General features: G+C 45.8%; 1 protein-coding gene across 1 annotated transcript; it reads right to left on the reverse strand.

Annotated features, from left to right (window-relative positions):
- Window positions 1-6,003: 6,003 nt before the first annotated feature.
- On the reverse strand, window positions 6,004-53,033 carry LOC147751883 (uncharacterized; the record flags this gene model as incomplete). Its single annotated transcript, XM_086973222.1, has 2 exons — window positions 49,351-53,033; window positions 6,004-6,246 (listed from the first exon to the last, which is right to left on the reverse strand). Coding segments are annotated over exons 1-2 (600 nt in total), but the record flags the coding sequence as incomplete, so codon positions are not given.
- Window positions 53,034-67,636: the final 14,603 nt, after the last annotated feature.

The following is a 67,636-nucleotide window of genomic DNA, read 5'->3' on the forward strand; positions in this document are numbered from 1 at the left end:
TCGACCCTGTCCCTTTAAACTTTCTCCCGCGCCGCTCCACCTCAGCCTGTTCATATATATGAAGCGCTTTTTCTCGCCTGCTCCTCCGTTGCTCGTCTGGCTTTAATTACTAGACGACACGCCAAGCACGCAAATAGCGACCGGCCATATTAAAGTGGAATTTAAAAAAAAACACGAACAGCGACAGCCATATCGGTAGCGGCTACAAACAACAGCGTTGACAGGAGACAACGACGCCGGCGTCAGCAACAGCGGCTGAAGCTGGCTATCTGCTATGACGCTACGAGTCTGTCGATTGAGTGAACACAGGTAGAAAGAATCACGTCGTTGCCGCACCAGCGTCTGGGACAGCGGCGGCACCGACTTCTCAAGGCGACGTCATGTAAACATATACGAGAGTATCAGAGTAAGTTTAGTAGCCGTCGTAGAATTACCAGTTTAACTAATGCATCAGTCTTGGCCGCTGTCTTCTGCGAGAGTGGCCGGAGTCATGCGCTGCTGTTCTAGCCGGCGTTCTTTCCACCTGTTTACATTACGATGCATCGCCAGGCCGAATGCGCATGGAGAGAACAGACGAGATTACGACAGTGTCGACGAAGACGACGATAGTCGCAAAGAACAACCGGTCGACGGCAGGACGCCTTACAGCCGAAAGTTCTTGTCAGTCAGGTAGCATCAAAAAGAGATAAATTCCGGTCAAGCGGAGATGACTGTAGCAGCAGAACGGCCGGACACTGACGGAAGATCACCGAAGGAGGAGGAAAAGACGTAGAGCCAACGGCGACTTTGTCTTTGGTAGGAGCGTTCGGTGTTCGGCAATCGCGCCACTGTCCCTGACGCCATTGTGCCCGGCGTGGCCGTGGTGCTGTTCGAGCAGCCAGTCAACTCTTCGTTGCGATTGCTGATGTTACGCGCGGCTAGGGTAGCGGCGCTGGTCGCCACCGTAAACCTCATCTGTCCGTCGATGTAGCGCCGCACACGCTCCCTACAGGGCCATAACAATTAAAAAGGTCCCCGCCACAGACAGAATTTTCGCCGCTCTCCTGCTGTTGGCTTCGTTGAATCTGACGTGATGTAAAGCCAGTTATGCTGATAATGTTGGAACTGCTAAGGATGTTGGGCATCGGGCATGATGGATGAATAAAGTCTAGGCGACTTTACAAGCGACCTGACGAACGTTGCCGATGAACAGTGAGACACGTTATCATGTGGCTAACGTGACTGGAAATGAAATTTACCAATATGCCCCGAGTTCATGCTGTGACCGACAACTGTCGTTAAGCGTGAATTATTTTTTAATTTTATTTTCTAGTAGAAGAATCCTCACTCTTATAAAAATGACTGCGCAGACATGTGTGAGTCGTTTTGATACTGATATAGTCCGCGACATCTCTCATACGTGGATACGAACTCTCAATGCATAGGTGTCCGTCAACCTTCTTCACGATATATCATTTCCATGATCCAAAACAAAATAAAAAGCAATTTCAATGTCTGATCAGTCTAATAGACTTAATAGCAAGCGAGATGGCGGCAATGGGTTCTTATGATATGCTCGATGGATCCAGTATGTTTCAATTGATTATTGTGTGAGATTTGCGACCACGACCTCAGGTTAGCATTTATACACTGAAGCCTAGCCTAAGGCTGTCTACTCCGACCTCCTCGCCTGGCTGCACTACCGGTTGTCTTCCTCATTTTCGTGGCGAGAGGCCGAAAGAAACGGCCAACTCAACGCTGATCTGGTTGTACGTTGAACTATCGGTACCATACTGACCGTTCAGGTTAGTGTCGCGCGAGGTGCGGAAGCGATTTAGCTAGTGCAGGCCGTCGCTCGGAGATCGACGAGTCCGCCAAGTCGAGGACCCCCCTGAGCAACCCTCGAGCTTCAAATCATTCCGGCTGGAGGCTGATGTTCAGCTCCAAAGTACGAAAAGAATGAGGGAAGCTGAAGAGCGCGAGACTAGTACCTCAGGCAGCTCAGGGACTGCAGAACCCACAGAGCCAGTGGTCGAGTGATGCAGCTGGCGGCGAGAGGACTTCCGCTCTGAGCTCGCCATTAGCTAGCAATAGGCTAGTGAGTGAATGAAGTCCAAGAGTAGTCCAACAGAATTGACCGCTAATCGAATTGGATGGTCCAGAAGGACTACGAACATCGACCGCATTTCAACACGTTAAAACATACGGATTCGATGGTATCATGAGCTTAAAACCACGTACTTGATGGTGGTCACAGATTGTGGTTTAGGGCCTTCAAGCCGGTACTCTATCTGTGTATGTCTTAGTTGGTAGAGAAATACGACCAAACTAGCCCAATAAACAGCTTTGAATAACAGCAGCATAAGAGATAATTGATTGTTGCTTTGGGTGACAACTTAATGTTGTTGGTGTAACCGACATAACATGAGTTCTACATTAGCATAGTAAAGAAGTGTACCTGATGCGGCTGAACGGAACGGGAGACGCAATACTTTACTTGCTTATTACTCTTATATGATTAAATATCACATTTAATAATTTAGGTCATTTGACGAACAATGTTTTTACACAAAAAAACGGCCTTTTTGCGAACCTTTCTTTAATTTAGACCAGCCAAGATATTCGAAGAAGAAAAGCCAAATTAACCATGTCGATCTAAATCTAATAGATTTCTTCTTAAGGCCAAAGAGTCTGAACCCAATCGTAACGCGTTGTTTTTGCCAAACTCCTAGTTTCTGAAGTTCAAACAAAGTCCAGCTGATAAGAAGATAAACTTCGATGAACCTGTCAAAACCTACTGTTTCTACATAAGACGACTCTGGCCAATATGATTCATTCTCGTATATAGTGATTCAAATCGATAATTAAAAGGTGACCAGTATACTACATTGCACTGCAGTCCAAAAGCTAACTGGAGGAATCTTGTTAGCCCAACAAATGGAAAACATGTTGAGTCTTTGGCAGTAAAGAGTCTTAGACAGTAAAGCAGGCCTTAAGACGTGCCTGCAGAAAAGATGCAGAGTATCATTTCTCGCAGAATACTAACCTTTTAATGCTAATTTAACTGAAAGTACTTTAAACAGCTTGACCTGTTTGTCATGTCGTACGTAGGGTACTTCTTTTTTTTTTTTTGGAATTTATTCTGTTCTTCCTAGGCCGGACCTCCACTTATCGATAGCACAGGGTTGACGCAGATATTTATCTTCGATGAAGCTCAAGTTGAAGTCGATTGCTTGAGTTAGGCTCTCGCTCCGATAGTTTTTTTCTAAACGGCTTTATGTTCTAAGCTCCATCGTTGATTGGAAATATATAATACATCACATGAGCTAATGAGGTTGCCCCCCGTTGAACTCAACTATCCCAGCCTCATTTAAGCGTAACATTCCAAACGTTCTAGTACCCTGCAAGCTGTCGTTGTTTAAGCTGCTATAAATTATCACCTATCTTCTATAATAATTATGCACTATATCTTACGTGACACTATAAAATGGCCATCTTGCTTAGCAATTTTTCTATGTTCGAGCACTTACAGTAGCTGAGAACAAATTTCTGAGAGTATAGCTATAACATAATATCCGTGTGGTTTTGAAACATGACAACAGCTCTTTCATGTGGCATCTTTTTTGACCGATAAGCTTTAAAAGGAATTGTGTACTTCATGACGTGCTGCTTCGTTTACTCCAGTCTTTTTCTTGCTTCCTCAGTGGTTTTATCTGTTAGAGTAGTCTTCTCGCTGTCCCAAGAGATCACCACCTTCTAACTGCGCTTCCTGCGACGATGTAGATAGGACAGCGGCGATGCGAGTGGCAAGATGTCGAGATTCACTAGGCCGAAATCGCGACAGAACAGGCACAGGAAAACAGTCGGCATTCGAGTTGCGCGCGCCTCTTTTTTGGTCTATGGCGTTCGTCCGCATCGTTGTTGGCTTTCATATGTCTCCATGTTAGTTTGTCCCGACATATTCGGTCTTTACAAAAAAAAAGTTCGCTTCGTTTAACGAACACAAGAAGCAAACAAGAAACCAGGGAGATATGTGCTGGCAACACTGATACAAAGAGCAGCGCGAGCAACTTCATGCATCAACAAGGTAGAGACATAAGGAAAATAACACCATGAGCTCTATGTATGTACTGGCGATACGGTAAAAGCAATGGTACCTTTCTCTACTGGGACAGCGACGCAAACGTAACAGGAAAAAAAAAGCTCTTTGATTTGTGGGTTTTTCTACACTTTGAAATGTAAACCCAGACGATCTGATCGGAGTTTACTGTACTAGCTGACATCCGCAATAGTCACCAGAGTGATGATACATGAAGGAATAGCAGGATGTATCATATCAGCACGCTCACCGTCCCCAACGAAACGCTCCCGTCGTCTTCTAGTCAAATGGAACCGGCTTATTTGCAGCTCCACTAGACTCAGCTGTATCTGTACGCACACAGGCACTAATTTACGTGTTGATTGCCGGTGAGTTCCTCGTCCGTAAGTTCTCGCTGTCGTGGACCACGATGACCTTTCCTAGCTCGCAAACTCGTCGTTTATGAATAAACTACTATGGTTCATCAACCGAATGGTATACAAAAAACTGCGTAACTATTGATAATTGACATCGACATTGCCATACACATTGGTTCTATCTGTACGATAGTTAGTTCCTGGATCGTAATAGGGTCGCGAATCAGCCCGACGTTGATCAAGAAAAATCGACGAAAGATGAGTTCAATGGAAAGCGAATCGATGACGGAGCGAGAGGGAGAAAACCTGGGTCGACCCGTAGGCGACTTGGGAAAGGACAAAACGAAATGAAGAAAGAAAAATGAAATGTTTGGCCGCAGGACCGTTCCTAGCAGCGCTGCTGTATCTACTTCCTTTTAACACTTTCCAGGCTCTCCCCAACAGACAACGACATAGATTCTCATAGCTGATCACCACCAATGCATCGATTGGTATGGGTCACCCAATACGTTCTCCAGCTCTGTTCTAGCTACTAATCCAGCCAGACCCGCACTGCTGTCAATTCTCCACTCTCTATTTGTAGTTCGCACGCGTATTCGCGCCTATATAGACACGGCACAGTCCGAAGGCAGTCGCCAGCTCCGTTACTTAGTCAGATAAACAAGCAAGCGAGTCTCCCAATTTTACACAGCGTCACCTTAAATCCTCTCGGCTATGTCGCCACAGAGCTCGCATAGCCGGAACATTACCGTATATACCTAAAGGTAGGTTATTTGAAGAGGTCCTGAGTTCGTTAGTGTTCCGCTGTCCTGCCCAAATGAAAGCTGTCAATGATTGGATACCATTCACCAGAAGGACTGCTAGAAGAACACGATGAACCGGTCTTTGACTAACAAGCTACCGCGAGGTAACCGCACCATGTGCATCTATCTAGATTTCTTCCAGCGCTATGTGTTATTTTAAGGTAAAGCGCGTATTCTAACGCCGGCGCCCTTTTGCCTTAGAATCGCTAGAGGCAAAAAAAGAAGAGGAAATATGTATTGACGAAAGTTAACGCTTTCATTCAGCATTGTCATTTTTTTCAAGAACAGCATACTTCAACATGAAAGAACATGCTCGATGATAAGTTCCTTGGACTTTTTCTCGTCGCTTTGTTCCCTGTCCAGGCGGTCTACGACAGGGACACAATCAGAACAACTACACTCGATAGCAAAGAAATTAGCCTAAATACAATGTGTTTCACAAATACAATGTGAGGTTAGTGATACTAAGTAGGCATTATTGACTTAACACTGGACAGAGGTGCAACTACGTTATCATACACACACGGACGTAATCAGAGGAAACCCATTAGATTCGAATCGACTGATTACCTAAACCTAGCTACTACCTCTAGCTTACCTTGACATCATTTGATAAAGCTAGAATCAATAAACAGTACCTTTTGAAGCTGTTATCCATCGATTTTCGTTTCCTTCCCTCTACCTGTCGGACTTATTTTTATATGTAAAATTAAAAAAGCAAAGTAACGATTGAGGTCTACCTAAACGCAGATAGTGCTGCACTTACCTCGACTCCATTGGCGGTCGTCGTCGTTGGCCAGACGTAATGCGGTGGCATATGATGAGGTGATACCGAGTCGTGTGGAGGTGGAGCTGGAGGTGCATGGTCGGCCATCACAGACATCCAGTGGACCAGGCCAGATGAAGGTGACATTCGACCCCCCGTGACACCGACGCTTGCCACCCCAACACCGGCGGTCGTTTTCAGTCCGCCGTCTGCACCGCCTGCACCCCAGACCAGCGTCGCTTTCTACAAACAGAAAAAACAGAGCCAGACGATGAAAAGGTACTCGGAAACGGTTAAAAAAAGAATACTATTATCAAGCAGGATTTTTTCGAGATCAAGCGATGCGTGGAAGTGGCTATTTTGCTTGGCTTCATAGAAACTTACGCATAGCAGTTAGTATAATCTTTGGTACTCGCGAACAAAGAAGTGGGTTTGTTTCAATCAGCTCTGTACTGAGAGATTTTTCTATTGATCTGATACGTGTAATAAATTCATCTAAAAATTACCACAAATCGACCATACGCTGTTTTCCTACAATGGTGTCCGTGCCACACATTATTGGCAGCTTCTAAGCCATGCACATGGCTTAGAGGTTGCATGTAATGCATTACGTTTTGCTATATACGTGTTTACAACATTATCGGCTTGCCATTGGCGTATGTATAACACCTACACAGAAAATAGCACGACCAAATCTTTCAAACAGTCATTTCTAGCCAATTTGTCTTGTTACGATAGAGACGTTATACGAACAAAAAGCTGAAAGCGTGAGGCGATTTTCTGTCGCCTGCAATCTTCCGCCGTGCAGCCGTAGTTTTGCCGTCTTGTTTTATCCCATTGTGCTGTGTACTTGTTACTCTTGTTGTTGTTCTCGCACCGGGGGTATTTGTTCATCAGGCCGCATTTTTAAATGGCAGTAACTACCGTCCTACCGTAATAAGGGCCAAAGCCCTTGTTGTAGTAGCAGCAACTGCAGCAGTGGCGTTACGAACAACGGCCATAATTACAAAACATTTCTAATTTTAATACTTCTGTCATTTTTGTCGACAAAAGGTGGGCAAAGCGGTAGTAGCGCCGCTACCCACGGTAACAACAATAACAACAGCCGCAGCCAACTGGGAAAACATATCTAGCACAGAAGTAGCTTGTTGTTCTTCGAATGTCAGTCTTTACCATCGTAACGAGATCCTTGGCAGCGGCATCAACGGCAGAAGGATTGGACGTCTCAAACGCCGCAGTTCTTCCATCCGGTTAATACTGATGATGTGAATTAGCTCTGAAACAATGTAACCCTAGCTAACGGTTGTAGGCTCGGTCGCTGCAGTCATGAGAGTCAGCATAAAAAAAAAATAAAAATACTACTCATCTTAGTAATAACAATCACAATAAAGATATGACGCTGACGATGATGATTTTTGCGATGATTTCGTTGCTATTTTGACGACTGCGTTAATGCTGCTGGTGCAGCGAAAGTGCTGACGATGGATTGCCCTTCGTTTCTGTCTCATTTTTCTATAAGGCTTCTTGGCTCCCACACTTTGTTTTGGGCTGAATCGCACCCTCTCGAGCGTATTTTAGCCACTTCTATTTTTGCTCTCACTTCGCCAGGCACTGCCGCAGAGCCTGTCGTCAACCGAGAAATAATCAGTATCATGAGTTTGACGGTTGCCAACTCTTCGTTGAGTCCTTGTTACCGGAACGGTGTTATTCTCGATTCTCGTCGAGGGGTTAATCGCTGCCGAGGATTGATAACGAGCGTCAAGCGACCGACCGTAATCATCAAGCGACTCGATGATGCCCAGTTGCAGCTAGCCGAATATGAAAGGCGAGCTACGGGCAATGGCTTCTAGCCATTAAAATGTTAACCGTTTTCTAACTATCGCTACCTCGCTAACCGCGCTTAAGTTCAGCGTGCATTCAAGTTCGGGCCACTTAACAAGACTGTCTACACTACTCATCTATGTATCTATGACTGCTACAAGTTAACAGGTATAACTACATATCACACTTATGCTTATCGTTACCCTTGGTTACGTTTAGCCGGTTATCGTTGTTACAATTTTCCTTGATTCTGCCATTACGTTCGAGGATATATTGTCTCGACGGACAGGCGGGCGGATGGATCCGGTCTCAGGCTATCCGCCTACGCCATCATCTTCGCAAACATTCCCCTTCTTTCTCTTTCTTCTAAACTGCATTATTATCCTGTTTCCTTGGACCGTTCGCTGGGTATCGTTAGACATCATTTTAAACGTCGTCGACAGATAACGGCTCGTCACATTCATCAACAAACGAATGCTCCTTTTCTATTCGGCATTTACGTCAATCATCTGGTCGTCATGTAAAATTTCGTTATTATTACAACATGGTAGAACTTCGTCGTTCGTTCGTTATGGATGTAGCCGTGACGGTTGCGGTAATAGTTACGTGTGTTACCCTGCGGCTGTTGTGGTCCTGCGGCTGGCTAGTACTTATATCGTTGTGGCTACGGACCTGTAGCGATATGCTTTTGATGATTATTATGTTTCTCATTTGAGACTGCTCGATCAGTCGATGCTGCCAAAAAGATCGACGACAGCAAAACTCTTCGAAAGGCAACTGTGAGGGAAACGAGGAAAATATAGGGATCGCAAAATTATACACGCGGTCATATGAGTTCGAACAAGTTCCGTATGTTCAATATGCCGTTCGTTGCATGAGCAGCTAGCGTGAACGCTGATTGTCTGTGAGATTGGCCATCATAGCTAACAAGCTTAGTTCAAAATGTAGTATTCAAATATGGCAGTATTTCCCCTTAATTCCACGATATATCATGATGTTCATTGCGTACCATTGCTGGGCCCAGCTTGAGCAACGGCTGCTCCATTCGACCGTCACTATCATGGTAGCATGTATTATCTTCCACGTACCGATGCGTCAGAAAAAGCAGAATGTGCCGGCGGTAAGGGATGTTGATGTTTCCATGTGTGGGCATGGTCATAAACTGGGACTGGCTGACAGACAGGAAACCTAAATAGAGCCTATGGCGGCATACAAACGCAACGCGGCGGAATTCACAACAGGCAGACAGCAAGAAAACTACAACAATTATACAAGAGCCAATGGCGCCATCGTTGGTTGCCACATTTCATGAGTACGTAGATATATATGACGCGGCTAAGCTAAGTCGTTACGATCGCTCGTATCTCTTAATTGTCTTTATTACCTGTTTGCTTACGTGGAAATGATATGCAATCAATTTATTTGAACTAATTCAACAATTTTCAAAGGGGTCTTGCCCCTATTGTATACAACTATTGATAAAAGGCCAGGGATAAAATGGGCACGAACAGGTCCAAATTGAGCCTCCTTGTTAGAAATAACAATAAAAGTGAAAGGTATAAGAATTTTACAACACGCGACAATAACGCGAAAACTGCCACTAGTTGATTTGTGATGTACTATTTTAAACGATGATAGGGAGTGCGTTTCGCTTTCGTGAAGTGGGTAAATAACATTTGTCCTTGGTTGTTTTTTGGGGGGGGGGGGGGGTCTTTATTATTTTCTAAGTTTGCCTTTTGGGCATTACTTCTTCGGAAGAATCCGATGGAGCGTATCGTCTGGAGTGGAAATTATTTAATTGAGCTCCAAGCAATAGAAAGGTGGTCACTTAGGGTGCGTATCGTCAGCATACGTGAAATAACTACAGTATAATATTTAAATATTTCGCTATTTTTTAAGGCGTCTTCAACATCAAAAAACGCATATGTTTCCCTTTATTTACTTGCGAGACACTTAAAGGCTTACTAGAAAAATATGTTTCGCTAGGTGTTCTCATTGTAAGGCGGCGCTGATGGACTGTTCTAGTGACACTCATCTAAAAATTGATGTCATGCGACAGGTGATCACCGTCCTAAATTGCACCACACACACACACACAGAACAGTAAGAGTAGGGGGTGAAATCAGCAGCAGCAGCAGCAGTAACAGCGACATTTCTACAAGCGATCATCGTGAAGACCAACTATTACTTCCAGCACTGCTAGTGACTTTTATGCCGATCGCTATGCATATTCTTCACTCAGTTATCTGTTTACTGATACTTTCACGTCTCTACCTGTCTCTAACCAACATAAACGCGGGCCAAAGATGTTGTCGCGAGTCTAAAAACCCCAAGCTTCCTCTGTGTAAATGAACGAATCTTTATTGGTTTCACGCCGTCTGCAAGTTGATCAACAGAAGCATCCGAGGTGCCCGGGTTACGCACCCCCTCGTCCCGTTTTCATTAACCTCCATATCGCTCCAAACTTCGTTTCTTTTTGACTGTTCCCCGCTTTCCTGCTTTCCGTGGTTCCTTGCTGCAGACGATTATTTCACTACCGTTTTCGATGTCCCCTCCCTTTTTTACCGCTTCTGCTGCTGCCGCTGCCGCCGCCGCTGCCACCGGTGCTTCTGCCATCTTTAGCACGTTGCGTTTGTCATTGCTCCGCTACGTCATCTTCGCTATCGTCCGCCGTTCGTGAGCTGAGTAGGGAACACTTCTGTCTAGATATGTCGGTTTACATATAAGCACAGGCTATAAGAGGCGGTGAAGGAAAAAGAACGAGTGGAATGGTAGCCGGTCGTTCCTTCCTAACTTAGTTGTAAGTTGCCGTGCGTAAGTGAGTAACGTTGGCCCACAGGAGCAGAGCTCACGCAAGATATTGGGGCGCAATGGTTGGGTAGAAAACTATGCCTAGTCGACATGTGCCATTTATGTGTGTATGTGGGTGTGTGTGTGTGTGTGTGTGTGTCTCTGGGTGTGTGGGTGTGTGTGTGTTTATGTGTGTGTGTGTGCGTGTGCGTGCGTCCGTGCGTGCGTGCGCTTATGCATGATGACTGACCAACGACGCAGCGACATTCTGACGCAAACAACGATGTACTTCGTCTTTCTTTTGGTGTTGACTATGAGAGGCGTCGTGGGTTGGCATTAGCAGCCGCAACAAAGATGACACCAGTCGCAACAGCGAGTCAGACGAAGGCGAAGATGAGAAAACGACAAACGAGGTATTGTAGACGGCTTCAGCAGACCAACCAGCTGCTTTTTCGGCTGGAGCACGGTTTCGACGACAGCGACGACGAACGAAGCGATCGAGCGAGCGAGCGAGCAGGTAATAGAGACCCCACTTTCTGATGATGTTTCTGATGTGGTCGCTATGGACGGTGATGAACCTGCCGCTGGACAACAAGGAGTCAGCCGAGCCTTGTGGGACGCCGCCATTGGACGCTGGCAACAGTCACCGGATGAACGCGGTGGAATAGTTGCATCTGTGTCTCCTGTGAGTAGTGCGTGTGTGCCCACCTGAGTGAGACTCACTTCATTAAGGCCTCCACTTCACTTTACTACTTTCCTTTATTTGTTGTCTCTCGGCTTTATTTCTCGAAGTCTCAGCGAGTCGTTCTCGGCACACGGCGACAGTGACGCTATTGCAATGCGAGTTTTACTACTATTCAACTCACTCGACCGAGCCAAACGGCCGTGTAGATGAAGCCTCACCGCCTCCGCAACAGCCGTCACCACCGTCGTGGACGACGTTGCCCAAGAAGCGCGTCCTGGGCAACCGCGCCGAAGCCCGTAAGTATGAAGATCGACTAAACTTACTTAGTGAGTTTTGTCAGGGGGGGGGGGGGGTTCGCGCCGATTCGACGTGCTCACACACACACACACACACAAGAACATGGGACAGCACAGGCGGCAAGACGGCTAGCATCGGCTAACACAGTAGCGTCACCGAAATTTCGAATGGTTGTGACCGGTAGGGTTTTGACAATATGACAATCCGACGCTTCAACGGTCCCGCGATGAACAAGCAGAGGTTCGTTCGCTGACGGCCGCGCGAAAAATGTCATAAAAATGTCAATCGGTCGGTTGGCCGATGGACCAGCAGACAACGAAAACAGTATACGACGCCATCGCAAGGACCATTCGACGTGTTCGGTTAGTGTTCATTCAGCTACGGCCGTTGTTGCGGGCGCTATAGCTGATGCTAAACCCGCTGTTGGCGGCCGCTGGCTAACGCTGAGTCCGTTTTTGTATGACGACTTATTCCGGTGCTGCTTGTGCCTAGATGAAGCTGCTGCTGCTACAACCGCTCCTGCCGTAGTCGCCTACCTAAAAGTATTCTTCAACATAGGAGCAACCATTCACGGTTCACCCGTGTAGAGTTGTCTCTTTCTCGGAGCGCCGGACCCGGTATGGACTGTGCAGTTCAGCGCGACGCAATGAACGCATCCTCATCATTGAAGACGATTCAGCTATGCTGTTGTAGCAACTACCACAATCCCAAAAGTAGCTTACTACCGCCTTCAACCATCAGTTTCTATAAACGATTAGCAGAGACACAGATATCGTTTCCCTGCGCCCCCAGAGGCGCTCCTGGCGGCTACTACCACTATCAGAGAAGCCATACGATATGATTTGTTATTGCTATTGCTGCAAAACTTGCTCGGTTACCTAGCGCCTTAGCCGCACCGCTGAAGTGACGAGTGAAGTAACGATGTCGCATCCCCGCAAATAACAACACGGCAGAAAACAGGAATCATTATGATCGTCACCTGAAGCATCGTCGTTAAAGTCATCCCGATTGTTCCCAATAGGCGTATCAACAGGCATACAAAGCCATATACAAAAGCACACTCACTTACAAACATAGTAACAGCCAAACCATTTCGGTAACGTAAACGAACGCGACACACGTGTTTGTAACCCAGAACGGTCCAGGCAATCTACGAACCCATAATTGCTATACCGTTACTAATGTCGTGGTAGATATCGGAACGAAAGGTGAAAGTTCGGATGGCTCGCATCTTATTCTTCCGAAGAATGCTGCTTATTATAGGAAGTACTCGAGAGTTCATGTGTATCAGATCCGTTGTCCGTCAATACGACTGACATTAGACATTCAAGCAATGGAGTCATAGGGTTTGACAGAAATAAGAGGGTATTGAAACAAAGAAACAACGGTTCAACAAATTTAGATCCTATATGGTGCGATCTCTTCCTTTGTCCATTTCAATTTTCCAAGGGGGATCTGGAAGGTGTCGTACGATGCTGTTTAATATTGTTGATATTTTGGTTGTCCACTGGATTTACCCTACCGCACGATCGGCTAAACCAATGAAAAAAAAACGCGTCCACGAATGGTAACTTCCATTAGACTGGGTAGAGAGTGGTCCACGAACTGTGTGTCTGATCTCTGATTGAATGTAGTTACAAATGAAAAATACCTGGAATTGCCGAAACACAAGTCTATGGTCAGCCTGTGGTCGACTAAAGATTATGCTTGTGTTGTACGACCCGGCGTGCCGTTAGATCAGTAATACTATTATTCTTGTGAAGCATTGCGTAATACATTGCAAGCAAGCTCACATAAAACAAAAGACTCATCTTAACTTAATAGTGTAAACAAAATCACATTCGACTAACAGATACTCCGCCTAAGTTCGAAACTCGTAATCGGTTAATCAAAGGAGTACGAACCTACTTAACGCAGGATAAGGCCAACACAATCTCGCTCTTTAGCCTAACGTCACACGCCTATTGTCGCAAGTTGTAGAAGTAATTTGGCGTTGCTGCGCGCGGTTCCTCGCCATTGTCATATACTTTGTTCCCGCCCGCCTTGTCTGTTGTAAACGACGCATCTCGGCGACTACATAATCGTCGGAGAGGACGACTATCACTTATGTTACTTAGGAAAAGGCCAAGATGCTACATCTTGCTGCTTCTCTACATCGTCTTCACCCTCGGCCAGCGAGTAGTCGCCATTTGTCTGGCGACAAACATCGCCAGAAACGCGAACAGCGAAACAAAGCACATGAACAAACAACCATTTAGCGGGTGATCGCTAAGCGACTACTTTGATCAGCCGAAATAGCAGCAGAAGCGGTCACAATGGGAACCGCTGAGTCTCGTACAAGCTGCTGTAGTAACAGCACTAAAAAGCCATCGTCACGCACCCATAGTAAAAGCCCAACGAGTCTATGACGTGGCTGCCTAACGGACAAGTCGTACAACCAGCTACTATGGTTTGTATTGTGGTTACAAATCTAGCGAAAGCGTCGGCGGTACTCGGGACTGCCGCAGCGGGATGAACGACAGACATTCAAGCCCGAGCCCAAGCCCAAGATCGAAAGCTGCAGCGGCGGAGAAAGTAGGCCCCGGCAGTAGCAATAATCGCTGTTGAGGTAACAATAGTGATTGGTGGTCTGTATATGACAATAAATATATAGAGACAGAGAACAAGGCCGAGAAGAGCCAACGGTGTTAGGCTTTCGGAAGTGTGTCAGTCAGCACACGTCCAGGTGAGAGGCTTGACTGATATTAAGCAAATTGTGCGATACAACAGGTCACAAACGAGGGGATCGCCGATTGCGCGCCTAGGTGGTGACAAGGTACCGCAGGAACTTTTGTGGTAAATGGAGCCAGTTTAATTTGTTCAGCGTGGGACAGTTGCCAAGGGCAGAATAGTGGTCAGGCAAGAGCCCTGTTGCCAATGTGGACATCTGCTTCGATATCAGATGATCAAAACGACGTAAATATCCTAGTGACATCTATCAGTATAGCTGTTCTAGTAGACACCAAGTTATTGTCAGCACGTTGGCTGATACGATGTTAAGTGTCGGCAAGCAGAGCTAGCAGAAAGTTCTGACACGTACTTATCTGTTATGCTTCTATGTAGGGTCGATATATTGGTAAAATGTAAACAGCGACTTCTTTCGAGCCTTTTCTACATTACCAGCATTTTATAGGACTAAAATACGTTTCCTTTTGCTGGTCGACAATTAGCTGCGTTTCTTCATTATCTTTGCTTTGGGTCTTGCTTTACCTAACTGCGTAAGGGTAATGCTTGTTCTCAATTACGCTGCACGCGGCGTCACGTCAAAGCTCGTTTTGGTTATAACAACAATAGCAATAGATAATCTGAATTTGTCTTCGTCGTGTAATGCGATGGGCCGACGACTATTCCGCGGATGATGTGGTAACAGGATGTCCATTTTATAATGGGTAGCTGCTTATCTGCACAGAAAGAGCGTCTGTGTCAGCATGTGAATCAAGCTACGGTTTTCCAGACGCTCACACAAACGCTCATATAGACGCGTTCACTTGCATTAAAATTAAGGAAAAACTTCCTGGCAAAAAAATGATTATCCTCGGAATACGGCACAACTCGCCAGTTGAACGAGGCATGCCACTTGTTTCGAGAACCGAAGTTGAGTGAAGGCAACGATGATGGCACATTTTTCAAATATTTAGAGCTGGCTCAAAATGCCAAGGTCCCTTAGCTATTTCTCCATTAGTAAACTCACTCATATACATGAGCAATCATCTAAACTGCTACGGGGCAACTCCATCCAGCACAGAAGGGAGCAAATACAAACAGCTCGCCCCCGCTCTACGTCGACTCATCCACTGGCGCAAAAATCATTAAGCCAACTCGATCACCACGGTACAGAGGCTTCTTGACCTCCCCCGGTGTCCTGCCCTTTTCAGTCGCCTAACTCGTGGCACTCGTCGTTGCAGCCATAACTCGTGCCTCAGCAGTCCCGTAATGATAACAATAACCGCTGTCGCCAATGCGTTTATGGCGGTCCTATTTCTACTGGCACGGCCATTTTAGCTTCGGCTACTGATTTTAATTAGAACAATAACAATAAAGAATATTTATAATAACATTGCCACTAACACACATAACGCTGTATACGATACTACCATAAACAAACATAGTCGACGGGCCCGCAAGCCTGAACTAGCGAAGAAGCGTCCAGCAGCGGTCTTTTTTATTCGTCAGATTAGTTCGTAAGGGGGAACGGTAGCAAAAGCTGAAACTGTGGTACCGATTGGACTGCCGTAGAGCAAGCGAGTCGCGGCTTCTGCGGCCAGCTAATAACATTGAGGTGGCTCCTCAATCATTATAGTTTTTGCCGATGCCAACGGAAATTGTGGTTACAGTTGGCCTATTGCATTGTGGTGCGTCATCTCCACTTACGACAGAGCGAGCGTGCTACGTCGTGATGCCTCGAAAAGTGACCACACAAAACGCTATATCATACGCGTCTATTCTACTTTAGCGACGAGGTCGCGTTACATTAGGTAGCGGGCGGTGTCTATCCCAGAGTGTTATTAACAGAGAACATTTTCTGTTATCCAACCTAGTGACGTTTCTGATCAGCGAAGAGGATTCGACAGATTTGCTCCATCTTTGCATCCGCTGTACATTGTAAAGCTTTCTGTGTATCCCAGCGCACCGTTAGCCATCATATTTATCAACGTTTCAAAAATTACCCCATTGACGTCCCGCAGTTTACGCTTGGCAGACATTCACACTATTACAATAGTTTTTTTTTTGTCATATCTTCCTTGATTCAAGAATCAATAAATGATAAAGCAGAGATATGACTGTAACACCGCTGGCAGCAGCCACCGGAGCATTAATATCAAACACTTTTCGCATTGTTAATGTATCCTAGTTGCAAATCGAGTAAGCTGAAATCCACGATCACTATCATCATTTCGTTCTCTGGCGCATCTGCGAGACGAGCACGACGATGACCCCGTCTACTACGGGTCGTTATGACAGCTATTCTATGGTGTACGTTTACTGTTCATCCAGGCCTTACCGGGAACACGGTTGGGGCGCAGTGAACGACGACCAGGTGGGGCTCAAAAGACAGAAACTTGATGGACTATGCATACAAGCGCAGTTCGAAGGGTGCGGCAGTATTCTTGTGAACGTAACCGTCGTCAAAGTTAACATCTCCGAGTCGTACAAACGACTCGAGTGAGATTCACGAGGTAACTTTCTGCGTAGGAACAATGGCAGTGACATCGGCAAACGCAGTTGCCAACAACAGATCCACTACATTGCTTAGTTGGAAGAGCGCATTTGAGGCGACTTCTACTGCAGTTTTGATAGCGGAAGTGAAAATTAGTGCGGCTTTAGACATTTACAGTTGCCTGGGATCGGGCTTTTTGGCCTTTATCGGGCCTCCACTTACTGAACAAGAAGCTGGAAATAGTTCCAACTAAGGTATAATTCGTTGAACTCAGAACAGAATAGGCCTTAACGATCGATCTCATGGTAACTGCGAAATCGCCGGTAGATAACCGGGGCCTGCTAATAACCCCAGAAAAATTGAGGCTAGGGTCAATTGAATACGATAACGACGGCGCCATCTTTGCCAACACTGCGCTTCAACGCGGCGGCCCCATCATTGCCATTTTGCTGGATCAGCAACAATGAATTTAATTTAAATGAAACACGCAAAAATAAAATTAGCAGGACTTCCCAAGTGTTCAACTGTTCCATCTTTACCAGGAAGCAATTTGAGAAGAGGCGTTAAGGACAATGATCGAGATAGGACTAAATCTGAACGCGTCTCTTGCTGAAGGTAAACAGCTGTAAACTCAGCGAAATCAGCCAGCTGATGAAGATGGGCGCTTGTTGTTGCGTAACAAGAACTAGCAGAGATAGATCGTCATTGAAATAGTACTAGTATCATAATTTCGATATTGACATTTATATATGCGTACGCTATGTTTGTTAGTGTTTTTCTACACTGTGTCAGATTTTGCTTGCACGTACATGACGAGGCAGCAAACACGAACCCGCCCGTGTGGCAGACCATGGCAGCCTCAATATTATTAGTTATTGTTTGAGTGACACACGCGGCCGTATGAAGCTGATGGCGGTTGCAAACAGTCTAACGATACACGAAACAAGCATTGCCAACATGCATTGATGACATACGATGTCTCCCCGAGGTAGGACGGGAAGTCATTGCCGGTTTTGTAGTCGTACTTGTTGTCTCGCAAGTAAGAACCTAGCGAACACACGAAGCAAGTGAACGATGAAAGAAGACACGATGAAAATTGATAATCTATACAAAATCTATAGCCAAATAATCTCTCAGAGAACTGGGAAAAGAAAATAAAAACAAGAGGCATAGGGTTTGTGCCATTATATTGTGGTCACTGTCGACACAATAACACATACAAACAGTCACAGACGAACAGATAACATGCAGCAAATGATAGATATTTCATAAGTATGCGATCAAAGCGATCCTTAAGAGACCAATATTGGCCTTTTGGTTAGCGACGCCAATTATATTATCTAGCATGATCGGACACTGATGGGCTCACACTAGTACCACAAACGGCATGGTAAAGCCTAACGGGAAATGATGGTACTGTCCAAAGTGCCTCGATCCTCTAAAGTCACCGTAGCTCGCGACCTCACTGGGGACCATGAACGCAGCTAACGTTACGGGCGTTACGTTCGCCATGGCTCATCGTTGCCTGCCTGCCAGCGAGCGTTTCGGCGGCTGCCGAGCGCTCCGACACTTCAGCCGCTTAAAGTCAATGAAGCTCATGGAATCGGCTTGGCGAACGATGACGATGCTGCATCTGAGAATATCGGTAGCAACGAAGCCAGTATTCTATGCCACACGTCTGCCGCCAGCGGGAGGTCATCTGTCTCACTAGGAAATAAACTTTAACAAAATTTATACATTGTAATACGGTCGACGTTATACTATTATGAAAGACGTAGATTTACGTACTTCTTTTTTAGAGATGATCCAGCTAGCCGGACACGGACTGAACAAACCGGCAGAGCACATTAAAAATCATTATCAAATCAACGCTAGTAGGGAACACTAAGTTAAGTAGTGCCTGTGGAAAACGGGGCTCCTTCAAAGCCCCAATCGTTAGTTAGCTACTATTTCCCAGCGTTGGTAGCATCAGATAGGTGTATAGCCGTAGAAATCGTTTTTGCTTCTATCGCGTATTACCCGTAGAGAAGCAATCGTTGCTTGAAACACGCTGTTCTATTCTGTTTTGTTATATCTATTCGCATTCGTCTTATACAGGCTTCATTTGAAAATAACTTAAATAATAGAATTGTCTATCACTCTGGTGCATGTTTGCTGGAGGTTAGTAAATTTGGCAAAACTTTACACTAGCGTTCTCTGTATTGTTATAATTTCCGTCCCACGACACTCTCTTCTGCGTCTGCAACGGTCGCAGTGTACTGAAGAGCGCACCAAGTATCTCGCAGAACGACTGGCTCAGAAGTCTTTAAAAAATCTTACCTCTTGTCCGAAAGCACCGCCTGTCACCAGCTGTCTAATTTTTCAACTGCCAAAAAGTTCGATGATGGGGCGATGGCAACGACGCATCTACTGTTTCGACCGTTATCGATCAACGCGCGACTCTCCATGACGATCGTCGTATAACTAAAGCAAGCAGCTATGGCACGCAACGCTTGACAACTGATGCAAAGTAAAGCAATGTAGCAAGCAGACTAATTCGATACTTCGTTGTGAATATAACCACTGCTGCTGATGCTTCTACTATTATCCCTGTAATGAGCGTTTCTCATCGGCACCAGTAGCAACGGGAATAGTGAGGCCTGGCCGACGGCCACCCCTTTTCTTAGCCCGCGATAACAGGACCAGCAACAACAGGACGGTCACTTCGTCGATTTTGATCGGCCACGAGTACATTTACTTTGCTATTGGCGCTGCTACAGCAGTAGCCTCATTCACGTTGAGCTTCACCCACTGTCCACTGTGGGACGGCAGCAGCGCGTCACCAGTCGATATTCACACCGTCGACGACGCCATACAGAACTTTGTATCGCGACTTTATCTAACGGCACGTACTCGAGACGCTGCCGTTGCTCTTATTGTTGTTGATGTAACGAATGCGTTCGATTTGATTCGCTCATCGGCTTTCGTTCATTTCCTTTTGCTGTCCATCTATGTGCGTCTCCTTTTCTTCCAACTGATCCCAGCCCAATCCTTATCTCTGGGCTGGTTTGCTCTTTATCGTCCTTACGGCATCGTCGTGATCGTTGCGTTATCGCAGGGAGTCACAGAAACAGCGGCGAGCGAGCGAGCAAGCAAGCATCGGCAAACGCGGACAGTTTATAGAAGCGATAGACAGGATGACCGGCGGCGCTTACTTGGTTTAGATATGTTCAGCCATTAAATCGACTCCATGGACGGACAAACAAATAAACAAAGTACCAACAGCCATCGGGAGACGCATGGAATACGTAAACATGGCAGATACGTATGTACATTAACACAAACAACCACCGCTACTTCGATAACAATAGCAGCAACTATAGTACTACTCTATGCAGAGAATGGGCAGGATGACACGATCGTGAAACGCAACAAGCGATCCTATGGGCACGATCCGTACGCCATACGGAAACGGGACGATGCTCGTCGTACTAAAAACACAATGATCCGGAAAGAAGCTTCTGTCAACAGATCTGCCAGTCGCCGTACTCAAACATACGTTCGAAAATTGCAATAATAACAGTAACAACATTACGCTAGCACAGTTATTCGGCCGCAATTGGCAAATCTGATCGAGGACAATTATAAAAAATCTTTGTGATCTTTGTGTTCATAGGCCGTTGACTGGGCTGAGTCAATAATAATAATAATAATAAATACAATGGACCTGATTATGGCCGAACGACAAAGATCAAGGAATGGTGGCGTTATCCTTTACTCGATCTTCCGATTATCAAATTCGAACGAGAGGCACGCAAGGTATATTCTCTACTCCTAACACGTTTCCCAACCTAAATAGCTTACTATAATATAGCAGATCTAAGACAATGATAGTAATTCCTCTGGATGTTATCATAAAAAAAATGTTGTCGCGTCAAGCGCCCCACCGACACATAGTCTAACCGCTTTATAGGACCGATGCATAACTATGGTTGATTAATAATATGCGTCTCTTCGGTCCTAAACTGATTTGACCGCGCGTCTGTCAAACAGACCAGTAGCAATAATCAATTGGGTGGCCATATCGCTTTCTAGGCTTTAATCTTTTCCCGGCAATCTATGCCGTTGTGGACAATCGCCCGGTGAAGGAAAAGTCGGAAGGTATGAGAATCAGCTGAGTTGATGCGAGAGGCCCTGAACGTGTAATTCCTGTAACGTCTTGCCACCATTACTGGTAGCAGTAGTCGCTTTATTGTCGGATCTCGATTCACAAACAGATTCGACTCTGCCTACTACTTTTCTAGGATAGAAGTGCTCTTTACGATGAGGGCTGTTCGCGATGGCCGCCTCATCCGTCCGGTTCTTTGTTGTACCGCGGCTGCCTCGGATAGAGCAGATTTGCCCCGCTTTGTAGACGACACAGAAACGAAGTAGTAGCAGCTACCAAGCAGGGTAGGAAATCGAGATTTGGAGACTTCTCTCAGCTCCCACGTGCCTCGCCTTAAATCGCTGCAGATCGTTCTCTTTCGGTTTGTATTTCTTACGCTCTTCCCCCGACAGACCGCTGAGGGGCAAACGGCAAAGTATGTTGGTAAAACGCGTCGAGGGTATAGACTTCCCTATCGTGTATCACAAGTAGAACGGAGGAGCTATCCGGCGGTTCAGTTCTATAGTCCGCAAAGTCTTCCTGAGTAGACGCTACGGAAGCTGATCCAGTCGTCCACAAAGTTTGTCCGTCTTGCCCCGGGCCACTCCAAAAGTAGATAGCGAGACGAGCCAGGAAAGGGCATTCTGAACAAGCCACTCGGTTTTGCGTTCGCGGCCCTCTTCCGCCAAAGATCACCGTTCTACCTTAACAAGACGGGTCTATGGGGGTAACGAACAGTAGAGATGTGATACCTATCGAAGGATAGTTTTATAAATTCAAACATCGACAGAAATTTGCCTTTCAGGCAATTCTACTGACTATTTAGTTAATCCTTTATGAATTGCAACTTTGGCTAGTATAGGCATATCCGATCGTCGAAAAATGTATCTGTGGAAGCTAAAAGCCGTTGCAAATCGTTGAGCCTGTTGCCCTTATCTATATATCGATAGAAAGATCTAGTACAGGCAAAAAAAAATGCTTCTTACCTTTAACTTTTGTTCGTTTGGCGTTTATGTGTATGTATAACCCGTTCCCGGGAGCAAGTTACTTAAATAGGCATTTCTATTAAAAAAAAGTAGTACATCATCTAAACTGGCACTTACACGGTACGACCATTTATCATGTAAACCATATATGCCACCCCATAAACCATGATCTCCGAAAGCCATATTATCTAATAAAATAGATACAAAATAGAAGTTTATTGATTTAGATGAAACGCTCTGACTATGGTTGTTTTAGCCATCACGATGATTCCTGAGCGCAGTTCGTCGTCAGATCCCGCCGGGGCGAAGAGATGCTAGTTAACTATATGCCCATCAATCGCGCAGAGTCGCCCCTGCCCAGTAGCGTTCTGCGTATATTTAGCAGGTGACACTTGTCTTCCAAACCGATAAGCGATGACATTTTGATATCGCCGACGAATCAACGCCTGTTGTGTTGACCCATACACCGACCAAGCGGTCGCGCTTATCGAAAGATAAGCACAGGACGCAACGGTTCTCCCCGTCTTTCCCTTTTGTCATCGTCGTCCTATTGTTATTATTATGGATTTCTTAATAGATAAATATAATATTGGACAAGCTGATGGTCCACTGCCATATATGCCCGCTGCGACGTCTACGTGAGACAGTTTTACCGTCGCTTACGTTGTTACTGATGACTCGTATTCATTTCCATAGTGCTTGTAAGTAATTAGTGCTTGTAAGCGTACGAGCAGTTAATTTTACGTCATTGAATGGGCATTTTGGTTCGGCTGCGTTCAACGTCTTGAGAAACAACCGCGACATCTTCCTTGATAGATACACCGGGGCCCTAGCGTACATCGAGCAAAGTAAACAATGGATATACCGTGGGGCTTCAGGGTCGTGTCTAGATGAACGAACCCTGTGATGGTATTTTCTATTCAGATAAGCACAGTCTCAACCCGTGGTCGACGCCGACGTCAACATCGCTTTCCAATTGTAACCATTTCAAATACGATTAGAGGATATACGGTCATAATCGTAGCATTTTGTCCTATGTTTTCAGTGATCGTTAATGGCAATAAATAGGAATCGTTGATGCGCGACGGTTACTGTATTCGATATATCATATCGACACTTATCAAGCGATTGAAAAATGAAGACCCAATGCGACGTTCGGTGCGTCACTGAGGCGAATTCAAGCTTGTAAATCGGTGGCGGTGAGCCATTATGTCGAAAGTACATCAACGAAATGGAACTCACGGATGAAGCTTGCTCTGTAATAGATTTCCATCGTGTTTCCGACAATCGCAGTATCGTTCCGGCGGTTGAAGATGATTAATTGACGAAGAACATTGACCTCAGCGAATTCTTCATACCGAACGCAGTGACAATCACTGTTCAAAACAAATGGTAACCGGCGAAAAAAATCCAGCCTCCTCAGCGAAGTCAATCGTAAATTCGATTGAAGGTGAAATCTAGCATCCATCAGACATCATTGAACGACGCTAACGTTCACAGCGGTTTAGGCAAAAACGGATTTAGGCTGTACTGATCAACTAATACTAGCTATCCATTGATACGTTACTGTTCCACAGTTGTTCCAGGGACGTAATTACGTTTCCCTTAACTGAGATACGCCCCCTTCTTTCGATTCAATAGTTTTTTTCACTCCTTATTGCTTCTACGGCAGGAAGCCATACTCGTGATATCTCTGAGCGGATGATCTATAGGTAATCATTTTGCGGCGCTGCTAGCGTCGCCTGCTGGCCCATTTACGAACCCATCGGCTGGGATACGCACAAAACGGGTTGGGACCTTTCTGTTTACGAACAGCAGCAGCAGCAGCAGCAGCAGCAAAAGTCGATCAGTGCGAACGAAGAACCTGCCAGTGGAGCTGGAAACGACAAGCACAAGTACGCCGATTACGGGCTCGAGATAGATAGAAATGCTCGTTTTCTCTCCGCCATCTTGATTTAACGGCACATGAGTAACAAGGTCCTCGGCCGCTATATTTGCTCACTGCACGGGCGAGTGTAACAGTTGTGCTTCCTTTTCAAAACAACGATTTCCATCAACGGGGACGTACGGCAGACAAATGTCGGGCTGGACACGTAACACTGCCTGTTGCATTTCTTATCGATTACTGCTTAGCGACATCGTTTGCGTCTATGAGTTACGTTACGCTTCAGCCCCAATGTGCCTATAGAATTGTTGGTGGCGTATGTAATTAAGAGTATAATATTTGCGGATTCAATGGGTCTAGGCTGATAGATTACAACAGTAATGATGATGACTTGAGCCGACAGAAGTATTCACGGTGCCGAATAAAAATGACTTCACAAACGAGCGTTGCTCGTCGACGCTTATCAGTATCTGGTCGATTTCCCCTCTTCGTCGTACGGCACGACATCGATCGAAATGCATGTTCTATAAATAATATAATAAGACCTATAGGTATTTGATTAAAGCAGTTCATTGTTCCGTTCTGACGAAAAGAGGCTGATGATCAGTCACCGTGCGCCGGACGAACTTGAAACTGCGATAGTTTAGCGGACCGGCGCGCCAGCACAAGCCAACGAATGCGATCCGATTCGTTTGCTTGGTTAAATAACGGCGAAGTTACACGTCCGGTTCCACCCAGGAATTTTACGCCAAGCTGACTGTTCGCGTACTACGCCGCCACGCGCGTAAAAACGTCATGCCGCTTCGGATGTCGCTTGTTATTCGTATCGCATAGAGTTGACACGGAGAACCGCACCCACCGGGACAATCAACTGGACTTGTTTTTTTCCGGCAAACTTGCCCCTCACCGCTTTGTCTTCTCAAAGATTAGCTCGTAAGTGATCGCGACTGGCTCTAGCGACTAGAAGCAACAATGACGTCAGGGCAGTAATCGTCGGTAAAAAAACGTGGCGTAATACGTACGCACCAGCAGTAACGCGATAGGTAATAATAGTAAAAAGGACTCGGGGGACCTTTTGACAAAAACATCACAAATCACTAATGAAAAAACAAAGTAACGTTTGTGTACGTTGCAAATAAAAAGCCGAAAAGATCTTACAGCGGACCTATTCAGGGGTCATCTAAAAAATGGCCACCGCTTTAGGAAAGGTCGACAGAACTCGTTAGTGCTCTTAGCAACCATATAATGCGGCGTTATGTTATCAGATGCAGCTGTTATTGATGGATATGTCTATATTATCATGCATTGGGAACTACACCTCTAGTGAAGGTAAACCTGTTAATTCTTTGCTTCGACGTCGCCATGGCAGAGATCCAACCCCAGTTTACTGGCTTCTAAACTTTTTCTCTTTTATCTTGGAAAAGTTTGATTTGTCTTCATCTTGTAAAACATACGCTTGCAGTGGGTGCTAGGCATAAAATCGAAATTTTATAACCTGTGTCTAACGAAGGGAGAGAGTGAGCTTTACCTGATAATGTATGTCCATGTATAACAATGAGGTAAACCTCGACATCATCATATTCGTACGCAGCGGCGCCAGTCGCATCGAAAAAAAAAACAGGATAAACACATAAACAACAAACACGAATGGCGATTCTATATCATTCGACGTTACGTAGACCTTGAAACGTCTAAGGACCTACTAATCAACTTTTTTTTTTCGCTTCGTGCCGGCAAGTGATTAGTTCGGGTTATCTTCGCTGCGCTTCAGCCATGGCGCGGCTGACCGTAATAACGGATTCGTTACTACGCCTAAACGATTCAGTTATCACAAATAAGCAGGACATAGTGTACGACGTTGGCGCTACAAAAAAAAACAAAGAAAGAAGGTGTCGTTGAGGAGACGTTGCGGTACTACGGCGGCCGTTGGCATCAGATTAACTAAGCTACTTATCCGGCTCGGATTGAGGCCTGTAGCCACAGTAGCAGGACAAAAGGACGTGTGAAAAAACGCCAGAATCATAGCTGAAAATCGATTCAAGTTCAGGGCGAACTTCGAAAAGGACAAAAACGACCCATCAACAAGCACCCTCAAATAGTTACTTTTCCGTTCTACTTACAGATACGTGCCACGTTTCAGTACGTGAAGTGTAGCCAGTTGATGTAAACATTTGGCTTTGTCGTTGGCACGAGCGACGTTTCGCATAACTATACCGTCATGTTTCAATATGAAATACATATTGCATCACGAGGCTTGCTGTCGACCTAATCGCAGCGTACTGGTATCTATAGAAATATACCCATCGGCGTCGAAGGACCACATCGGTTTTGGTTACGTAAGCGTTGTCTTTTCGCTACCGATATGGTCAACAATAAAGCTATAATATATCCGATAATGATCCGTGCTTTGTCGTTTGTCTCTGCGATGGAATCCATTTTTTTGGCGATAACTGTGTTGCCCGACTTCACAGCGTTTCGTACCTCACACGTTGGCCGTTCACCGCGGTAGCAACAACAATCCCCCAACAACACCGAGACTGGCCGGTCGCTAACTAACAGGCATGCCCTGCGAAAAATATCTTTATAGAATCTTTTTGTCTTTTCTTCCTCTGTCTATCTCTGTACGATTAATCGGCTTAATCGGCAACATTCGACTCGTGACGGCAGTGGCAAATCCGCCATTATTTACAACGACTCTAGCTCGCTTCAGCCATACCGAACGAGTGGAGCCGCTGAATACACACACATATATATGCATAGATTTCTACAAGGCGACGGCCAGTCTCATACGTTTCATACAGGACAATCGTCAGGTGCCACCGTCAATCGTCGAGCGGATTAAAAGCGACGCCAGTGAAAATCGGACCACAAGTATTGAAGCTGCATGCGAGCGAATCGCTTGATCGTCCCTCGAGGCCATCGATCAAAAGCTCAATGAAACCGAGTTAAGAATGAAAAAAAAAGCGTAGACACGTATCATCCGTCCAGCAAAGCCATCGTTGTCTAGGGCAACGAGGTAATGTCCTCTGCTTGTACGTCGTTAGCAGTCCTTCGCTCGGCCTATCAGACGACGGCTCGTTATCAAATAACACAAATAACTTCCTGTGGCAGGACTGCCGCTACACCTTTGTGAACGGCGATTGTATTGGTCGACTTTTTCCATCTGATTTCCCGTAGAGGATATTGGCAGCGGGTCATTGCCAGTGGCCTGGTAAAGGGTGGTTCTATCTTCGAAATAGAATCAATCAGAGATTCGAGAGACGAATACGGGGTGTAACTTTAATCTCAATGCGATGATAACCATAATTTAGAATATCAAGGTTTTCGCGTCGTCATAGAGTATTACGTTGGCCACAAGCCACTTACTGGCGTCGAACAGCGTGAACTAAATTCCTTCGTTCTATTGTGTTGTTGCATTTCATTACCGCAATTGCCTTATTAATCGCAGCTTCTGCCCGCATATCTACGCCGCGGATTGCGGGAACATTAAGCACAATATCACTAATCAATCGATCGATCGATCGATCGATCAATCAATCAATCAGCACGTAACGCTTTCCGAAATGGCACGGCGTCGACGACTTCTCATAGCCAGTCGGGTGCTCACACCCGTATCGATTTGCCCATAACACCAACAACCGTCAACAGCCTTTGGCTCGTCTACCGACCAACCAATCAAGCAGATCAGTTTGAATTTTGTTCATAGTCCTGTATTGCTTATAGCTGCTCCTGTGTCAACACACACACAGACGTCCTGCTGTCGTCCTAGACAATGCTTTGATGAGTGCCAAAATTTGCACCGGCTAATCGACGGTTTAGCGGCTGTGGCAGCGTACCAGCCAAGGCGGGACCTTACTATACGGGGCTAGAAAGGAAAAGAAGGGGGGAAATCCACGCGAAGATCATGCAAAGATTACATGTCGTCGTCTATTTTGGCGCTGTTGTTCGTAGTAGCACCGCGGCGGGCTAAGCCGGCTAAGACAGCGGAAGGGCGTGATCATTACGTCCGTTTAGGTGAGAGCCGCCGCATCCTTATCTTCATTCGTTCCCACAGTTTACCGGGTAGGCACAAACCTCTGGACCAGTGGTGTAGAAAAGCCCCCGCGCTTGCAGCCGGCAGCGGCAAGAGATGGTGGATAACTGATTTATGATGATAAAAATCAATCGAATCAAATTATCCCGTAAATGAATACGGACACAAAGTGACGGAATCGAGACGTGGCGGCCAATAAGGATAGCATGGATCGCGTCACGATTTCAGTGCCCATAAGCGAACGCAGCACACGGAATCGTCTATGGACAGCGTTTTGTCCATCTTGTATATTTTCGCCAACAGTTAAGCAGTCAGTCTCTAGTGGTCTAGTCGGAACTTTCCATTATCGATTCTGTTTCCGTTCGTCTTTGGTTAAACACAAATGGGAACCGTAGATTGTGTAAGGTTCGTCGGGAAGAGTTTATACGAACAGTAGCAATACGGTCGTAAGAAGACAACACGCAAAAATAGTGATAGCCAGTTGGGATGATCTTTCGTGACGAAGACACAGAAAAATGATTACGGGACGAAAAGAAAAATTCATCCTCTCTGGCAGCGCGGCTACCTGTTTCGGTCAAGTCAAGCGGCCGCTGATTTCGATGTTTGTGTGTGCGTGTCTTATCATACCGTCAACTGGTCATGATGGCGACGACGACTGAGTTGTCACAGAGCAATTTTTATTACTTCTATTATTTCGACTACGATCTTTAAATGCACGAGGTGGCTGTGTTTGTCTGCGTATGAGCTCGCCTGCTGGTAAGATAATGTCAATTAACTAATATCAACGGTATACTATCATTTTTTGTATTAGACTTTACGCGCATGTCGCCAAAATAGTACATAATACGGTTTTGTTGGAAACGCATATAGAGCGAAGATATATATATATATATATTTTCCTTTTTTATTTCAGCGCTTTTTATCGTCACGTTAATCTGGCAACGGTAAAGCTGTGCAGGCGTTATGCTTTGGCCTAATAGAGCGCTAACCACTAAAAAGAATCTCGAACAGCCGAGGGAATCCAAGCAGTATCGTTCATTTGTATTTGCATCAAGCTAACGTGCCACAGGTACCTATAGCTGACGTCCTCTTCAAGTTGATCGGCTCGAAAATCTCTAACGCTTGCGTCTGTCCGCGACGGTATTCTAACGAAAATACAAATTTCTTAGGTCTAGTTATGAAGCTCGTGGATGAAAGTCGTGCATGAGAACACGTACGTTTCTACTGGCCCTGCCGTTTGCCTGTGTAGCAATAGCGCCATGTTGGACCTTCTGCCTCTACCAGTTTGTGCCGTTGCATGATTGAGAGTTTAGATTTACTATTACAGATATCCTCTTAGGTGGCAAAAAATTATAACGGTAAAAACGTCAGATAATTAATCGTACAGTGAACAAAATATTATATCATAAGCTTAAATATATATACTTTATTTCAATGGCTTTTGAGATGTAGGCGATCGACAACGAAACATGCGAGTGTACCAGAACTATGCTTGCAACATCAAATACGGACAAGCATATATAGAAATATTTGTGATTTCAACAAGTGTTTTCAGATTTATATCGAACCTAAACCGCTTACTCTCGTCAGTGATGCTAGTCGCGTCTTCCAGACGAAGTCAGCTAGCAAGAACGCTTGTACTATACTGTCTACACGGTCTATGCCATCTGTCTTGATCAATTCATCGTAGATGCCATAAACCCTATATGGTGGTCTCTATAGATGCTATAGGTCTATAATGTATGAAAAGCACGCCTCCCACGCCTTCTTCAATTACGTCTGTCACAGACAGTATTATTTATACACTGAACACAGATAGATATCACTGGCCATCGCAATCGGTTACCTGCTTGCTTCGGTACGCGACCCCGCCTCGTGCACTCATATGTGCCTCTGATAGGCAACACTTAACTTACTAAGTCATAGCGAACGTTTCGCCTGACACCAGCACACACGCAGTTCTATCGCTGCATCTTGAAATTAAAGTTACCTTGTCCTCTTGGATGAGCGCTTGCCAGAACGGGCCGCTCTTGCAGTTCTGCTGTTCTTCGACGCGTCTGCGAATAGGAGCTCGGAGAAGCAGATACCAACGGAAACCCGACAGGGAACCGAATGCAACACGAGATTTTAACAAAGTAGGAAAGTTCCATGTTTTTTGCTGTGTGCCTCATTCAGTTCCGTTGCTCCGGGAGGGCCGAGCGGATCCTCAGGCAAATAAATTAAACTGGTCAGATTGACTACTAGTTGACAATCCGATGTCGCTCACTATATTAGTGGGCTTTACAGAGTACTGAGACTGTAATTTATTATGGTGGTCCATTGTCCAAAGCAGTCTGGAAAGAACAGAGGTGTACGACTGGCAATTTCTCTATCTCCGTCATAAGCCATTGCTAGAATTAGCAAACTAAAAGAGGCAACGATAGCAGAGCGATACACAGCGACCAACACAAATTAACAGGTACAGTGACGTGAGATGGTAATACCATTGCCGAGATAAATGTCTGTTGTTTCCCCTAAATTTATACGAAAAAAACTCTTTATGGTATTGCTTAATGGGTGGTCCAAAGCAAGCCATTTTTTTTTGTTGTTATTTTCCCCGCTCGAAAGAGAAAGCGTTCAGCGTTGTATTGGATGCCTAGAAAATTAATTAGTTAAAACAAAATTCAAAATTGGTAAGTGTTTCATTTGTTAGTACTGCAATTCTAGTTTGGTCGTTAATTCCGTGAAGTTATTATCCTGTTCATTGTTTCTCTTCAGAGAATTACCGTCGACTCGTGTTTGGGGTCTCGCTGCTGGCAAGAACATTGCTTGCACGAGACCAAGTGGTTTCTGTTGTCCGAGATTTTGCCTCGTCCGACGAACGAAGGTTGCTGGATGATACCGACATGTATATCAATTTACGACTATTTCTGTTTCTATGTGATCTGCTCCCTGGGAACGACGCACTATTTATGCCGCTATCTTGAAATTCATCGCGTCTAGAATAGTCGTATCAATCTTATGTCAGAGCTGAACGCACACTCATTGAACGTAGTTCTACCGTATCTAGAGTACTTTATTTGCGCCTTTCCATTCGTGTTCAACTGTATCATATCCAACATGAAGGTGCATGAATCGTTCCTTTATCGGAACGTTGCAACCCTACCCTCTTTAAACATGGAAAACGTTTTCCACCTTTCTTTAAAGCAGAAGGAACAGCTGAGCTGTTCGGCGAACATGAGCGAACTTTGTGGTTTCCTACGTCCTTGTCTTCGCTGCTCGTTGTGGTTGTCGTAGCTCACTCCGGAGGTAACTCTGAGGTCGTAACAGTTCCCTCAGCAGCAGCTGCTGAGAAACAGGCGAAGATTGCCTTTCTAACGGCTCGTTCTCCAACACGCGGACTCACATTCTCAACTTACTTCAGTGGGTCAATCCGCGCCTGTGATCATTGTTTTTGCGTTTGTTGCGGCTGTCGTTGCTTGACCTCTGGGGCGTCATGGTCGGCCACGTAAACGAACGTTACGTGGCCGACCATGACGTCCCATGCACCAATGAATGATGCAAGAGCAGCTGGAGTTGGACGACGCCACGGAGAAACACCACAGCGAGTCGCTAAGAGACAAAAAAAAACGACGAAGTGCAGTAAAAGACTATTGCAATACACCAGAATAACAGATCACTATGGGCACCGGTGCTTTAGTAGGGATTATCGCGGCAGTAGGAACACACAGCTGCAGCAGCACCGCGACGACAATGTACGGGCCGAGCATCCGGCGAAACTTCAGACAGGCCGACAGATATCGACACTCCGTAAGCATAGACACGAAAACTCACTCTATTCCTACGCATATTTGCATTACTTCCATTGTAAGAAAAATGCGGTAAACCACACAACAGCAGCACGGTTCCATTGCGCGCACCATGGTGACAAGACGGTGGCTAGTTGACATTGTCGACTTAACACGATTGGGAAGAACTCGAGATCATTTCTACGGAAAGCGACATCAACCTTACAGGCTACTTCTGATGCAGCCTCCGCTATTGGCTAACAATAGTCATTCAGGTGCCGCTGGTACTGCTGCGATTTGTGTCGTTGATCGTTTTACGATGCCGTTTAACATTGCCGAGCGTCGTCAAAAGCCCAACACCCCCCGCCCCCTTAGACATATAGACACGTACAAGATTATGGACGACAACTCAGCTTGTCGAAGTCGCAACAACTACCCCTGTGATATAGACGTGGAGCGGCGTTCAGGAAATAAAAAGAATAATTATCGCCTACTACAACAACATTACAACTGTAGTATCGTTGTGACAATTATTATGGGGCAGTAATTCTAGTAGCGGTAGACGTTTGACGCTCGAAATAGTTATAAGAGGACTGAAGTAGTACATAGGCACGAAGATTTCTATGTTTGTTACGGCAACAGCAACAGTGAAATCTGTAAGCTGGTAGCGAATACGTGACAAGATCTATAATGTTGCAAGATTAGTGTCCAATTCGAGTCGGACTTGGGCCGCTAGACATTGCTTTACGCAAAATATATGTCAACTGCCGTAAGTAAGTATAGTCGACTGTTGAAAGAAGGGGCGGCAACCCCCGAAGAAATAGGCACCAAAAAGAGATACCAGTGCAGTGACGATATTGATGGCAGCTACAAGCCGACGTACATCAGTAACAAGGGACAACAATGAAAAACAAAGACGAACGTCAAAAAGAGGGACGTCGGCGGCGACAATAACGAACAAGGCCTGGTCTGGTTATGACCTCAATCAAGGAACTATTTCGTTAAAATGTATTGGTCTCGACTAAAAAACAAGGGGCATGCTACCGTAAGATTTTTCCGCGTAACTCACAGACCCAACCAAATGAACTTAGTTGTAATTGTGTTGAACGTGCGTACACAAAAAAACAAAGTCTGTGGTTACAATAGACCTTACTCTCGTATGAATCGTTGGCATTTTTTTTTTAATAACCGTGATAACGTTATTATTATTGCTTATGTCTTTCTCCCGTTTGTTGTTGTCTTGAGGTGCGAACACGCGAGTATTAAGCATCTTTTCTGTTCCCTATTAATGCGAGGCGAACGCACGTAAACCCCATTCGACAGGTGTCAGAAAAATGAAGTTAAAAAACACCCGATATAAGATACGAGGTTATTAAATACAACAGCGGAACAAAATGCGACCGTTTTCGATCTTATTCTGCTTGAGGGCGTCTTCGTAATATGTCGGTCCCTATACATGGTAACGGTCTAGAGAACTTTCGTAAGAACTCAGTTTATTTCGAGAATATTAATCAGTGTTACATCGAGTTTTTACTGTGCCATACAGTCATCAGAGGCGTTTCATGGGTCGGTTGAATGCAAAGCTCAGTAAAACCCGTGTGATATCGAATGGCGTAACTATCTGATGTAGAAGAAAACTCGGTATTGAAACCCGGACTTGACGGCTGGCTACAGTCTCTCTCACAGCAGTTCGCCGTGAACGTCTAACGACAAACATATAAACGTTGCCCTAATACGTTGTCTATGCAAACCACCATATAGGCAATATTAAGCAAAAATAACATACAGACAATTTTTGCGTCTAACGTAGATGAATCAATCACTTTCAAAAACGTTGTAATTTTTTCGAGTATCGTGTAACATTGCGTACGGTGTGCCTTCGGGCAACTTATCAAAGACAAAAATATGGAGCTGGCGAAAAGGACAAACCAATCTGGACACTCTAATGTTGTGAGTCATACAGCCGTGCAGCATGTATACAGCGTCCTAAGACAAAAAAAAAACGTCTAGTAGGCATTTTGATTAGGTTAGATAGGGATTGCGAACGAGCTCGTCAAGCAAAATTATGTGACGCCTAAAGGCCGCCCCTGCGCCCGAGCTTATAGGTATTTACTTTTGATACATATATATATATATATATATGTAAGCATATATGGAAGACAACATACTAATGCTATAATGCATCCAATCCAGATCATCTACGCGGTCACACGCTAACACTGCAATTACTGAATAGCTCGACAACTGAGCACCTAGGAAAAACACTCCTTTACACGCGTTTGTCTTAGTGACAGAAATCGTTTCCTATGTTTGTGTTACGATAGAATATTCATTTTTCAAGCTTTACCGATATTCAAAACGACGTAGGTACAAATTTTTCGTCTTGGTTTCGATATTGTCGTTGCTGCTGCTGCTGCTCTTCTCTGAACCTGTTCCATTAACTTCCCCTGTTAAACGTGGAGCGACTCTACAATCGGCAGAGCATTTTCCAGTCTTCGTTTGGCCTGACTGAGTGCCTGGTTTGCAACTATCAGCGACGTTTTCGAACATGTCCACAGATATCGACCACGTACACCAACCAGCCAAGTATGATTAGTCGGTACTGTCTTCGCGGCGCGAGTCTGCTTCTTCGGCGCCGCTGTTTCAGATACTCGTGGACCTGTTTTCTCATGGATCAATGAATGAAAATCGTAGCTATTCATACTACAGTTAATCGCCTTTTTCTGTTTGTCTCTCTTGCTCGTTGTGTTACTCTAGCGATTCTATCCGTGGACGATGAGCCGACAAGCCTATGCGCTGCACTGACGTTAATGATACGCCGTGATCACGTATACAATACGTGTTTCTCGAACGTCTCTTATATTCTGCGGCGTCCATACGCGACGTTGATAGTAGAAGTCTTGGAGACAAGCAGCAGAGTGGCATGTCGAAATGGCTGCCGGTGACGTCGAGCGACAAATGACGATAGCGAGAGGGGGGGGGGAGGGGGCAACTTGCGATCAATTGGTGTTTCAACAGATATGTACGTACGTACACAAAATACTAGGCGAAATTTGTCATCGTTTAACGCAACCCCATCGTAGAGTCGGCTGAGAGACGTAACAAACGCAAAAGGACGGCAACGGAAAAACGGTTCGCAGATTTCATTTTGCAGATAGACAAAGACGGAATCACTGTTTCCTTCAGTCAGTTGTACGGCCGGATACGGTGACAGCTATGCAAAGAAAGGGCCGTTGTTTTTCCTCCTTCTCCTTCACTTTTATGTCTCTTTCGGTCGCGGGGCTGGAATCATCAGCGTCTGGATCGTTTCCGCCGCAATGAAATCAGCAGTAATAAAATCAAGTCAAACAGAACGCGACTGCAGTGGTGAGTGGTAATCAAACAGGACGCGAGTCGTATGCGGTACTCACCGCCATTATCCACTTTACCACGAAACATTATCACTACGGTAATACGGCGATATGGACGATACACGAAGTCAGTCAGCGAGCCCAGCAACCGCACGAGGTACGGAGCAAATGAACGAGAAATGCAACTCTCGCCAATGAGGGAGGCGATGTCCGATAGCTGCGCGTTCGATATCTCAATATCTTCTGCTCGACGGCATTGACTAGACGATCCATGTGCCATGGCCGTGTACTTCGCCACTACACCGTCTCCGATGCCGATGACATTCGGTCAACTAGTGGGTTTTCGAAGGTTGAGTTTTCTATGATTGCCGCTGCTGCAGAAGTCGAGTGGATGCGACAGTGCCGGGGTTACCCTCGGGGCAAACCTCGCAAACGAACGTATTACGACGGCAAGAGGCGTTGTTTATGCCGTTTACGCTTGAACGCGATGAAGTCGGTGACGGCTTATATCGAGGCAATGGTCACACCAACCCACGAAACCTGTCCGGCAGACCCGTTTGAAGTTGAAGAACAAATGTGGAGAAATCGTATCCGATCTACGCCGAAGGTGATGTTGATTTGATTCGCTTCAAGTTGGCCTAGCGAAAAAATTTCAGAGGATCCAACCATCAGCGATCCTCCTCTCAGGCGATGAACGTGGCCTGACAGGAACTAGCTACTGCTAAAGATGCAGGAACAACACGCAATTTGGCGCATGCTGTATTACTTCGTTTGTCGATATCTTCACACAAACCACAAATGATGCAATGAGAGTGCATATGAAGGGAAGCCATAGTAGAGATACCACGTTTAGTAGGATTCTAAATACCCTTGACGACCATCATAACATTACTTCGAAACCATCACATTGTGCAGGGTATCTGTTAGTGCTTATTGCGCACATCATAGGCTTGCAAAACGAAGCAAAGACTTACTCCGAGTTATCGACGTCGTAAGCTCAGTCTGCACGCCCAGATTTCATGTCCCTATCTTCAGTGATCTACGGAGAATCCAAGAAGCTCGATCCATATCGAACTTACAAAATAAGAGTGCCACGTGGGCATCCGTACCGAACGTCTACCGAGACGATTTAACTGATAAAACTACACAACTAGTTGATGGCCTTGTATTATGTTGTTCTTAGCTGTGTCCTATCGTCCTTTATAGAGATCGCAGGGCCAAAAAGACTCGTTCCAGTAGCTATAGAACATAACGGGTATAAACATTCTAGGATTAGGCAATCATACCAAGCTGGACCGAGTCGCATTTATGACTCCGTTGCGGCAGACTCCTTCCCCGTGGTCACCTTAATAGGAATAATGAAAAAACTTTGTTTCATAATAAAGTGGTACAAAAACATATTACAGATTACCGGAAAGGATTGTAAATCGTACGTCAGACTAGTCTTAACCTTCACGCCTAATACTATAGCAATCTAAAGAACGGTCTACTCTGTCATCATTTAGAAATATTGCTTTTCAGCGGTTTTTTTTTTTTTTTTTTTATCATTACACTACCTGAAGTAAATAGTCATAGTTGATGCCGCACGTTTTATTATTACAACGCTAAGTTACCTGTCGTATGGACCACTTGTGCATAAATTAAAATAATGGTTTTATTCAGCTTGAAGCCTGTGCTCCCTTTCGGTGAGGTATGCATTAGTACAAAAATGAACTATTATTTATATAGTCGTATGTAGAGTTTTGAATCTTTGAGAACGAACGTTAGCATTGTCTACCACGGCTTGTTGTCGCACTGAATATGATTCAGGTAATTTTTCTCTCATGGTAAAAGTCGAAAAAGAGAGGCCGCTACCCATGACACTTTCCGGCATGAAGAGCTTAAGAAGATCATTGCCAAGAACGTTCAGATGACTCTTGGAAATCAGCCGTTTGCTACCCAACGTTTTTGGCCGTTGTGTACATTACGCGCATGTCGTCCATGCACTATACCGCATACGGCTAGAGTTGTTTCAGTAACTCAATCTACAAAGCATACATGAGATGGCCAAGAAGTGTGTCCTATAATCCACCTGACTTCAGTTGATTTAGATCGGAAAATGATCGCCGCTTCTCTCTTACAATAACGTGACACTAGTCGTCTGCTACAGGCGACTCGGCCTGTCAAAAGCGGACAGACATCGAGGGATGGCCTTCAACCAAGCCAAGCTTCAACGACACACAACACGTAGAGAAATGAAATGATGAGTAGTAGGAGGTGATCTAGTTGAAGTGCTAACTTCATGCGGGGCTGTTATGAAGCGCGTAGAAAGAAAATCAACGCCATCGGCCCCCTTTATTTCCCATGATTCGTTATTGGCCACTCCCCTTTTAGCGCTGTCAAAGTTTTCTCATATTTCTATACCAATTGAATATTACAGTGGATTTTCAATTGGCTCCAAATCGTAACTTGGATAAAATACACATTTCGATATTATCATGGTAAGATGCTTATATAGGTTAAACGTACTGGTCAACTATATATGTAAAAAGTTGTTTCTGCTGTAACGGAATAGCGAGTGAGGCTTGTTAAATATAAATAAACCCATTCAAACACGCTAAATGGAAAAAAATAAATTACTTAGAAGAAACTAAAGAGTCATCGAATAACTCGTATAGGTTTACTCTTTTTTTATTGACCGAATATGCTACAGTATGTTTACTAATGTCGCAGATTCAAATATAGTATCGATGAAGTTAAGTATAACCTATGCACGGCTTAATAACAAGTGTTGGCACGCCCTTATAAACAGGATCATTCTTTCCAAAGCAACCAGCTATCTACATGTGTTTTACGACTTTATAATGGCGTAGTAGCTTTTCTATTTTGTTATTATCATATACCTACACCACTTACTGCACGGAACATAAACTACTGTTGCGGTAATTACCACGAAATCTACAGCTTTTCTCTTGCAATCACTGAAGTAGAACACGGCAAGTATATAGAACGGCGGCCATCGCTTACGTTCTTGACTTACGCGAAAATCAGGCACACGATACAAGAAACACAAGGTCTCACGTCTTGTTAAAAGCGACATCGAATTCAGTACTTTTTACGTCGAAAGTAGACAAGTGCGTATGTAATAGATGGTTTACTCATCAGACAAGGCGACTTGCGTCGAATCGAGTTCGTTATCGAGTCCTGATAGTGCATTGTACCTTTCCGTACTTCGTTTCTCTGTTGTAATTCAGGGGCTCATTAGGTGAAAAGCCGGCAAACTCAAAGGCTGAGCGTACCGCATATCGATTGCTAGAGAGATTTGTTTAACAGGATTGTATGGCCAAGCTCGGACAATTGTTGCTATTCTATAGGTCCTTCTACGGCTGTCCTTCATCCAGAATCCGATAAAGACGACACTCTGCCACAACAGAAACGAATACACTAACAGCGACGTACAACTCCTTCACGACACCGCCAACCATAGCTATACATGAATGTCTACTGCTTTTGGGGTTTCGGCCCAGTAGAAGTGCAGCACCAGGCAGCCAGTTACGGGGAGGAAGAAGTTATCGTAATATCAGTTCGACGTTACTTTTTAATTGCACGTTTTAGTAATATGTAAGACGGGATCATTGGCAGTACGATCACATCGCCATCGTCACTAATCTTAAGTGGAAAGTTAAAAGGCGGTTGGTATTGGCGTCTTCGTCGGTCGTCGAAACTGGGTTTCTGCGACCATTCCGTTAAGCACGCTCTCCCACCATCCAGCAGAAGTCGGTCCTGCTGCTCAAGTCGTAGCCCACAGCGGCGCTCCAACGCCAAGGGTTGAGTTTAATTGCGGCTCACAGCTAGCACAATCATGTGCCTTCTTGTCTGTTCATCTGGCCATGGAATGATCTGTCGGCATCGCCCAGCTGCTGTTGGATCCGCCCGTGCTCCTTGTGCGCGATGATGGCAACTTGACAAGAGGAAGAAAAATGCACTGAAGTTACAAACTTCAATTGGCAGACTTTGGAAGCCGCGAGTTCTGACTTCATACCGAACGCTCGCCGTGCTATCTCCGTACCTATCTCTAATCAGCATAAAACGCTACTCGCTAAGGAGTACCCTCCATAACAAAGGACTCACAGCGATGACTATGAAACGATTGAAGTCCAGGCTATGTTAGACAGATCTCCTGGTGCGGATTTTATTGACACGCCGAAATCTGGCCCATGGATTTCTGCATTGGCGTTTTTGTTTGTATCTTTCCTTTCATCTGTTGCTAACAGTTCCAACGAACACTTAATCAGACCTGGCCGAGAGTTTTCGGTCTGATTAGCTATTCGTTGGTGGACCTCATCACGCTGATCGCTCCCAATTACGGAAGGTTACAATAGGCGTGCGAACCAGACACCGCCGAATTAGACCTGTTTGTGCATGAGTCAAATTCAATGGCTACGAACCACGGTAACTACGGCAATCACTCGTCACTTAACCCTCACGTGTACAGATAGATTTTTTTTACCGTAGAATTAAAGCCGGCCATATTTTCGCGATGGGTCCTGATGCTGGGAATGATTGTGCCGTCTAAAGTTGCTGGGCGTCATCATACGTTGTACGTGACTACGATGCGTATACGTGCCGGAAACATCAAATATAAGCAAACAGGTACAGATACATTTCCCCGGACAAAAAGGAACAAAATAGCTTTACCATACTGCTTGCGCTAACCGAGTAGGGACGATGAAAACAACGGCCATATGAATGGCAAAAAAGCAGCAGTGGAGGTAAGAAACCGCTATTAGCTGTAACAGTTCTTCTGCAGGGGTGGAACATCTGCGCAAGATGCAGCTCCTGGTGATTTGTTAACGCCTCGGCCTCTTTATATAAAATAGTGCCTGTAAGAGTTACTTCGTAAACTTTCGGCCCGAAAAACTTGCAAAGTTCGATCACTATCGTTTATCTCTTGGAAAAGTTGATTGGCTGATAGGTACGAACAGCGCGAAAATAGCTCTAACGTTTGCTTTTTTCAATGGCCATAACAGTTACAGCGGAAGCAAGTGATGCAGCTTCAACGAGGTGGCATATTGATGGTGTCCACCAACATTTTGGCTTCGTGGATCTCGCGTTAGTTGTCACGGTGTTCGCATAACAACAACTGACGTTTGCGGTTACCTTGGAGGTAACAGTGGTATGAACACGAAAGATTAGCTTATTTGCCAATAATGATGGACCCTTTTTCATTTTCAGGCTTTTTGATAAAATGTGCTGATACGGCGAGTAGACTGACTAAATTGACAACTAAAATCGAGTATAAAACTTTGCTTACATAAAAACGTATGTCAATGAAATGATCCAATGCAAAAACGAAGATAATTATTTAGAGGATCTAGTATGCTTTAGGGCGTATTATCATCGTGGGTAATTCATGTCATTTAAACAAATACCTTTTCATAGAGCAGAGCGTCAATCAAGCACCGAACCGTGTGGTTTGACGGTGCCTCGTAACCGTTAGGTGAATAGACTTTTGATCCACGGTATTACTTCGTTCGTTGAAGTCATCAAAATACAACAACAGCAGCAGTATCACTATTGCCAACAACAACAATGAAAGTAAAGGAAGACGACTGCCTGTCTGTGTATGGTAGTTCTGGCGTGGCTCTAAATATCTCTACCGGCTATTATAAGGCCATCTCGAGACCATCTTCGTGCCTTAAGTGCCTGCTGGCGCCACCTGTTCGCGCCATAGACTAAATAACTTCACAGTGGCATCCACATGGTCATCGACGGCACATCGACGCTTTACCTCCAGAACTCATGACTCAACCGTCATACTAGCCACGGGAAAGCCCGAGAACCAGACCCCCTTCGAACTTACGAAACAAACGCATTGCCGTTCGTGAACATGCGCACAGAAAGCTCACCGAGGCAGACAAGCCGATAAACACAAATAATCAGTTCGTAGCCTACTGGCACGTCGCTTGCAGCGGTGTCCTGTCGACAACGCTTTGGACTCAAAAGAAGCCTACATTGGAGCGACCACAGACGTCATCGAATGCAGCGGATACGAAAACTGTGTGACTGCGACGTCAGGCCCGACTGGGCCAAGCGGCACTTGTGGCTCCGTCGCGGCAGACGCCCCCTGCGCGGTCATTTAGAACGGGAAATGATCACGGCTGCTCTATTACGATAATGTGACGGTGACCATTTCTGCAGACCTGTACAGGTATTGTGAGGGCGTAGCAGGCAACTCGCTCTGCCAAAGGCCAAGAGACGTTACTTCGAGGGATGATATTCGATCGAGCCAAGCCTCAATGACACACAACAGGTTGAGAAGTAAAATAACGAGCCTCGATACAGGTTGACTGAGCAGTGAGGGGTGATCTAGTTGAGACGTTAACATCGCGCAGGGGAGTTCTGAAGGCTGTAAACGAGGGTCGTTCCCGACGGCCCCCTCAGCGACAGAATTACAGTGACCCTGTGGTATGCTGTTGGCCGCTCTTTCTTCAAAGTTACCGAATTTTTTTTTTTCGATTTTCGACGAATATTCGCATAGAGCTTCAGAACGGTTGAAAACTATTCTGTTTATTCACTGCGGTTGTTCAGTCAAGATTCTTATACATGTTACCTGGTGACTGGTTCTACCTGTACCAAATGGGAATGTGCCATATCCTATTATCGATCAGGCCGATCATACATCTTAGAATAAACTACCAAAACACCTACCGATAACTATATAATTGCCTAATTCGTGCACTGTAGCAGACCTAAAAAATATAAACACAGACACAAATTTTCATCAACATAAACACTGAGTCATCTTTTCTAGCTGTTTACCGGTGCAAGTTAGTAAGTATCTCTCTCTTCCAAACAATAAAGTTGGCCTGATTGTCTGCTATTCTACCAAACACCTACATCACTCACTGCAGCACCGATCGTCATAGTCAAGTTAATGTTGTGTTAATTGCTAGATAATCTATAGCTTTATTTCCCGCTATCACTGAGATAGAACACGGTTTTCGTTGTCGCGGTAGGGAGCGGTCACTATCGTTCTTGGCTTACGCGAAAATCACGCACCAAATAAATCCAAGGCTGCCGTAAGAGAGTTAATTTACGTTACTTTTGACGTCGCAGATAGACGTTCGCATACGCGACAGAAGGCTCAACCAATTAAGGGCACGTGTAAAACAGTAGTACCGTCGTTGTATCGATTTGGTCCGCGTTCGATTGTTGATTTCTGTGCCCTATTTCGTCTGTTGCCTCGCTATCGTTGAAGTCAGCTGAGTCACGGACTCTGTGTAACTGACACAGTCACGTCAGCATCGCGATTAATCATAATTTTATTTTTCTATAGCAGCGGAGTTCTTTATGATTTGTTACTTCAGCTGTGATCTCTGTTAAGATACTAATTATTGCTATTTTGTTTACCGCCTCTCTGTGGGTAGAGGCGGCTGGAGACGAAACTCTGGCACAACAGCAGAAATGTACAGGTGGATTTTTACCAGCACTGCCAACGATGGCTGACCTTCCAAGCCACTGATGCTAAACACGAATGTCTACCTCTCTTGGGATCCACTCTGGTGGACGAGCATCAAACAGTTAGTTACCGAGCGAGAAACAAGTTAATGTTCTATCAGCTCGATGTTATTTTTCAATACCACGCTCTACTAATACGTAAGTTAGAATTAATTGCAATATGATCATATCACTATCATAATCGTTAGTGAAAAGCTAAGAAGAGTGGAACAGTCGGTAATAGCATTTTTGTCGGTCGCCGGAACGGCGCTCTTGCGACCATTACGTTAAGTACGCTCACCCACCGCAAGCAGCAGTCGCTCCCGCCAGCCAAGTCCGTCCCGTAGTATGGCTGACGGCGGCGTTCCAGCATCAAAGGTTGAGTTTAATTGCGACTTACTTACATCTAACTGCACGCTGAGTTCCTGTCTATTCATCTGGCCACAGTGTGGTCCATCGACATCAGTCGGTAACTACTGGAGCTGCCAAACTTGCTAGGGCCCGATGAGAGTAACTGGACGAAGCGAACAAAGCCACTGAAGTTAGGGACCTCGGAAGCGATGAAATCTGGCTTCATACTGAAGAGTCGTGCGCTTGCTAAAGACCCACTCCAGTCGCTACTCTCCATGGCAAAGAACTCACTGTCACGGTTCTATCAGTAGCTGATGAACGCAGCTGCCTGGCAATGCAAGACAATCCTCCTGCTGCTGACGCGCCGGATTTCCAGCAGGGGTATCTGGCTCTGAGCTCTCGTGCATTGTTCCCGCTTAGATTTCCCTCTGCCTCCGTTATTAGTACTCCCAACATCATCTCGTCTGGCTGACGGCTTTTCCGCCGTCTGCTGATGGCGGATAGCTGTTTGCTCGCTAACTGACTCGACTCATTGCGCACTTCATCACGCTGGTCGTTCTTAATTGGTCGCCAAACTTGATGATTCTTAGCGGCTCACGTTCTCCCGCTCACCCTTTCTCTTTGTTCGTCTCCCAGTGCAGCATTATTGCTCGTCGCCGGACGACCGGCCAACCCTGTAGCCATAGCCCTGTGGAGTTGCTGCGGGTCACTATAAAGAGTTAAATTAGGCATGCAAACCAAACACCGCCAAACTAGAGCTATCTATGCGTTAGCCAGACCCAGACGAACCGCGCTGGCAATTGCTGCTACGGCTGTAGCCGCTGCTGTAACAACGAACGTTCCTTCATAACGTAGCCTTCACGTGCACAGATCCGATTTTTACCGTACTGGGTTCTGATGGTGGAAATGACGGTGTCGTCGAAAGTCGCCCGTTCATGCTTACAACAGACAGACAGAGGGAAACAGACACACACATGGACGGGTAACACAAGCAAGGCTATTTGCTGCCTGCAAAAACAACGATGGTTGTAGCTGACGGCTCAGCAGTGCTGCTCGGTTTGAGCCAGTGGCCACCGCGAAAACGGTAGCAGGAAGCCAGCAGTAGCAGCAGCAGCAGCGGCGGCAGCAGCAGCAGCAGCAGCGGCGGCGGCGGCGGCGGCGGCGGCGGCGGCGGCGGTGGCGGCGGCGGCGGCGCTAAGACCGCGACTACAGACGCAAAACCACGGAACTCAAATATTAATGGATACCATCAACGTACCGTAGCCACTGAAAATGCCCATGAAATAGCTTACACTGTGGCCATTCAGAAAAGTAAACTTATCAGCGAATCGCTATCGCCGACGCCGCCACGAGTCGGCCACACTCCGGTCGGCGAATCGTTAGCAGTCACCTGATTATAAACGCAAGAAAAACTAACGGTTATCACGAAAATCGTCATCACCTATTTAAGCAAAGAACGAGAATGGCGGAGGAGTCGAGACATCGTGAGCGAAAACAGAAAGAGACTGAGCTGTAAAAGGTCACGGGGTAGAATGGAGGGGGTACTCGTCGACGTACCGGTGATCGTTTTGTCGTCTCAATGAAAAAAAGATCTTATCTAAAGGGTTCTTCGTTGAGAAAGAGGCCAGAGCGGTGACCAAAACCGTAGCCCTGAACCAGTAGCATCTTACCTCGCCATCTTCATTGGCAAGACAAAAACCAAACAACCAAAAAAAAACTTCTATAAAAATTAAGTTATGAAAAAGAAAGAGAAAACGAAAGGAAGATGAAAATAGGTAGACTGGCAGTGATTGCAAATGCATTTTCTATATTGTACCTATTCGTCGGACAACTCTGCCTGAAGACAAATGGAAGTAGAGTAAATGATATAGATTGTCACGCAGGCAGGAGGCCAGCTGAGCAAAGCAGGCATATGAACTATATCAGTATGGTTTTACTTTTACCACTGTCATCATCGTCGACCGCCATTGCCATTGATAATGCTTCGAGGATTCTCGGCACGGAACGTTCACATTTTCACGTGCCATATGCAGTAACACCCGGTGTTATATCTCGTATCGGATCGTTATCAATCGGATGCTTTTCCTATCTTCATTGATATGTTCTAGGTTGACTGCACGCAAATGCATCGTAGTGGAGATCATACATATGCACAACGCAATTAAGTGAAGTTGCTTTATCGTCGTGCCATCCATCCAACAGTGGGGTCTGATTCGGTGCCGTCGGCGGTGTTGTCCTCAGCAATCCGCGCACAGCCGGTGACAGTCATCGCGATCGAGAACAACAGAACGCAACAGCGAACCGTTGATTCTCAAGGTGTACATATATGCTATGCGCGTACTAACCACGACCTCAAGGCCTTCTATTTCCGATCCCACGGTGGTGATGCGATCAAAGCAAGCAAGATGGAGATCCGAGAGCGGCGATGAAGACGACGACGACGACGATGATGATGATGATGATCATGAAGAAAAAGAAGACGAAGTATCCTCAGCGTACCGGTGGTAGGCAGCTTGTCGTATCTGGTTCCGAGAGCGGATGGTACACATAGTCGGAGCTGCTGGTGCTGTGCAGCCGGCGGGAGTGCTCCATATACTGCTGGCCGTGGCCACATACATACACGATATAGCGAACAGCCTTGGATAAAGAATGCATTCAGGCACAGGTTAGTGAGGTTCGAGTCCAAAGCGAGCTGCTCTGTGGTGCGCGGAGTAGAAACATGGGTCGTCCTATTAAAGGCTTGGATTGAACACACAATGGTCGCTATACAATGATAACCTTTTGGCAGGAACGAGTAAAGGGCCAATATTTTTCTTGTAGACTACGTAACTTCTCTATCGAACTAATTCTCTATGAAAGTTTCACAGCCACTAAGTTTTATGCGACCAAGACTATGTTAAAGATCGAGACGCGGAAGAAGATTAAGGACTGGCACCTCGAAGCTTCTCGTTAGAACGTTTTCCGAGGTGAGAGCCTTCAAGAAAGCGAAACTGGGCTAGCCTGAGCGGGGCCCCTCAAGGTTGGGAGTAGGGCGAGCCAAGAGAAACGTTGAAGAAGGGTTGCTCAGCCAGCCGGGAATAGTGGCTGCTGGATGAGCTGTTGAGAGATATTCAGTCAACACAGCCGTTTCAATCCGACCTCCGGCGCGCCCCTCCCCGATCGCGCTGGCAATACCACAGTGGCACAGCCTTGTAAGCACGTCTTCATGGTTGTGCGTGCGCACTATGTATCTTCAATGCACATAGAGCTCACGGGAAAACATGGGAGACCACCACAGAACACGGGCCCCCTCAGTAACCAGGGAACTGCATTGCCAGTAACGGCCAGCTGTATTACGAAGATAGAGGTACTTTCACCTACAATATAATACTTCGTTGAACTTGGCCAAAATTCAGCCAGCTGATGATACATGCATGTTTTATATATGCGTATATGTATATGTGTTGTCTTTTAAAACTATAGCAATTAAGAAGCTGGCACTTAATTAAGTAATTAAAACACTTGGCAAACTTAATAGTTCTACTTAACATTGATGCCTAACATTCAAATAGTTATGGGCTCCGCACTACTAGTAGAACTATTATTTTTTGCAGTTTATGCACGATATCAATGAAGTATGTAATGTCAAATTTGTTCCTGCGGTAGATATATGTACCCGGTAAAATTATTTCTTAATCATTTACTGATCCTATGGTATTCACAGAATTTTTTTGTTTTACCATGTTCGATTATTCTGTCAGTGACCATTCCTTTCGTGTTCAATGACAGACGTATACGTTCCGGTGCGAATTCAGCTATTTCCCGTAAGAACAATCGTCCACACAACTGCCGGAGTGGCTCTAGATCGGGAAAGAGTCAGTACACCGGTTATCTCGGAGGTCACCGGCGACTGTTTCGACTCTAACCTTTATCTCCTCTCAGTATAGAAGAACCATCGGTCAGATTCAATGGACGCTGATTTGGGTGACCTCTCGAAGAGGTGAGAAGGGTGGTTGGCCTGCAGGCCACCTAGCCCGATGTGGATCTCGACCGTATCCGGCAAATCAGGCTTTTGAGACGGACAGCGTTGTGCAGCACACTCATTCAAACTCTTCAGCCCTCGCTCCGATCAATTCGGCGCCTATTCCGAGATCCCGGACCTTGAAATGCGAGCGAATCTATATTGAGCGACTGCGGCCGCTGCGAGACACCAGACGAAAACCAGACAGTAAGACAAGTTGTCTTGTTAATATCCCCCGGTCTGCTAGTCCTTCAATGTCTGTTCGCCCTTTCATTCCCAAGCAAGTCTGCCCAGACACCCCCCCCCCCAAGTGAGTTTGACACCGTGAGCACCGCGAAGCTTATGTATCGGTTTCGCTCGCCACCTTTTATTCGCACCCGGCGACTATCTTCGCATCCCACTCCTGTCGTAGCAGTTGTATGAGAGGGAATATGCGAAGACACTGTAGATCCGCTTTTGCCTGTGCTTCAGTTGAAGGATAAGTGTGGCGCGGTTATGACGGAGATCAGTGCGTAAACGAACCTGCCAGTCAACCGGATAAGCTGAAGTGCACGAAAGATCTGAAGTCATATCGCCAGCCATCTTGTCCGGCTGTTCCGATTTAGAAGACTCAGTTGCACACTTATCATAGGACATAGCGTCGAAATTCGAGATAGATACAAAACAAAATCGAAATTATGTATATATATATATATAAGGGAAGAGTAGCATTGTGAGAAACAATGGCGACTGAGTTTACGTATCTTGGTAGTAAGTTACTAATCGGAACTATGCTAGAGATAAGTTGCGCAAGCTAAATACATACGCTTGCCAATCGCTGGCAAAATCTGTTAGAATAATCCAGGCGGATGTTTTCAATTAATGTTTCAGCTCAACTAAACTGTGATCAGCTTTGTACCCAATTTTATGGCTATCGGATATTGGTGAATAATAGGAACCTTTTAGGGCCCAGTGCCGTTGCTCCTTCGGGTTTTACAACCCCAACAGTGCTCTCGCAAATCTGAAAGCTCTTGTCGTCGAACAGGTGAAACAGGTTGGCTCTTTGTTACCCTCTTCTCAGACCTGACACTTAGCGCCTGATTACTCGAGTCACTACAGCTGATTCACATTTACATAAAGCTGTTGACACACTAAAATATCAAATTCTTTAGGATTCTTTATTTTAGATAGATAGTTTTTAGGATATACTTGCGTAAATCAATCATATATGTGTATGGGTATTGATGATCCCCCTGTAGAATTCCATTAACGAAACGAAAGTAACCTAGCGTCCTTAAAAAAAACGATTTGTCTTATACGGCAGGCATAGGCCTGTGTCGTTAAGTGTTTTCGAGAATAGTTTCTATCCAAGGAACGGCATGAATTCAGTAACGATGTGTTGCCTATGGACTTTGCTAAATAAAGCAAACAAATTAACTTGAGAAAAATGTCTCGATTTAAAGTTCTACAAGTTTCAGGATTCCTACAGAACCGACTCTTTCTATTCGTATGTGCATCTAACAATGGCGTGATCATCAATGGCAAAACGCTTTACAGTCATGTGGTTTCTCTGTTCAAGGCGTTGTTTTTGCATGATAGACAGCAAAACGACATTTGCTATAGTCATCACTAGATCGACGAGCTGGCTGGACAGTGTTAGAGCAGCCACTCTAGAAGCCGGCTTGAAAGTCCTACCGCAGCATCTTATTGTAGAGTAAGAACAAATGATTTGGCCGAAGTGACGCGAAATCGAGCACAGATGCGGCCATCCAGAGCACAAAGACCCTGTATCAACATTCCGTGCGCCCTGTCCAGCTGGGAACTATTAAGGCCCTCGAGGTCAGCATGGACAGAGAGGTCGACAATGCTCACAGTATCACGCTTAGGTTAACGTATGAGGCAACTGTCCGAGAAAGATGAATGTCATTGGAAATGTCACTCATTGATCGTGTAGCTCCTTGTGTAATCCTTTTTACAACGAACGTTCGCTAACTAAGGCCTGGCGACCGATCGAATTTAATTAATGTGTACTCAATAATAACTTCAGTAAGCTTTGAGAAGTACGCACTTTATCCAAGCACACAACCATAAGATGTTGCCGTAAAGCAAGAAAACTCGCTGTTTTAGTTGGCTTGCCAGTTAATCTTTGGGCAGGTCCCACCTTCGTGCCTATCGAATTAAGGCCAAACATGAAATATAACCAACAGGGCGTAATGTAAACGATTCCGACATTTACCCAATCATATAATCCACTTTCGCCGAATTTACACACATACTATTTCCGAGACAGCGTAGTACTCATGTGCCTATCTGCCCACTAAGCTAAGAGACAAGTGGTGACCTAGGTTTATGACAAGACGTAAAAACGCTTCGTGTCCGTCTGAAAAGACGCTTAACTATAGTAGCATCTGACGTAAAACTCGAAAAATTCGTACACATACTGACATATCCATTCGTCATGGCATATTTTTGTAAGCCACATGTGCCATACTCGGTCAGTGAACTAACCGATTGATTTATCATACTGGTAGTATGTGTGTATATATTATTTTTTTAGGTATAAACTAAATCTACATATGTATTTGGCCACTGTACACTTACCGAGTACATGTTTGGACTGGAACTAGCTCCGAGCATTCCCGTGAGTCGGTGTGGACCCGTGGGGTCCTGGATCTTCGTGTACCACGGGTCAGGCTCATAAAATTGGCCTGGTAGCCCTGCAGGGCCCAGGCTCTCCGTACTCGCCGCCAGCTCCGCCGTGCCCTGGCCACCTGCCGCCTGCTTGACCAGCAGCGTGTTGTCGTTGTTGTTATTGTTGTTATTATTATTATTGTTGTTATTGTTGTTATTGCTTGTCGTATTATTGTTGTTATTGTTGTTGTTGTTGAGGCCCCTGTCGCCCGTAGGCGTCGAGCTGTAGAAGTGCAGCCGCTGGTCGGGCGAATCGGCAGTGATCATCTCCGCTTGCTTTCGTTAGAAGCAGCGGAGCTCTGCTTCTGATCCTGCTGCGTTTGGGAATAAATTGTTTGATTGAAATGGTGGTAACAACAATGGTCGAAGTGGCTTTATCAGAAACAAGATGAACGAATACGGCAAGATTTTTTACTTGCCTCGGCTGTTACTGCGATTACGAATGAAATTATCGTGGGTCTGATGAGTTTACCCGCAAATTTGGTTATGTTATATTTACTTGTTCGCCTATCTTACGTTATTAACAAGTTTGCTTCCGCAGGTCCTTAGCTTCTTGCATGCAGTCCTGTCGTACAGGAGTTGGTTTTTCTGAGCTTTGTTATTAATTAGCTATCGTTACGCCAAACTCGCCACTTCAAGAGGTGGTGCGCAGCTAAGATCTTGGACAAGTCTTCGAAGACCTTGCGCACCCCACTGAAGTTGTGCCTGTCTCTTTCACAACGAGAGGTGTTTGCATTCGATGTTTGTCTGCTCTTTTCGCGTCGTTGGTTACAGTTGGTATGGTAGTAGCAGTATTTATTATAGATATAATTACTAACGCTTTTTCTTTTTGGTTGATTGCTAAAGATTATAGAAAAGATGAGATAGGAAAACAGAGATGAACAGAAGTTGATGATGGTAAGATTAGGTAGATGGCTAGCCAACGACCTCTTTAGTCCGAAGTGGATAGGAAAGGTCGAAAGCCTTTCAAAGATCGATGAAATGCACGTTTGATATATTGGAGTTAATTTGGTAATGACACAACAATTACGAGTCCGGCCGAACTCGTCTTTCGTGTCTGATGTCTTCGTCGTCGTCACGTTAACCACGTAGGGAGATTTGTTCCAGTCGTTCCTTCAAGGGCTTCTCAAGGGGTAAAGGAAAAACTACAGGGCTTCGCTAGGGGCACGGCGGATCTGCTTAAAATTTGAATGGCGGTTGTTCGCGGGCGAGCTTTTGTGATCGATGGACTCCTTAACGACGACGTCGACACATTATAAAAATATGTTGTACAAGATGTAGGAAGTTGATATAACTATCAAAGGTCTCTGCAGAAAGATGCTAGGGAAGATGATGCTGAGGAATTATAATGAAGATCATAAAGATGAACTACACATAGTGCACCTGTATTAAGTAATACACTTTTCACGATCAACAGCACATGAGACGCATCCACACAATCGTCGATTATTTGCTTGCTTGCTTATCTGGTTGGTGACGTAATAGTAGGAGTTGTAGCAATTTCGATAATTACTACAGTAGTTGTTTCTCGCTTTCCTGAAGTAGTTTCTTTTTCTTGTAGATTTTTGACCTTCACGATCGTTGAAAAAGCATCTCCATGAAATAATTCCCCGCGTAGGTGTAACGGGCCCAGGGTATGTATGATGTTGCTGCGGTCCTGTTATCTGCGGATCCGTGATTCAGGAAACCGGAGTCTAGTTATCTGGTCTCTTCCCGGGTTCCTGTCCGCCACTTGTTGCTCCGCTGGATAATCGGCCTGAAGGTAAGTTTGTCAGCTCTGAATAACGTCTCGCTATTAGCTGGCGCGATGGAGACTTCTTACAACAGTTCAGTCTCGCTTATCTCTGAAGTTTGCGCCTTTCTCCTTCACGTCATGTTTCTCCCGAGCACTTGTATAGACGCGATGTAACGTAAAAACGTACCCCGGTGGTTGAATTTGCTTCCGTGTATGAGGCTTTTGTAAATGGCAGAGCGTTGAACAAAGAAAAGGATTTCGTAGTCAGGCTGACTGAACAGTGAAGCTATTCGCGCACGTTTGAGAGCGGGTCCCTGCTAAAACTCTTCTGTAGGTTTTGTGTGCTTTGTGAACAGGTCGTCCCAAAGCACTTGCTGCACAGTTTCACGAGGACTTTTACCAACTACAAGAGCTGTTGTTCGCGCTGGAGTACTGCTCGCGATAAGGTGTTCTATTGTTTCGCAGGTACCGATCAAAGTATCGGTCGCTGACCGTTTCCTTACGTACGGACATCACAGTGCGTACGCCAGCAACACGCACGTGTCACATCAGAATGCCACTGAATATCCTTGTAAATACACCAGTGGTGGCTGTTTTGTGTACACTTTTTAGTGGTAATAGTTGATTAGTAAAATCGGTACTTGTTTTCTTTTTCCTAATACTAACTACCCCACTTCAGCTAATATATTCCGGCCCGATCCGAGGCTCGGGCTTGTGACAGTTTTGTCCTCTGGTTGACATTGTACTGTTAGAGTACATCTATTCAACACAACTTGGTCTTCTCGCGCAGGACGGCTGCTATCTTGTCATATAGAGACACGAAGTTCACGCAAGCTCACTCGTTTGCGTTCAGCATGACGATGGTAACCGCCATTGATCAATCACGCTGAGGCTCGAATAGAGACGATGTAGAAAACCAAAACCGTACATTATCTAGAAACTGTACACAAAAAAAATGCACCACCGCCAACAAAGGGCTAACAATAATTCAACGTTTTTCCCTTATCTGCCTTTCATTATTTAGTTTCCGTCATTTATTATTCACGGTTCAAAACACTGAAAACACATTGGTCCGTTCCGTATTTACGTGGGCGTGCACGTCCACGTCAATCCTACGAGGGTGTAATTCACTGCACGGTAATAACAAACACACCATTGCTCAGGTAATATTGGTCATTCCGATCGCGTTGCTTTCTTTCGTCGCTCTTCAAATAGGGTCAATTGGCGATTATCGCCTTGATTGAAGATTGATTGATTGATTGATATACAAAGAAATGCACTACTTACACGATTTTCCGCACTTTCCCAAACGATTCCTTTTATTGTCGGTTAGTGTGTAGTACCGCTGCGGGAACTGCGATTGCTCGACGTCCCGTCCTCTCTACAAACCGGGTTGGTTTCTGCGCGATTTCCGCTACAGGTTCGTCACTGTCAGGGGTCAGTTTCACAGAGGGGTAAGGGGTTTGTTTCAAGAGCCGCGTAAAATTTCCCCGAAACCTTCTAAGCCTATTGTTTTTTTCCTGTAGGGTTGAGCTTGTTTCTGTTTGGTATCTTCTGTTTTGTTCAGCAAATCTACGATTTTCTTTGTTTCGGCGCTCCACGGCAGGTGTCTACATGCCGTTCCCTTGTACCGCAACGGTTTGCCTTGCCGATGCTTGTTGTCGGCAATAGAGTAGGCGGATGTAATGCTGCAGCTGCAGTTGCTGCTTGTAGTGGCCAAGCGTCTGCAGCCGCTGCCTGCTGCTGCTGCTGTTGGCCTGCCTGCCTGCTGGCTAGTCGCCGTTGGTACAGCAGGGCCAAGGAAAGCAACCTGCAACCTGTCTACCGCTGACGCTAACCGACGTGCGGTGCGCCTCTCACAGGCAAAAAATCCCGACTGAGCCGCTCTTCACTGGGCTCGCGGCAGCCACACAAAAATCGTGCGCTCACTGGCCCGAGCCCTCTCTCAGCCCTCCCTAGGTCCGCTGCTGCTGCGGCGGCGGCCGCTGCTGCTGCCACGGCCACAATGACGAGGACTGTTACTGCTGCGACGGCTGCTGCCGCGTGCAGCGAGCTGTTCTGTTACCAAACTGCTGTTGTGCTACTGGCGACAGCAATGGCCGTGTGCTGTAGCGCGTTTGTTTCTGAGCGGATGTGTGCGCTCTCGCAACGGCAGCTGATGCTGCTGGCTGGCAGGCACTTGTCTGCTGGATGGCTGTCCTGTCTCTGCGTCTGTTGAGCTGTCGATGTGTATGTGCGTGTGTGTGAGCGTGCGCGCTTGTCAATGAGTTGAGGTGGTTGCGGCGCCGGCTAGTGCCTCCGTGCGTCAGTTGATGCTGCTTGATAGCAGGAGCAGCGGCCGCGGCCGATGCCGATGCCGTAGTTGCTGCGAGCGAGCCTTCTAACCCAACGCAGCGGCAGCGACAGTGGCCCAACGACGAAGTCGCAGCAGGAGAAACCCTCTCCACTCTCAAACTGGCGCGCGCGACCCGTTGCCCCGCCTCCTCAGTCGGAGCTGCGGCAGCAGCAGCGGACAATGCTGCAACCGACTATAACAACCGTACTAGCTGTCGTAGCGGTGGTAAAAAAGTGTTCAGAGAGAAGCCGACTGGATGGGTAGAATCGTCACCCAGGAAGGTCGCCAGAAGCAAGCTAGCGAGCTGTCAGGCCACCACGTCATAGGAGACAATGTAGGTCACAAGGCAGCGATGGAAGGCCACCCGTCGGCTGATTAGTTTGCCAGAGTCGTCTGCCGTGGCCTATGGATATTGCTATTCCTGCATAGGGCCCTGCTGCACTCCGACCGAGGAATGCGTAAGCAAGTCGTCCCGGAGTCAAAACACGCTCAAAGCTGCTAGTAGAAATCCCTGCAGGACAACGCTGGCTTCTGCTGGACACTCAGCTCAGGACACTCAGACAGGAGAAGTGGAGGATACACATCACCAAACACCATGTAGAAGAACTACTATAGGGGTTGGCTCCTACATAGCCGACTATCAACAAGCCGGGCTCATAGCCGGTGGCTTCAGCTGCCACAGCCTTTTCCTCCTATTCCGTCAATGAGCTTTGTCGTCTCCGAGGACGGCGTAAGGTTGGAAGATATTTGCCTTTCCATGTGTATATGGCCGCGTGTGCAAGAGGCAGAACAGACCTCGGTGACAATATCGTGGCACACCCACACACACACACAGCCGCGTAGAGAAACCTATCCCTTTTTGCCACGGGTCCACCTCTGTTCAATCCAGGGGCTCAAGTTGCCCGCCCATTTTTTCTTTGGATACCTGGACCCTCTACGCACAGGAATCCGAAAAAGCGTCTTTCTTTGCGTACGCCAGGAACGTATTAACAGCCGCAGCAGGACCCGAACCGAGGGACTAACAGCATTGACGGACCCGAACAGATCGACACAGGCTCCTGCATCGGCCTTTTCCCTTTTCTGTTAGGCGGAATGCTAATTTTCGGCCTGTAAACAGCATACGGTCACGCTGCCAAAATTTGGGAAAGAGACGTCAGCATCTTGTCCCAGCTGAAAACGACCGAAAAGAAGTAATGGCGGCTCTCTTTCCCTCACCGGGGTTCCTCACTGAAAACCTGTGTGGTGCAGCTAATTTTGCCAAACTTCCTCTCTCTGCTTCTCTCTGTATCTTTTTCTCGCTATGTATGTATACAATATATGTTCAGTGTCTGATGTTTTGTGCTGGCCTGCTGTTCGGACTATACCGAATACTGCCCGCGCATCAACGTTTCTTTGCATCGCTGATGGCGTGTGGTGGCTGGCCGTCGTGCGTTCGTTTCCCCGGCGTGTGCTTGTGTATGTCTGCCATCTGGCTGTTTGTGTGCGCGTATATGACAGCGTTGTGTGCCTACCGGTCGTAGCGGAGCCAGCGGTTGCTGTGGCGGGTTAAGGAACGGTTGTACGACCGCTGCAGTCGTGGCTGCTGCTGCTGCTGCTCCGCAGCGGCGCCGGGTGAGACGGCGCGCACAGCGCAGCAGGCGGATGGCACGCGGCTGGGCGGAGCCTCCAGAGGTCTTTTGTTTTTGAACTACGCAGCCCGGACGAATCAGATGGGGGGCAGCTGTGAGCTGCTTAACTGAGACTACTGCTGCTGCTACCGCTGTTGCAGAGAGTTACTAGTCGAGAATTGCTAGTTGCCTTTAACTGAACGCTTGATGCGTGCGATTCCCTCAACAGCTCAAAAAAACCGATGCTTCGGTGGGGCAATGCGAAGCACCGCCACCGGTCCCGGCAGCAGCACATTACGGGTGCTTCTGTACGCTACAACACATGACACACGTACATACAAACACATAGGCTACTGAGACCCTGACCGGCAGAAACCTCACAGGCCGGCAGACCGCAAAACATGCATGGACATAGACGGCATAATGCTATGGTTGCCGCTGCTGCCGTCGCCGCACCTCCGGCCGCCATCGGTAACCTCTGTACGACAGAATCATCGATCGAACAACCTCTGCACGCATCGATAGCTGGACGACGTCCTGTACGAGCCTGGTTAACTGAGAACCTCTTCACGCAGGGTGATTTTGCTGCGTGAATATTTGCTACTGAAATAAGGGTGCTGGCTTTGCATGCCGCTCTTTGAGATTAGATTGGTCACGGTGAATGCTAAGGGGCAAAAATGGCGAGGTAGTAAACGTTGAAGAAAATTATTAGCTTATGGAAATAGTTAGATGGGATTTCTTATGTTTTTTTGACGCTGCCGCAAAAGTACGCAGCTAAGTTATTCAAGAGGAAAAAGGCGGAACTACGCACTGTGCACATATGAGGAAGACGGTACTAAAAAGAAGTACTCACACGAATATAATGAAAACGTCATACAGCCTGTTGCCTTAAGGACATCCTGTAACATGGCGAAGTCGAAAAGAGAATAAAGGAAAATATAAGTACGCTTCAATAGGGTATATACCGTTAAATTATAAGAAGATGTCTGGCACACCTGCAATCAAAAGGGAATTAATTCTTCTATTCCAAAAACAGCGAATTATCTATATCAAGGGTTATAGTTAACCGTATATAAGCGTCTACCGAAGTTCTTTCCGTACTTCAATTACAATACAATTGATCCGCGAACGTTCAACCTCGCATTAGAGAAGCTCGAAACTATCGAATTGCATGAGGCCGGCTTTACCATCCGTCTCGATCTTCCACTCGTTCGCTTACGTTTCTAAAAAGGATCTGTATTACGTTTTCAAAACAGTAGAAACAACAAGATGCCTTTTAACCAGTCACTATCCAACAACCGAATCAGTAATGCCGTCCGATGGCACTAAGCGTCTGACGATTAGAAACTATTAATTCGTTACCTGTATCATCCCTTTCACCCTGTTCATTTGGACCGCCTCTATCACATAAATGGTAGGTTGCTCGGCTTAACTCATTTCCTGTCCTACCGCCTATCTAAACCTAAGGTTTTTGGTCCTTTTCTTCACTATCTCTTGAAACAAGCAAGTAGATTACGCTCTACCAACTCATAGCGAGGCTCTCTAGGCAATGTCATCATACATTGACTCTGTGATTCGGTCTAAAGTTGCGGGCGGCGACCCAGCGGCGAGCGAAAACTTGTCAAAAGCAAAACTGTTCGCCACTGCCGTTGACGCCAGAGATGGCTTCCGATACTTTTTTGCCAGCCCTAGCTTTCCAAGATAGTCACCAGTAGAGTCGATGTAAATGACTTTTGTGTTCACATAAATATAGGTTGCGGGTACTAGTAACAACGGCAGCTCGAGCTACAGCCAAGGTAAGGCCGGCATCGACGAGGCCAATAATGGCAATAGCAGGCTTAGCTGCAATAAGCTGGCCTGTTTTCTCTTTCAATGGTGCTTCGTATACACGAAACCTAGAGAACAGAGCAGACGCATATGCCAGTGACTGTAATTATTTCAACAAAATATGATGTGCTCGTATGGGTGTATGTACATTTGTCGGCGGCCGATATTTGCTGCACTAGAATGACCAGCCCCCTTGAGTTCACTGCCCCCGTGCTTTAGTTGGGATAACCCACAATCTTCTGCGGAATACCGTTCGCATTGGATCTCTGACAAAACATGTTTCCTCCTAAACTTACCCAACATTTTATCATTTATTTTAGTCTATTTATCTGGTAGCCGTAAACGGTTTCTGTTATTCCTACTGTCTTATTACCACCATCCCATCAGGTAGTACGGGGCTAATCCGACTTTTTTTCCGGTAGTTTTGGCAGCGTGATTAACTAGTCAGCACGATTCCATATTATATCCACAAAATTAGCTACTATGATAATCTCCACTGTGCTTGCAGTTAAAAAAATCGGCAGTTCACAACGAAAGATAAGTACTGTGCAGTAGATTTGCCGCTGTGCAACGGGCGCCTATAGCTCGCTAGTTTTTGCAAAACAGGATGTACGTCTATGTAAGTAACCTTGGTGACTAGCAGTAGCAGCAACAGTCTGCTTAGGTACATACTTAAGTCCGCTAAAAAAACGTCTGATCTTAGCAGACACTCTAAAATTTTGGGATATCCCAACTGCTGTGGTAGCATCGAACGGCAGCTTGACCGGCAGGCCCACACAGCCCTTCCTCCTACACGTACGTAGTCGCACAGTTACATGACTTTTCCTCTATACCTACACGCAGAGCGGTTTGTAGTCTTGGGCCGTCTGCTGCTGCTAAAAGAACCAAACATTAAAGCCCCACCGGCAGCGGCTGCCCCGGGGCCAGCTATCGGCCTAGGCTCCAATAGAACCTTGTGGCACACATTACTACACAGCACACGATATTCACGACCGCTCTTACTAGCAGTACTACTACTGAAGAAGTTAATACCCATAGAGACACAACGTTACAAGGCCCATGAGCACACGAGGCCCATGTCTGTGTCCGTGGACTGCGCTCTACTCATAAAGCACGACATTGCAGCTGCTGCTGCTGCTGCTGCTTCAACCACGGCTGCGGTGCTGCCATAGTGGACCGAAGCGGGATTCGGAAATGCGCAGTTTTGTTGAGGGTTCCCTAGACCAGCCATTGGGCTGGTGGTTTCTTTATGCTGCCGCAACGATAGCAACAGAAGCAGACAGCCGACATTCGCTGGCCATAATGGCTGTAGCGGCGCTAAGCCAAAGCAAAAAATTAATACAATTTTTATTGGCAACGGCAGCACCCAGTAGCAGCGGCGGCGGCACCCGCCACTAAAACGTTGCCGTCACAGCACAGAATAGCGGCACGACCCACAGTTGACCCAATCTAGCTATAAGGTGGCCCGTTAAAGTTGGGGGTCGATCCAGTCGATGTTGTGGAACCAGTAAGGGTAACGCGAATGCTGTTAGGGGCATTTGCCGACACTGCGCCAGGGCTTGCTTGACTGGGGGTTGTTGCGGGAAAGAGAGAAAAAACAGTGGGGCTCAAACGGGACAGGAGGTTAGAGTAGAATAAAAATTGATAATATGTGTATAGCCAGAATTACGACGGCGGCAAGAGCCAGGAGGAGCAGTCGTTCGGTTATGTCGACTTGCTTTGTGATGAGCTCTGCGCGCAACAAAAACCGCCAGGGAAAGATTCAGAAGGACAGCATGGTCCTTTAGCGAATGGACAGAGAATAGGGATTCAAGGTCGAGGTATTACATCGAATCTACGTAATTACCTATAAGCTGGTTTGTTTTTCGATCTACCACAAGGCAATGTGGGTATTAGCCAGTGAATGAGCTGACTGGTAGCTAGAAAAAATCAGGCTCACGAACAGTGCAGTCATCCGTCGGCAAGAGTCAGGCCATCCGGTGGCACGAAGATGATCAACTAGTGAATTGTAGATAGAAAAAACACAAGAGCTACTTTATTTGTGTTTTCCCTCTCAGTAGTACCAAACACAATCTAAAGTCTGGTTAGCGATTAAAAAGCAATAAATAGAATGCGTCTGTTCTGCAATGGAGTTTTATAGCACATGGTTAACGTAAATTTAATCTGTGCCAACGGAACAGTGTGAGACCTTCTACCAGAACATGTCCTGAATAAGGCTAGAATGCAATTATTTGCAATACATGGATTGCGTGATATATGTGGTAGTTGAAAAAGTATAGTTTATAGCACAAAATTGAAGCACACTTTTAAACAATGTTATTAAAATAAGTATCCGCTTATGTATGTAATTGATGACCTCCTGCCATTTTTCTGGTAACATCATAAACCCATCACTATAGAACTTCTGTAGTTTTTGGATGAAAAATTATAATATCCAATTTTTTGCCTGTCTCCTCCACCTTCCCGGAGCCCGCCCATCCGTCTGAAACTAAATTGAGGGAGTTCTCTGGAAATTGAAACCAACGATACCCCAATTGTTTGCTGATTAACTAAATGTCTGTGCAGCTTGGCTTTACCGTGATAACCCTTGTATTCATTCACTGGCTGTTTTAAATAATGGTTTTGCGATGGTTTTATTGGTTGTTAACAGCTGATATCTGAATCAATGGTTTTTCTAGACGCAGCACCAATTGCATAAGACAGTTTTTTCCAATCCTACTACACGCCGTCACCTTCTTTGGCGTATGTCGACCTTTCTTATTGATTATGGAGCACATTTTTCTCGTCTCGTTTCTGTGAAGTTTCCCTGATGAAAATATGGTGCACTAATTGTTTTTTGCGTCAGTTCCCACGCCAGCAAAGCATCACGCTCTTTTTATAACCACGTCACCAGCTGGCTCCAAATTTCTTGCTAGCGCATGCGTTTCTAAACCGATCCTTCAAATAACACATATCTGATCATTTTTGTTATGGGCCTGGATAGCATTTATGCTGTTATTGTAATAAAATTATAAAATATCTAACTTCAGCTTTTAATAAACGTACGGAACACTATCCGTCTCTTGGCCCTATAGTGCATACGCTATATTAACTATTTTTTTAAGCGAAATAGATTGATACCTACAAATAAATTAGATGCGTCAACCCTCGTATCCGGTGCTGCCACCTTAGTTAGCCATTGCTAACGGCCCGTCGCAGCACAAAACAAACCGTGTATCTATCTGTACCCAGTTTTGATCCCAGACTTCCTTGCTATGTGTAGCTAAAGTTTAGCAGGCAAGCACGTTACCGCTATATGACTGAGACAGACCCATATCTGGATATATGGTCGTTATTTCACACATATCTGTGCGTGTGTATAATATATATCGCATTAAAACATACATAGATTATACGACTTTATGGAACGCTGGCCACCACTTTAATTTGCTAGCTGGTTTGATGATTAGTGCTACCATGACCACCAATGACCGGCATTGTATTGTCAACGCTTAGATATTATACAGAGTTTCCACATGTTTATAAGGGCTGCACACATTCCCCTCGCCCCCGGATAGCTAACTAGTTCTTGTAGTTTTTCCTCGAATCGATCGCGGATCTTGTTCGGGCTTCATCCTGATGAACCTCACCTATAAGGCAAACAATTACCCACTGCTACTACTTGTATGCAAAAATCTTAGGTTTGATCTATTTATTTTACAATAGATGAGCTGATTCTGCACTACGTCTTGAGCCGTCTATTATTCTTTCCGTGTCCTAGTCATACGTCGTACCGGCTACATTCACTTTCATGGACCATATCCGTCTCTGCTATCCAATCGGTCAGAAAGTCATTATTTGGCTCGCTCGCTCGCAGATCAAGCATGGGCCCCACACACAGAAATATAACAGCAACTAGCTAACAGAGACAGACGGATAGCGACCGTAGCTGCATCAGCTACCGCAGCGTCAACAGCGCCTTCAACCGAACAAATAATGAGGATAAAGCGCGTTCAGGTTCTTTTAGCCGAAGCCCTTTGAAGTGTCTCTTGGTCAGCGCACGGTGTCACTTCAAATCATAAACACTGGCTAAGTTTTTGAGAAAAATAAAGGATAACACGGGACTTCCGTACGTACGGAGATGCATCCTTGTTATAACCCCACGTGCTTTTCGACAGCCTGTTCCGTCTCGGCACCACCTCTTCTCTTTTCTATTGTCGTTTGCACCGATTGCTGAATCGGCCGTTCGCTGCCACACGATCAATCGCCGTTTAGTGAAGGCCGTAGCTAGCCTGTGATAACGGTTGTAGTCAATCTTGCATAAAAACGTATGATTCAAACCGAGTGCGCGGCCGGGAATGGTCGATCAGAGCAGCCGCGCTACTTCGAGCAGAGACCGAACTGACACAGAATGTTTACGAGCCAAGAACAGGTATAAAAGCCTATCGGGAACATGTTTGAAAAGAATGAGGTAATCCTCGACGAGGGTATTATGTGTTGATGATAAAATCGTTCGTTTTTAACAAGCGACCCTAGCTACTATGATTATCGGCAGTAAGCTTCATATAGTCATTTATAGCAATAACAGCACTAGAATAGGGCATGTTTGCCCTAGTGCGGTATTAGATATCTCCGAAACAACATTGGATTTATAATGAAGGTGTCCTTTATCAAGTTGTAGATCGAAATGACATCACTTTCATACGATCTGCTACAACGAATGACTCTAACACTACGGTACGTTGGGTTCTGTAGGTACCGGATCATCGTACAAGTAAGGAAACTAACCCTAACTTAGACAGTTTAAAAGAAAAATCCACTATTTATTTGAAACATTCGAAATTGTTCATTCGAAAACGCACACGGAATTTCCTGTAAAGGTTGTCAAAATAAGCCTCGTCTCAAGCGGTCCTAAATTCGATCATTCGATATTTTTCTAGTAAGATAATTTTATTCATTTCAAACCGCTTGGGTCAAAGCACCTCACTAGACTTCAATTAAAAAAAAAGGCAATCATTCTGTTTATCAGAAATTTATTTATCAGATGTTTAATTCCTTTGGTAGTTTCACCTAAGCGTATCAATCATGCCCAGATACACTCTACTTTCAGTTTTAAACGTCACACAGTAAATATTGCCCAGACGACCTGGCAGGACGAGGTTCACTAGTTTCATTCCGTTCGTCATTTTGGCAATCCCCGAAACAGCTGACCCCTCTATGAAAAACGGCCAAGAATGCTGCATCACATAGAATATAGGTAACAACCGGTACACTTGCGCCGATTAACCACCTTCCTCGTATACATCTAAATATAGATATGCTTAGTGTATATGACCAAGTATATATAGCGTCTTTGTCACGTCCAAGTGTTTATGTGATGGTGAGGAGATGCGTATTAACACGGTCTTTCCACTTGGCAAGATGCTTCCCTTTAAATTTCACTGTCACCCATCCATTTTTCACGCTGTTGCTTTCCCTTCTCTTCGAACCGAATATAAAATAGCATTGTTGTAGGAGAAGTGTCTTCTCAGAGAAGACTGTAACAACTAAAAATTGGACTTGTCTGAAAGGTTGCTTTACCATGTCTCTAACCTGTTTTGTCCTACCACGCTGGTCCCTTTCTCTCTATGTATTCTCTCTACGGTCGTCCCGAATGCCTGCAGCTACCGCCGACCTGCAGCAGCAGCACCAGACAAATGGCAATGAACAAGTAGAGCTTCTTGATCGCAGCCGGACTGCTGCCATTAACGACTCGGCCTGGGCCTGCTTGAGGGAGCCTGCGAAAAGAGCTTGCCTGCTCGCTTACCACTGAATGAAAGCCTTAACGGCGAGCGCAGCTGGCGGCGGCGGAAGACAGAGGGCCACCCCAGGGGCGGGCCCGGCGCCCTCGCGCTTCTCCGTCCGCCACCAACCAACGGGCGCGACTCGAGCCACCCGCGGCTGGACTGGCAGCTGCGGCAGCAGCAGTAACAGCCGCAGCCCCGACTTTCGCCATCCAGACCTTTCGATAGTCGTCGGCACCCGCGATGTCGTCCTCGACGTCTTGCCGGCCCTGGTACGTTGGTCTGCGAGCCCCTATCAACCGGCTAGTACCGCGGCCCTCTCTCTGGGTTGCGCCGAGGTCCTCGTTCATTGTCAGCGGCTCGTTGGTTCGCCAGTGCCTTGCTTGCCTCGGTGCTCTCATCTCAACATCATATTCCGCCGACTGCCAACTACCGCTACAGCCCAGCACCTTTCGGTTGTCCTCCTCCGTGATGAAGGAAGAAAGGGGCCCGACGCAGAAGTTTTTATGGCTAATGCTTCCACCATCACCACTGCTACTGCTGCGGAGTGACGCTACTGCCAAACACGCTCTACGATGTGCTTCTACTGCGTTAGAGGTCTGAGCAGCCCTCCAACAGCGGGCCGCCAGGATGAATCGGGCAGAATATAGCATGCTCTGCGTCGGGTAGTGTCTGGTAACAGCAGTAGACGCAGTGGCAACAGCAGCAGAAGTCGAAAGAGTATGGCTCCTTGGCCTGGAAGGGCCTTTTGGATTACGGCAAACTGCTGACAGGCCGAGATTTAAAAAGAAAGACTAAGTGAAGCGAACGGGAGAGGACAAAGGACAATCAAGCAGAATTTAAAGCCCAGCGGCAGCAATGGCGTCTATAATGGTAGCCATTACGGTAGCATCGGACAGGGCGCCTCAACGAGCGTCAATTATTTTGGATGTAACACTGGAAAACGATTGGTAGAGCTGATGAACGCGTCGATAACAAGCAACTGCTTAAGGTCTACACATATCCAAGCCGAGGAACGGCCATCGACAACAAACGTCAATATTAAGCTAGCTATAGAAATCTGTTAGCAACACGGGTATGGCGGCAGGAAGGATTTGTCGGCTTAGAAAGAGTAAGCCTTCCCGCGAGCCTCGACCAGGACTCAACTGCGATCAGCGATCTAACCGTGTGAGCAGCCACTCGCAGGGGAGACAGTGTCGAGACTCTGAGAGAGCACTCGAGCGACTTGAGTGCCTGCCAGCTGAACGCCAGAACGAGAGCGCATAGCTACGAGGACCATTGCCACCTGCACTGTTCACTTTGAAGGCCAATTTAACTATGAGACTAGGCCATTTTCACTATGTAAGCACAAGTGGAAAGGGAATCCCAGGAAAGAATAGAGGGAAAGTGTTATGAGAATGCTGGGTGCTGGCTTGTTTAGGGGACCCTGTCAGCAAGAGGAATCGCCACAATCAGGCACGGGCCATTTCGCTACTGGTAGAATCTCAGAACAGCTGTTCTCACTGTCTCGTTGTTGCTAATCTTTGCTAACCTGATACAAGCTCCACTGCGACTGGTTCGAAAACTGACCGTTCTAAGCGGCTCTCTAGGAAGTTTCCGATAAATTCTGGTCATATCGAAAAGATTCCAGCTCGCATTTTAGTGTAAATAAACCTATCCTTAATTGTTCGTACTCGTACCAATAATTAAGGATGAGTAAATATTAAAATGATAAGTAAGAGCCAATGAAATTTTCTAGCTCGAACGCTCGAAATGAACAGAAAATCAATACAAGTTCAAACGTTTTTTCTTTGTTTTGTCCAGCTATCGGCGAAAAGAACGATGGATGCTGTTGATGAAGCGAGTGAATATATATATTGTCGTCATCAAGCTTCCTGGTTGCCGTAAACGTTAAAACGCGTAGAAAAGTTATCAACAACATTCAATAACTATATATTGGTTATTAAAACCATAACAATGAATGATGTAATAAACCTGTACAATGTGTAAACAGACAGGAATCGCAGCGACGCTGAACAGAGCAACGTTGGCTTGAGTCTAGTAATAGTTCAAGTTATGCGTTATGCTTTTGCCCTACTTTCTGCTTTTGACCCAAAAACATTCTCTGCGCACCTGTTTTCATTTGTCCTGAGACGAGCTTACCGGTATGTCCTGTTTTAACGATACCTGCTATACTAATGGTTCGTTTCTGTATTTCATACTGCAAAAACAGCCAGCACTAACTACGACAGAGACAAAGCAACTGGTTAATTATCTGAACCTTGTAAATCTATCACGCTCTATCAGGCCACATCAATCTATCAGGCCACGATTAGAAGGCTTAGGCACATTTTGCAAAGTGGCTCTACAGGGTACGGGAGTACTGAGCTCACAACCAACGGGCAGCATAAGCATTATTGCTACAATGGAATGTCGCCCCTTGTTCTTCTAGAATTACTAAATTTTTATTTCGGTATTAGATGATCTAGACTAGTGTTCGTGATGTATATATATGTAGGTGGCAGCGGCTACCGTCAACTAACCGATGAAATAATATCCAGAGCAAATTATATTGCCTGATTGGGTAACAGGTATGAGTTACTGATGAGTAACGCACTGAAAAATAGTCATCTACATTTGTTGCAGCTCCTTAATTCTGCAGTTTTCCAATACTCTGACAGCAGAAAAAGGGACCTGCTCGTGATTCAGCTGATTTCGGCATTATCATACGGACAGGGGAAATATACGACAACGATAACAGAGTTATGTGTGATGGCACAGGCCCGCTAACCGGTCGCTATCGAAAAAAAAGCCATTAAAAGGCCGCTCTTCTACTTCAACCGGACCGAAACGGAGAATGAGGCCCAATTACAAAAAAAAAAGTAACGTAAAAATCATCACGACACACAACAACTTCGACCATTTCCGTGCCGCGATTTCTGGATCACTCGCAAGCGGCGGTATATCGTGCGCTCTAACCTATCGCCATTGCCGCGATCACTATCCCCAGTATCAACAACAGCGACAACAACAACAACGGATACACTTAAATACGCCTTGAGAACTATTACGGCGTTACTGCTTCGGCCATCGAAGACTCACACCTCAGCCAGACAGCTACCTACCTCACGTCTACCTATGACGCCTAATGCTTCGTGTCGATCTAAAGGAAGAATGGCGACAAAAACTCGATCTGACGCTTGCCCATCCACTGGTGCCCTGGCCCTCGTTGGCGAAACGTAAAGACATCGAATTTTCACTTGGTTACATCGGAGAAATACGGTAACGCCGGGCTGAATGAGCGACTATCACTGCGAAAATGGCATCTTAGTGATCTAAAGTTTGACATTCAAAGGCGCGCAACTACACAACCGCCAGCGTTCTAAGGTTTCCGCATGGCGCATAATACTCGTACTGTAACTTCTTGCTTGGTACAAGCGAGAGGCCACAAAAAAGCGTATATTTAGCATGGTACGTATTGTCGTTTGATGTGTGTGCGCGCGCACGTAACAGATTCAGCGCTACAATTACTATCGGTGTTGTCGATGGCGACGGCAGCGGTAGTCGGCGCTTGCTCGACGTAATTTTAAGTGTCACTTCGCTGGCTGTAATATTCCCTGTTGGCCTCGCTGGTCGTTGGTTGACCAGTAGTATTTATAGCAGTAATGAGTAATTGACTATACGTAACGTGGATCCAGGTAAAAACTCAGCTATACTGAAACGACTGTCGGCTGAAGATCAACGTGGACGCGACATGGGTCATCGGGGGTGGAGGAAAATATACTAGTACTAGTAGCACTGCTACACGTCTTCAGATGAACTTCACAAGAAAGTTGTACGCGATCATTGAGCGAACTGCTGGGGCGTTTCGATGCGGCGGCCGTGTTCGGGATACGAGAGACTGAAAATAGCAATACTACAGCTTTCTATTACGGAAGGGCATAGCAGAAACATAATAGCACGTAAGCATTTGCCACTGAGTGAAGGTTTGGGACATGGCGGCCGATGTTCGCTGCTGTCAATGCGATGATAGTCAGGGTAATTCATGCGTAGACTCCAAACGTCTCCGGGAACTTGATCATTTTTACTCGACCAATGAAAGTACTAGTTCAGCGTTAACAATGACCGTGCGATTCATGCTAAGCGCGATGGCGGTGGTCAACGCTCGCCGTGATGGCAAATCCTTAGTGGTCCTTCACATAGATGTACATAACTCTACATGTGTAATTGACTGCTGCCGATATTCGTATCGCTGACTTCGGACAATAAAGAAAAAAAACTCTAATGGAAATCTCAATGGTGTTTCATATTGTACGTAGTGGTGGTACGGACACGAACACGTCTGCGTTTGTAGGCCGACAGGCATTTTACGTTACTGTTACGTAGAATACATCTACACAGGCACGTTATTACTACATCGGGTGCTTCAAATGTCGCTGCTTGAAATACGCGTATACAGTTGTAATTTGTGCCTGAACCACCGTGTTCTGCACCTTCCTTTAACTGAAAGTTTGAACTTTTCCTTATCTAGGCCATGTACCACCACATGACCAGGGCATAACCTGTAACTCTCATTTGAATTCTTTTCCCAAGCCCACTCTTATTTTCTTTTCTTCGGAAAACAACGGATAGGCCTACAGTCGTTAGCCACACTCTATATGGCAGGCCAACAGGCACCGTTGGCTTTGGACACACACTAACCATCACTTTCCCTGGAATTATCCCTGGCAGCTTGTGCATGGCGGGCGTTTTGTACCATGAACCAACCAGTATCCCCTCCCCATTTTCGACATGGCGGCAATGACCGGGACCTCCTCTGCAACCATATCCCGTTAAGCTCTACAGTATGCCCCGCCACGCGCCTTCCTCTCTCCCTCAATTCGCTATGTTGTTCTGAACGTTGCTTATTGCACTGCGGTGATTCTCACTAGCGTCCTCATGATCATTGTCA

Source organism: Varroa jacobsoni, unplaced genomic scaffold (genome assembly GCF_002532875.2).
Source record: "Varroa jacobsoni isolate VJ856 unplaced genomic scaffold, vjacob_1.0 contig01912, whole genome shotgun sequence".
NCBI lineage: Eukaryota > Metazoa > Arthropoda > Arachnida > Mesostigmata > Varroidae > Varroa > Varroa jacobsoni.